The sequence below is a fragment of the Mya arenaria genome, chromosome 3, assembly GCF_026914265.1.
Source record: "Mya arenaria isolate MELC-2E11 chromosome 3, ASM2691426v1".
NCBI classification, from domain to species: Eukaryota; Metazoa; Mollusca; class Bivalvia; order Myida; family Myidae; genus Mya; species Mya arenaria.
Window position 1 is genome coordinate 76,249,220 of NC_069124.1, and position 72,089 is coordinate 76,321,308.

The 72,089-nt window shown below is 37.2% G+C and overlaps 1 protein-coding gene across 1 annotated transcript; it reads left to right on the top strand.

Moving 5' to 3' along the window:
- The first annotated feature begins 2,245 nt into the window (after positions 1-2,245).
- On the top strand, positions 2,246-48,615 carry LOC128227465 (uncharacterized). The gene is made up of 16 exons (XM_052938036.1): positions 2,246-2,292; positions 4,392-4,607; positions 12,213-12,465; positions 12,666-12,727; positions 14,404-14,927; positions 19,062-19,117; positions 27,090-27,169; positions 29,105-29,226; positions 30,734-31,176; positions 31,631-31,707; positions 32,027-32,208; positions 34,561-35,033; positions 36,341-36,474; positions 37,684-37,850; positions 39,389-39,465; positions 40,926-48,615. The coding sequence occupies exons 2-16, from the start codon at positions 4,423-4,425 to the stop codon at positions 40,959-40,961; spliced, it is 2,871 nt and encodes a 956-aa protein (XP_052793996.1). The 5' UTR covers positions 2,246-2,292; positions 4,392-4,422; the 3' UTR covers positions 40,962-48,615.
- The last annotated feature ends 23,474 nt before the right edge of the window (positions 48,616-72,089 follow it).

Below are 72,089 nucleotides of genomic sequence, written 5' to 3' on the forward strand. Positions count from 1 at the left end.
ATAAACAAGATATCCGTATTAAAAAAGAGAAATAATATACCGCAAGTACAAGTTGTTGTGTGTAGTTCATTTTTTTGTTGAACAGTGTAGAAATTGCAGGTAAGTTTGATGGGCGAAGAGATAATTGGTGATAATTTGTAAGTGTGAAAATAAGCGGTTGGGAAAGATAGGTGCTTCCCGACCCTCGCGCAGGGTGTTTTGCGGAAACTCGGTAAACCTCGTTTCCGCAAAACACCATACGCTCGGGTCGGAATGAACCTATCTTACACTCTCGGCCATGGAAGGTTCTTATATTCCTGCTTCATTCCATATTACATACAACAGTCATGTACAATAGTTTGGGAAATTGTACATCTTTTTTACAACAACTTATCAATGTAAATAAGATTTAAATTTCAAAGAGTTTGCTAAATGTATAAATATGACATCGGGTGCATTCACGTGAACTTTATCTTGCACTTTAGATAGATGGATAGATTTATTCGTGCATATACATATGTCATAGTAACAAACCACATACCTCATAAAGTTATATAACAGACTGATTTACAAAGGATTAGGGATGATATCTATACTAAATCACAACATCATTAGAATGCTTTGGATACATGCGTGCGTTAATAAAGATTTAATTCAAAGTGACAAATATATAACACAGGATAACCAATTAAAGTTATTCAAACTATTTCCAATGGGGTAATAGTGAAAACTTTTCGTTACCTCATATCTAGCGTTCAATTCTTTTCTATATATTAGTTTTTTTATGCTATTATGATATACGTATGTTGATTTTTTAAAAGATATGCAATGTCTTTGCATTTAGGCTAAAGTTGCATGGTTCTGGGTCGAAACGATCACGAGGTATTCTGCGTGATTTTTTTCCTTAGACTGTTGACTGTGACTTTGACCTAGTGAGCTACAAAATGAAAACATGTCATTAGTTAAGCAACCTAAAGCTGAAGTTTCATGGTGATAAGTCAAACCGTTTTCAATTTAAGTTATTGCATAGTTTCCTATGAGTGATGACCTTGACTTTTGACCTACTGACCTAAACACAATAGTGATAATATACTAGACAAATGCAGCCCTTATTTCGTGTTCTCGACGGTAAATTCGCGGACAAGACCTTGTCTTCACAAGTTTGTTTTTATTCATACCAACTTTGTGGTCGCAGACGAACAAAATTGTGATTTATCAAATACCAGATACATCTTTGTCTAGGCTAGAAAGGTTTTAAGTATGTGTCACAAATTTAAAAGACAGGCATCCATTTAAGTTATGGTATGTCCGATCGATATACATGTACCATTTTCCTACAAAAGAAAGCTATACCTTTGCAAGCATGACTAATTTAACAGTGCACACTCCAAAGGCAATTCCCGTGATTTTGATGGATATATATTTGCTCTACATCTTTTCTGCGACGTTCTTGATAACGACAGATATGTACGATCTTCATGAACGATATTCTAATCCTTCATATATGTTTCCCATCTATCTATCCATCACGCCATATATCCATCCACATCCATTCGTTATCCATCCGTCATCCATATACTCTTAATTTTAAAAGTGCTGTTTTTCTTTGTATCTGGGCCATTTCTTGGGTAAATTTCTTTTCCGGAGTAAATTGGTCCCATATTTATTCAAAATTGTAGCATTTGAATTGAATAATACATCCGATGATATGTTTAAAATGTAAAGAAGAGAAACACAACGGGAACACCGGTGTAAAAATTTTGGTCATTCAGATTATTTGTAGGATTATTACTCACAACTAAGATTATACAGGAAATTATTGTCTATCACCAGCCGATTAAGAGGAAATAAGAAATATTGCGTCGTATACATTATTGTCTATCACCAGCGGAGCCAAATGAAATAAGAAACATTGCGTCTTATGCATTATTGTTTATCACTAGCGGATCCAAAGGAAATAAGAAATATTGCGTCGTATGCATTATTGGCTATCACCGTAGCGGATCCAAAGTGGGTGCGACAAGTACCTTCACATTTGCGATTTCAAGATGGACTTCGTCTAACGCCGGAAACATGTTTTACAAAACTCCCGAAAAAACTTATATTGTGCGAAAAGTGTCTATGTATCACTGTCCATTTGTTTTATCAGTCATGCCTGGCCCGATCACGTACCACCAGGAGCAGAGAACTCCCGACTACCTTGTCTTTTTTGTCTATGTTTGTGTAGTTTAGTGGTATGTAGCCTTTCTATGTAAGTTTCGTTAACTATCTCCATGCTTGAAGAGTAGCGTTTGCATGCAAATATTTTTTTAGGTAAGCCGTCCCTTTAATCTGTTTATTTTAAGATGCACTGTGTTTGCTTTTTTAACATACAATACTTTATATTGTTATACGCTGTTTCTGCAGCTTGTTAAATTGAATGTCATTGGAATTGGAGCATGAATTGTTCAACCCCTTCTTAAAATGAAGACATTTCAACCCTTAGACTTTTCATCCCCTAGTATAAAAACTTTTCAACCCCTACCTGGTTGAACTTTTCAACCCCTATTTTGAAAACTTTTTAATCCCTATTTAAAATAATTTAATAACCATATTGAAGTAATTTTAACCCCAATATTTAAGACATTTTGAGTCCAAGTTATGACCATTTATTCTTTCGTTATCTAAATAAAAAAAAAAGTTTAATTGTTTGCAAAAGAAAATAATTGCAGTTAACAATTTACAGGACAACACATTTTTCCATTGACACCCTTTAAAACCTTGATTTGAACATTTCTTGAACTTGATTTACATCAGGGTACAAGAAACCTAGTCTAAAATAATAGACGTGTTATAAATAAAATATATAAAATAACATTATCTGGTAATATTTCTTGTTTTTATGATATTTTATAGACGCTATATGCTTTAACCCGGAATCCTGATCGGAACAACTACCCACTTTTGATTCTTAACAATTTGTACGTGAAGGATTTGCCATATCAATCCGTCAACGTACAATTATTTGGACTACCAGAAACGACATCAAGCTAGTCATTCTTAAATGCCGTCCAGGCTTCTTTTTTTAATGATGTTTAGCCTGGACCATATTAAAATGACTAGACATCAAGTTTGCCTTACTTTGCCAATGTAAACCAAAATATTGGACATAAGGACTAATGTGCTTGTCTGAAAAGATAGCGTTCTGCAAAATGACTCTGATAGGCCTACAAGCAATTGTTTCAGTATGTTTAGACAAGACTGACAACTGCTAAGATGTAAGATTTGGAAAGACTTAGTATAGCGCTAGGCTTTTTTTAGCACAGCGCAAGGCCATGCTGCCCTTTTGACAGCTGGAAATGTGCTGTGCAGCCCTTTCATCTTGCACTTGGCATTTGACAGCTTTTTGTATTTGTTTCATGAGCAGACAATATGTGTTTTCATCATCGGTAATCACCTTATCTGATAATTGGGTCACCCATTGGGTAATTATTGGAATATTGCCAATAGGTGGATCTATAGAATGTCAGCCAGTCAGAATTACCTTGAGAACACCCATATCATGATTAAAGTCTGTTCAAATAAAATGAGATAGGAAAAGTAAAGGAATGATGAAAAATGTTGTCTTGCACATTTAAACCATAGATAGATAGATAGATAGATAGGTAGATTTAGATAGATTTATTTAAGTAAGGAATGCACATACATGGACATTTTAAATAAACAACATGTATAGTAAATAACATTATACATACATGATATTTTCAATAGCCATGACAGGCACACCGAACCAAGGAAGACACAAAAAAAAACAACAACTCTTATTTCCATTGTGGTCCTTTCCATAGAAAGCAATTGAAATTATTGTACATAACAGGCACTCCTTTTTAAACATAGTTGATTAAAGAAAAATGGATACTTCACTTAGTGACAAAAATAAGTTTGTTTGTGAAATATTCCTGATAAAAGTTTGTTTGTAATCACAGGTTGATGCATATGTAATTTTAATGCATTTTCATACTAAGCTCATTTTAATTAAATTCTCAGAACCCAAAAAGTGTTTGATTTGTGTATAGATAAAATAATAGAAGTGATATTTAACCTTTTTTTAACTGGGGAATTTGTTGTCATGTATGTGGCAAAAATAAATAAAATTAAGGCAAATATTTATTTTATCGGCACACAAATCATATGTTGTTTTTATTCAGGTCATTTAAGTCAAATTAGTTGAAAATGATGATGCATTAATGTTTTTTTGTTGCTGTTTTTACATCAACCTATATTGTGTGCCAAAAACTGTTATGTTCTGTTTTATTCTCATAACATATCATTAATATTTTTTAAACTTAAAATAATCTGCCCCTAAGTCTACCAATTGGCTTTAAATCCTTAACATTTACAAAGAGTTCACATGTTTATATTAATCCTTATAGATAATATAGACTGGCCAGTATTACTTCCGAGATGGTAGCTAATGAAGTAAAGGAGAATATCCGAGCTGTCCTTTTGTCAAAGACTGATGGCAGTGGAATCCTGGTCAGCGCCTTCTTGCGAGACTACAAGACCATTATACACAAGCCTCTTTTGTATAAGGATATGGGATACACCAACCTGGAAGCCATGATAAAAGACATACCTGATGTTTGTAGGTCAGTGAAATACTTGCACAATTACAAAAGCCATGATGAAATAAATACCGTAAATGACTGGGTATAAGACGATAGGGGGTATTAGACGCAGGGAAAAAAATGTGTGAAAAATCCGAGAAAAAAACTTTTAATCTATGTTTTTGGTTAAAAGACGCATAGAAAAAATGTCAACATCGTCCGGCATTTTCAGCCACCATGTTTGTTGACAGTGACAAAAAAAGTTTTTTTCGTGAAAATGGCGATGGTTATCTTTAAAACCATACAACCATACTGTCGAGAATGAAAAGTTATGTTATGCAAAAAATATTTTGACAGTGCCCAACTTTGCTTTTTTATATGTAAGTTTGATTATTGTTTAATTCAATTTATTATTCAAAATAATATTGAATACCGTAATTCACAAGAGTTCGGACACCATAAATTAATTATTTTTTTCGCTCTCCGAATTCATAGAAAATTATCATTTTTACATTTTATTTACATGTTTGTTTAACCTGCCTTTTTTCTTCATGTTTGCTTTTTACCACTTATAATTTATCTGTAGTAATCAATGGTCATAAACTTATTTATTACGCCTATAAGTGTAAATCCTTCATGAAGTTAATTAAAACACCATTTTATACATGCACTGAACTGAATAAACACATTCTATCGGCTTCAGATCAAAGAGTCACACTGTGTGACTTCACATAACTTACAGTTATACCCACGAGGATCTCGTGGAGAGCATGGACATTGCTATGCAGGATTAATGTATAACTGTACGATTATTGCTTCATATAGTCTATAAGTGTGGTACAAGTTTAAAAGCTTATTGGCAGATCGTTTTACAAACATGCCATGTCGATGTTTTCTTAATCCCTTGATTGCCCTTGTTGTTTGTTTAATCCTCAAATAAATATATCACACTTCCTTTTCAACAGGCAATAACTCGTTTAGGATGGGTAGTAACTAATTAAATTGTCTCAGTGGTGTATACGGTTAGGTAATCTAGCCAGGCATTGTAAAGATAAAAATCAATAATCTTCGTCTGTGAAACTTGGTAACTATGAAAGTTATGATTGATGTCCTTTGGGTGCCCGAAAATTAATTACGCAAAATAAATTATTTTGGGAAATAATTATGGGTGTCCAAATATTTAGAGTGTCCGAACTCTTAGGTGAATTACGGTAACTTTAATCGAAAAATATTTTTGTTGAAATTATAAACGTCTTACGATATACCGTATCCCGATCTTCAACTGCCGTTTTAACCCGTATATACTCGATCAATATGACGCGAGTAACATCCCTTTCTACATAAATCTAAACAAACTCTCGGCTTGAAATTGACCTCAGAAAAAAAGTTCAAAAAATTGTTACTGGGTATTATACGCAGGCATTTTTTTGTATCAAAATCTGAGGGAAAAAAGTGCGTCTAATACCCAGTCATTTACGGTACCTTATGTTTGTAGGTAAATCAAACTCTTGTACAAGACATACCTTATGTTTGTAGGTAAATCAAACTCTTGTACAAGACATACCTTATGTTTGTAGGTAAATCAAACTCTTGTACAAGACATACCTTATGTTTGTAGGTAAGTAAAACACTTGTACAAGACTAGTGCTAAAGCGAAATTGAAGGGTGGCCCGCACTGCCCTTTTTTGACCCCGCCCTGTTGCCCCTTTTTACACGCCATTGTCATATTTTTCCCGCCCCCTTGCGCCCTTCTGGCCTTTCAGATTATTGTTTATCACAAAGTTACACCCTAAAGGTATTTTATTGGTCAATGTCGCCGTTTCCTAATCTGTCACATATCAGTGTGTGCTAATTAGGCACACGACCGTCATCACCGCGGGTCTGATTAACGGTAATACATGCTTATAATCAGGGTGCTAATTGCACATTATTCCTTGTCTGAGACATCCAAGTTCTTCTTCTAAATGTTGATCTTTAATGCCGATGTTGTTACAAATTTAATTAATTTAGCCATTTATATTCAGTAATCTCCTAATCACATAATTGGATTGTCTATCATCCAATTATCGAAACGTCCCATGTTAACCAATCAGAGAGTGGTCAAATGATGATTTTTTTGTTAAATTGCGATAGAAAAAGCGAAGAAATGATGATATTTTTTGTCAAGCATTCATTAGTAAACAATTGATACTTGCAGTGTAAAAACAAGGCACACTTTTTAGAACATTGTTTCGTTTGAAGCAGACGGTCATTGAAAAACAGACGGTGGCGCTAAGAAAATCAAATACTTGACTTCATGACCAATACTTCGTCTTTGTGTTGAATCTTTATAATTTTAACAGCTCATATAAAGCCATTCTGATTGTTTCAAATGTTTTTTTTTTAAATGTCTTTGTTTTTATTTTAGAAGCTTTTTGGAGGTAAACTATTCATTGCAAAAAGGAGACTCTAGACAAGTACACTTTTGATAGGCCAAAAAAGAACCTTTTTTTAACATTCCATCTAGTAAAAGCAATCAAAGTAAATGTGAATTTAAAGTTTTGTGGCATGGCACAATATTTATCTCAGGTTTTACGATAAGTATCTCTTCTCCTTAAAGTATCCCCACTTCTCCCTAATTTGACTGCTGGGAGAAGTGACTTCTCCCCAAAAAATCAGCCTTGTGAGAACCCTGGTGACAACAACCCAAGATGGTAAAGAAAGTGTCTTAAGTGAAAATGAACAAGGAAGAAGAATAAGAGTATTCTGTAGGGATATTACTACAATGTGTGCATGAACATGCATGTACTTTGATAATGTACATGGTCGTTTTACAACAATACAAAGCTAATATTGTGCGCATTGTTTTCCCATTTAAGACAGCACCATGCCCCTATTTTGGCCCACCCTGCCCTTTTTTTGGCCCACCCTGCCGTTTTATAATTCCTGGCTAAAACAGTAAAGACGTACCTGATGTTTGAAGGTGTGTCAAAGACTTGTACAAGACATACCTTATGTTTATAGGTAAGTCAAACACTTGGTCAAGACATACCTTATGTTTGAAGGTATGTCAAACACTTTTACAAGACATACCTTATGTTTGAAGTTATGTCAAACACTTGTGCTGGACATACCCGATGTTTGTAGGTAAGTGGATCACATGTTCAAGACATACCTGGGTAGTTGAAAACTTTTGCTAGACAAACCTGAATGTTTGGTAAGTCAAGTTTTTCACAGAATTTACACTTAACTTCCATCTATCGCAATAAGCTTCTTATAATACTTACCCTTTCTGTAGTCCTACCTCTGACTCAGTAAAAACAACAATATCATCAGCATACAATAACAAGAACAACTTATGAACACCCTTATACGCCACTAAAATCATTTGTAATCAAGTACTCTTCAATATCATTTAAATACATGGAAAATAAGAAAGGGGATAAAGATTCCCCTTGACGTACACCAAGAAGACTATCCTCACTGTTAACATAATCACACCCAATGTGATTTAACACTTGTATACATAGATCTTACTATATCTAACATTTTGCCTCTTATTCTGAGCTTTATAAGTTTATACCACATGATGTCTCTCACAACATATTCAAATGCTTTAGTAAAATCAATAAATGCTGTATATATATTTTTGTTAGTACTCAGCAATTGTGAAATAATACTGTGTAGGACAAAAATTTATTATCAACCGTTTAAATCCAGCTTGTGCTTCTATGTATACATGGTATTTTTCAGCCAACTCATATAATCTCTCATTTAAAACTTCGGTAAAAAAAATCCAAAGGTCCTTAACAATGTCATCCCTCTATAATTACTAGCATTGTTTACATCACCCTTTTTATGAAGGGGTAATATATATCCCTCAGACCACTTTTCGGGGAAAACATTTGTAAATTGTTCATTCATTCAACCATATTTGAAAAATTCATTCCGAAAATAATCAGGTCCAGCAGCCTTTCCGTTATTTAGTTTTCTACGTTCGAAGAATAAGGAGAGCTATACTACTCACCCAAGCGTCGGCGTCTGCGTCATCCCTTGGTTAAGATTTTGCGTGCAAGCACACATAGGTTAATATCTCAGCAACTACTTGAGATATTGCATTGACACTTTATACAATGGTACTCAACCATCCAACCTACGTAATTAACCAAGTTAAATAACTCTAGTTTGCAATTAATGCCAATAATAGGCCTTTATTATTTGACTTAGAAATTCTGGTTAAGGTTTTGCGTGCAAGCACACATAGGTTAATATCTCAGCAACTGCTTGAGGTATTGCATTGACACTTTATACAATGGTACTCAACCATCCAACCTACTTAATTAACCAAGTAAGATAACTCTAGTTTGCATTTAATGCAAATAATAGGCCTTTATTATTTGACTTAGAAATTCTGGTTAAGGTTTTGCGTGCAAGCACACATAGGTTAATATCTCAGCAACTACTTGAGGTATTGCATTGAGACTTGGTACAATGGTACTCAACCATCCAACCTACTTTATTTACCAAGTAAGATAACTCTAGTTTGCATTTAATGCAAATAATAGGCCTTTGTTATTTGACTTAGAAATTCTGGTTAAGGTTTTGCATGCATGCACACATAGGTTAATATCTCAGCAACTGCTTGAGGTATTGCATTTAAACTCGATACAGTGGTACTCAACCATCCAACCTACTTAATAAACCAAGTTAGATAACTCTAGTTTGCATTTAATGCAAATAATTGCCCTTTATTATTCGACTTAGATATTCTGGTTAAGGTTTTGCATGCAAGCACACATTGGTTAATATCTCAGCAACTACTTGAGGTATTGCATTGAGACTTGATACAATGGTACTCAACCATCCAACCTTCTTAATTGACCAGGTTAGATAACTCTAGTTTGCATTTAATGCAAATAATTGCCCTTTATTATTCGACTTAGAAATTCTGGTTAAGGTTTAGCGTGTAAGCACACATAGGTTAATATCTCAGCAACTACTTGAGGTATTGCATTGAGACTTTATATAATGGTGCTCAACCATCCAACCTACTAAATTAATCAAGTTAGATAACTCTAGTTTGCATTTAATGCCAATAATAGGCCTTTATTATTTGACTTAGAAATTCTGGTTAAGGTTTTGCATGTAACAGCATTTAAGTCAATATCTCAGCAAATATATCATGTATTGCATTGAAACTTTACATTTGTATTCCCAACTATATAACCTACTAAATCAATGAAGTAAGGTAACACTTTTTTGAATATAATTCAAATTATGGGCTTTTAATATTTGACTTAAAAATTCTGGTTAAGGCTTTGCATGTAAGCACACATAGGTTAATATCTCAGCAACTACTGGATGTATTGCATTGAGACTTTATAAAATGGTACTCAACCATCCAATCTACTTAAATAACCAAGTAAGATAACTCTAGCTTGCATTAAATTCAAATAATGGCCCCTTTTTTATTTGACATAAAAATTCTGGCTAAGGTTTTGCATATAACCACTTTTAAGTCAATCCTTACACTGAAAAGCGGCGGAATAGTCGAGTGCGTTGTCTCTGTGACAGCTCTTGTTTATTTCATCTACTTGTATGGGAACATTTAATTCAGTAAACATAACATATATTCCACCATTTATGTACCTTTCATTGAAATAAAGACTATTTTCATCTTGTTTAACAGATTGTGAATCACAATTCATTTGATGTCAATGAACATGAATTTTCTACCATAGAGCCTTTATACATCTTTGCATTTTTGAATCTAGCTTTCTCTTACGTTTTGGTTTTATTTTTATCATATTTTTTTTTTATTTTCCTTATAATACTTTAACAATCCCTTCTAGCATGTACCATATCAATTGAATTCTTGTTCGGTCACATGGATAGTTTCTATATATATTTAAACATCTATAATACTGTTGTTTATAACTGTAACATTTATCATCCAAATATTCACTATCTTTATTATTTTTAAAATCCATCTTATTATATCTGTTTGGGATATTCTTTTTAAACAATGGTTTACAAACACCATCCACTACATAAGTCATTTGAAAGTTGTTGTAAATTATCATCTGCATGACAAGTTGACATGTTTATAATATTACATAATCTAATTCCTCAACAATTTCTTCACATTGCAATGCTTCAATAAATCAATCTTTCTTTTCATTTTACCATCTATGCATAAAGGGAATTGCAAACGAGACGTATCATTATCTATATTTTCAGCACATTGTATAGTTTGCTGTAACCTAAAGTTGACAACACAGTGATCAGATATAATATTAGGTTCCAAAACTTCAAAAAAATGAAATGTTTTTAATAAAACTGTTTTTACATAAAACATAATAAACTACCGCCCTGACTATTAACACATGTAAATTTACCCACAGCCATATCTTTTCCACATCTACCATTAACAATCCGCAAACCTGTAGATTAACAAAATTCCAACAAATGTTTACCATATTCATTTACAATTTTATCACAACTTTTCCTTGGTATGCATTCATCAGGAATATAATCATCAGGTAAAATATCATACAAATGTTTAGGTTCACTCTCACCAACACATGCATAAAAATCTCCACATAATAGATACCCACATTCCTCACCATAAATATTTTGTAAATAAAGTATATAATTCATTAATTAATTGAAAATATTTTGCTCTAAATACACCTCTCTACTACTACCTTGTGGTACATTATACAAGTGTTAATTTTTTCGCATCAACGAAAATAAAATATGTTAATTTTTGTCTTGTTTTTATGTTTACATCCGTTTAAAACCCCGATTGTTTGTGTTGTTAATTTTGGTTTCCCTGCGTTCTGCATACAATACTGCATTAGTTTTAGACATGATGCCATTAGGTGTATCCCTCCCTGGGATGTTTTGAGGTACTAGTAGTAGATTTTGGTTTCCCAGCGTTCCAAATAAAGTTAGCTACAGGTAAAATATCTAGAACCCCAGAAAGTGTAGTTAGATGTTTTTTTCAGAGGCAGGGGTCCAGAGTGATTTAGTGGCTGAAAGTACTATTGGTAGAGAAGAAATTACTTATATTATTAGGAGAGAATTGCTAGCAAATGACAAGGCATGTGGTCTGGAATATAATACTGCATCTGAATATGACAGTGATTAGGTTCAGTAGTTAGCCCTCACTGGGGTTAGTACTCAGATTCAGTATCATATTCAAGTACACTTTCACAAACTTAGTCATTATATTGTAAATGATAAATGTGTTTCTGAATGAAAATAAACATGAAAACATGCACCAGAAGACTAGATTTTTGTGTTTGAAAAAGGCTTAAATTCATCCCCCCCCCTGCTCCGCCTACTTTAAGGATATGCCCTGCTACTTAAATTAATTTCTACACACCTGTTGATATGTATTTCCATTCTTCTACATGCTTCATGTCTTCTGTGTATATCCTCTAACCAATTTGGCATGTTTTTATACATACACACAACAAATCACCTTAATTATAATTCTCACAATACAGGCCAAAATTCTTCTGACAATTATTGAATACCTGGTTTTGTCGCATTGCGGCATTTCTTGTTTTTTTTAGAACAGTATGCAAAATCAATAACAATTTTACCACTTTAAAGATATTTGGTTTTGAATAACCTACTATATGTGTTATGGCATTTAAGGTTAGAATATTCAGAGAAGGACATGGCATACAAGCTATATGGAATCTCAAAGCCCAACACATTTGTCTCATCCTTCGTGAAGAAAGCCGAGGGCAGCAGTACCAGAGGCAAGCAGTCCAAGGCCAACCTGGATGATGTGAAAGGGGAGAGATTCACCCCGTCCTCGGACCTCAGTGAGAAATGGGAGCCAAGTACTAGAGGATTGTTTTCTCTGGTGTTTAACTGCAAGAAAACTCATTTAGACGAAGAGGAGGTGGGAGAACTGTTCTTGTTTGACTTCGCTTTTAATATGTCTTGAGATTTAGGTGGCTGGACTGCTCATGTTTGACTGGCCTTTAAAATGTCTTAAGATTTGGATGGATTAACTGTTTTGGTTTGGCTGGCTTTTAAAATCTCTTTATTTCAAGAAGCTGCATTTTTTAAATAGCTAAAACTGTAGATTTTACCTTTCAGGAGATTGTAAACAAATTTTCAGAAGTTGGTACTGTGGCTGAAGTTAACATTCTTCCAGCTGGGTATGTTTCTTGTGATAATGTCAATGTCAATGACTTAAATTGTAATTGTTCACATTACCTGCAAAAAAATGTAACAAGCATACAGATATGGACTGTGAAAACAACTGTTGCTTGGGTAACTATACTGTCTGGTGAATCCTTTCCCTAAAACTTTTATATACACTTGTTTTGATTCTTGGCACTGATTTGTATAATAATTTATTGAAAATAGTTGATCTCCAAAAGTGCTTCATTGCAATGTTGTTCTGGATATGGGTAGGTAAAGCCTTTTGTAAACAAATGTACTGTAAAATTTATTTTAAATAGAATTGAGAAAAAGAGAAGCTCACACTTTTGAATGTAAATATACAGTAAAACTGCGATCGCTCGAGAATTCCGCGGACCGAGCCAAAACCTCGAGGGAACCAATGTTTCGAACGACCCGAGTTTCAATTTTCCAGTCTGTTATGAAATATCTTTCAGTGTATTTTTAGTTTGAAGTCGTCAAACCGACTGTTTACTGAAAATCGCTCATATGTTCAAATGCTGCCGTTTATTAAATGTTTACTAAATGTAAAAGAAATAATAATAAATGAATAAATAGAAATGATTATTTTTACATAAAGCACATTTTCATAACAAGCAACATTTAAATAGGACAATACATATTATGGCATGAGTCAGATTTAAGTTTCGCAAAATCAAGGATAGATGATTGGCGCATCTTGTCTGTCATTTACATTTCTCATAATAAACCTTATCAACTATCGGTCATGCGTAAACAGTGATAAACGTTTTTTCACACCTTATCAAATTGCCTTTTAACCGTCATTGCAATTTTTACAACTTGCGAAAAATTTAGCAATTATTTGTTTATTTTGGAACAAGCGTTCGGGAAAAAGTGTGAAATTATGACCTTGAGGGAGCCATAAGGTTTTGTGCATGATTTGTGTACTTCGGACCGACTATTGTGCTCGACTTCTCGACTTTTTTAGGTTTCGATGCAGCGTAGGTATATTTTATATGAAATATAAGGAAAAACGTTCGGGACCAAGCTCTGACCTCGAGGGGCCACCTGTTTTCGAACGACAGCTTGTTCAAAGACCGCAGTTTTCCAGGACCTGTATATATACTGAATATGACATGATAAATTATGTCTTACATCCTAAGTCAGAAGGCAATATTTTGAAGGGAAATGTATGCTGCTTAAGAGCCCCACCCTTTAAGCCCCACCTTTATTTTATTACCTGAGTTTGATAAGGTGATTAGTTTTCTTTAACAGTTAACACTGTTGAAGTGTTTTAAGAAACTAAACTCTCAATCAGACTGTGGTAAAAGACTGAAGATGGGCTCTGTAAGGGGCATAAACTGTGCTAGGCTTCATTTAAAATGGTGAAAAACTAGTAAAGTTATCTTTGTTTAAAGTCTTTATTCAAAATATTGCCATTCGACCGAGCATTATTTTATGAATCAATTTATGAAGAGGAATACACACACCAATATTGTAACCTTTTTTATCATAAAGTAAGGTGTTGCATTTTTTGCTAGAAGAGGTTGAAATCATTTTTTTCCATCTTGTTAGCCAACTTTAAACAAATATGTAGAGCATATAATGAAGGTTTGACTTTCAATTTTGACGTCTGATAATTTAAAGCAAGATCAATTTGTGAAACCTTTGAAAATTTCATGCGTTTCAGACTTGCTTTTGTTCGTTTCCGAAATGAACAAGAGGCTAAAAGAGCGGTTGAACTATGGGGCGATGAGATTGGTGTTAAGCGTGCTGAAGAGAGGATGGGGGAAAAAAGAGGGCCAGGGGACCGAGGTCGGAGGTCAGGAAATAAAGGTTCAGACCCTAGCAACAGAAGGGGTGATAATAGAAATCAGGGTGGTGCTTACTTTAATAAGTCTAATAATAACAACAGAAACTTTGCAAAGCAGGAAGTAATACAATTAGCTGGATCCGACTGTGATTGGGAAAGTGAACTTGAGCAAGAACCGCTACCAGTGCAACCAGGGTCATATAAAGGTGCGACTGCTGTTACTCAAAATGAGAGACGTGGTAATGTTGAACATAGCAATAATTGGCAAGGCAAGGCAGCATATGAGGGTGGAAACAACATGGGACTGAGCAAAGGACATATAAATGGTCGAAGAACGGAGGCTGAAGAGATTAGGACCCGACCTGCCCCAAATTTGCACAGTCCAGCACCACACAATACAGGTATTGACATGGTCTTAAAAATCCCCTTTTCTGCCAAATAAGATTTACCACATTTATGCAACTGTTTTAATATACGAAAAAGGATGAATAAATGTCGAAAACAATGGTTCTTATGAAGGATACTGAGTTTAATTTGAAAAAAAGGTGCAGAAAACACTGTATTTCTACTTTATGAGATGATAGTAGATCACAGTAAATCTTTTAGCACTCGCCAATCATTTAATATTTTTGCATGTTCAGCTATTAAATATACAGTTACATTCTTGTTATCAGTAATTAATACTTTCCATCAATGCATAATTTAGTAAGTTGTCACTTTAAAAGATTTAGATGAAAGTCATATTGTGATCATTTGTAGTGCAGCACATATCCACAATGTTCTTCCTTATTTAATAACTTTGATAATCTTGAAGAGATTTAAATGCTGCAAACTAGTATAATAGCGATATTTTCCATTTGATTGTCCGTATGTAATAAGTGCTTTAAAAATTAATAGAGATTGACAATAACTTGACAAAAATAAATTAAAGAATAAGGATTGTTTTCATATGGATGTTAAATATGAAGAAAAATCACTTCAAATTAGATTGAATTGTAACTAAACTGTAACAATTGGAATATTTATACCCGCCACCAAACAAAGATTTTGGGGTAATATAGGAGTAAGCTGAGAAAAAAACAGTTCTGGACAATAACGCATTAAAGGGATGATAGATTTAAATATTGTTTGTACAAATGTTTATAACAATAAAATACAGGTCAATGCCAACCTTGGTTACAAACCACTTTTATTTAACAGAGTTCTGGTCCCTATTCATTTTAAAACTTGGCTGATAATATCGTGTCCAGACATCTACTCGTGAAAGGGTTGATAAATTTCAATATGTTTTGGTACACTGTGAATTACAGGTCCAATTTGACTTTTTTTACAAGTTACCAATTTTTGAAAGAGTAATGCCCCCATTTCAACGTAAAACTATACGTTATCTTATAGCCGTTACTGTGGAATGAAAAAATCAATGGTAATCATATTTAACTCTATAGAATACAGGTCAAGTTATGCATTGGTTACAATCCACCAAATTTTGAAAGAGCTATGGCCTCTTCAGACAACGCGAAAACTTTTCCTTCTTCACAGGACATTGCGACAGGTAAACACTGAAAGTTTACCTGTCGCACCAAATTTTTACCTGTCGCAATGTTACAAACAGTATTTAGTAACATCAGCTTAAACCTTGATTTTAAGCCTCTTTTTTAAATAAGTTTTGTAATTCCCCATTTGAACAGGTTTAGATCTTTTTGGTTAGATTTGTCCTACAGTACTATAATAAATTACAAAAAAAGCCAAACATAATGTAAAAAAAAAATCAATATTCGGATCTTATAAATGTCATAATTTTTTTCTTCCCTTGCCTCCCAAAAAACTCATATCTGGTTCGTCTACCCATGAAACAGCTAGGTCTTACCCTTTTAATTCATCTTTAAATTAAAGATACAATAGGGTTATAAAATGTAACGAATTGTACTACCAGTCAAACTCAGGCACAACATTTATGCAAAAACGAAAGTAGAGTTCTTGTTATTCGCAATGTTAAACAGAGTGGAAAGATAGTCAGCTCGGTATATTAATCATCATATTTAAATTAACACGATTGCCGGGAACCACTACATACGGAATTTTGTAATTTCCGAACATTTCCGTAAAATAAAAGTATTAGAGTACCAGCTGAAATCGGAACCTTACGCGTTTTATCGGCTTTTACGGAAACATGTCGAAACGGGGTTTACAAATAGTGGAACACGGATTAACACTCTGAATAATCATGATATAAAAATAACTCTGAACATTTATTTAGAAACTGAAAGTAAATTTTCCGAAAATTAAACGGTGCTGACTTTAATTTTTCACCGGACATTGTGACCGATCAAAACAAAAGTTTCGTCGGTCAAAATTGAAATATACCGGACATGTCCGACTGTCCGACGGACATTCGCATTGTCTGCCTCTTTTCAAAAAAATACTTTACCATTCCAGTGTCCAAGTGGCGTCTTGGAGTATTTGTCACTCCTTAGACAGCTCTAGTTATATATATTTTATATTCCCTTTTACGGCTCTGTTTTCAAAAGGTCCAAGAAACAAACACACGAACAATCTAATATTAAGGGGCACCATCAATGTTTTGAATTAAAGGTATGGAGGATATTTGTTAATTATTTGTCTTTGACCATGAGTAAAATAAAATACCATCTTGCTCTGAAATCAACAAATCCTCATTTTATGTTCCTGAGGGGGAAACATAAAGTAATCATAACATCTGTCTGTCCGTCTGTCCCAATAGTTTTCGATCAATAACTTGTAACTTGAGGTCATTGGGTCAACAGTCAAGGTTGCTGTGACTTTGAGCATAAAATCTGATCAGTGACTAAAGAACATTCAGGCCGATGACCTGACCTGACCTAAACTCAGTGGGAGGGTTGGTTATGACCAGTAGAAGAACCCTAGTATTGGTTTTAGGTCAGGGGGTCAAAAGAATGCTTATTGCTTCGTTGATGGCGTAGAAATACAATTGACATTGTATACAAGTAATACAAACACTGATTTTTGGTGACATTTCTTGTGACAGTTATCAGTTTAGATTCAGTTGATTAATCACACTACTGAAAGGCTTCTGATAACAGAGAGGCATTTGAGTTATGTTTGTATTTTTATACCCCCGACAAACGAAGTTTGAAGGGGGTACGGTATATTGGATTCACCCTGTGGTCGGGTGGTCGGTCGGGTCGGTCCGTTGCAATTTCCTTGTCCGGAGCATAACTTAAAAATAACTGGATGGAATTGGATTAAACTTCATACAATGATAGAGCATAATGAGAGGAAGTGCAGTGTACAATAACCATAACTCTATTCTTGCTTATTACTGAGTTATTGCTCTTTGTTACTTTTTTTGTTTGGAGTATAACTTGAAAAGTACTGGATGTAATTCATTGAAACTTCATACAATAGTAAAGCACAATGAGAGGAAGTGCAGTGCACAAGAACCATAACTCTATTTCAGCTTATTACAGAGTTACTGCCCTTTGTTACTTTTTTCTTGTCCGGAGCATAACTTGAAAACTATTGGATGGAATTTAATAAAACTTCATACAGTGATAGATCATTATGAGAGGGAGTGCAGTGTACATGAACCACAATTCAATTTCAGCTGATTACAAAGTTAGTGCCCTTTGTTACTTTTTCTTGTCCGGAGCATAACTTGAAAACTATTGGATGGAATTTAATAAAACTTCATACAGTGCTAGATCATACTGAGAGGGAGTGCAGTGTACAGGAACTGCAATTCTATTTCAGCTAATTACAGAGTTACTGCCCTTTGTTACTTTTTTCTTGTCTGGAGCATAACTTGAAAACTATTAGATGAAATTTAATAAAACTTCATACAGTGATAAATCATAATGAGAGGGAGTGCAGTGTACAGGAACCGCAATTCTATTTCAGCTAATTACAGAGTTACTGCCCTTTGTTACTTTTTTTCTTGTCCGGAGCATAACTTGAAAACTATGAGATGGAATTTAATAAAACTTCATACTGTGATAGATCATAATGAGAGGGGGTGCAGTGAACAGGAACCGCAATTCTATTTCAGCTAATTACAGAGTTACTGCCCTTTGTTACTTTTTTTTGTCCGGAGCATAACTTGAAAAGTATTGGATGGAATTTAATGAAACTTCGTACGGTGATAGATCCTAATGAGAGGGAGTGCAGTGTACAGGAACAGCAATTCTATTTCAGCTAATTACAGAGTTACTGCCCTTTGTTACTTTTTTTCTTGTCTGGAGCATAACTTGAAAAGTATTGGATGGAATTTAATAAACAATATCTCCGATAAGTATAAATATGGGTCTTTTTGGTTAAAAATACTAGGTCACTAGCTCAAATCCTCGGTTTGCAAAATTTCATCGTCAAATAAAAATCCGGCTTTAATGCAGCGTTGCCGCATTGGTCTCTTGTGTAAAGCACAAATGATGGTACGTTTAAGTCCGCTGCAAGTAGATCGCGTAGTAATTTTATTTCCCTAATGATTACATTGCAATTGGCATGATTCAGAAACACCCATTTAGTTGTTTGTGTTTCAGGGACCAGCAGTGTTAAGCAGGTGTATGTGGGAAACTGGCCCAAGGAAGCTTCTAAGGTTGGTTAAAACTCATATGTATACACAGAAGATATAATTGTACAAAGCTATATCAATCGATAGCACTATGTCCCATGGTCTCAAGAACACACATTTTATGGAGGGACACCAGAACCTTGAAGTCAGGTATCCCATCGAGACGCCATTATTGACTAGCAGAAAGATATAAGTGAGCTTAAATGTTCTTTAAAAATACAACTTAACAAATAAAAATCTTGCATTTTATTTTACACTGCAAGCAATATCGTGCACAGTTTTGTTTGTTGTATTGTAGTCAGTTTTAAGATCCAGTTTCAAATTTTCATTGCAATTATATTTTAATCTTTTAAATCAGCATTAACTAAGATAATTATCAATTTATACACTTTATATGCATCCAAAGCTTATCCAAGCATATCTGTATGTAGGATTTGGCCAGGTTTTATTAAGAAAGAGGGACAGGGTGCTACTGCATTTCATTGGGCTGTGAAATTTTAAACACATTAATGAATTTGACAGGAAATGTTAGGAATTCTTTTTAGCTCGACTATTCGAAGAATAGATGGGCTATACTACTCGCCCCAGCGTCGGCGTCGGCGTCCGGTTAAAGTTTTAGGGCAAGTTGGGATTTTCACTTATAAGTCCAATACCCTACATTCAATTGACTTAATACTTCACGCAGTTGTTCAGGGCCATCACATGATGAGGTCAGATAAATCCATATTATTCTTTACACAGATTATGGCCCCTGATTGACTATGGAACTTAGGTTCAAGTTTTAGGGCAAGTTGGAATATTTATGCCCCCTTTTGAAAAAAGTGGGGTATATTGTTTTGCACATGTCGGTCGGTCGGTCGGTCGGTCTGTCTGTCTGTCGGTCGGTCGGTCGGAATACCAAATGGTTTCCGATCAATAACTTGAGAACGCTTTGACCGAGGGACCTCATACTTGGTATGTGTATTGGTCATCACCAGCAGATGAACCCTATTGATTTTGAGGTCAGTGGGTCAAAGGTCAAGGTCAGTGTGACCTTTACATGAAAAACGGTTTCCGATCAATAACTTGAGAACGCTTTGACCCAGGAACCTCATACTTGGTAGGTGTATTGGTCATGACCAGCAGATGAACCCTATTGATTTTGAGGTCAGTGGGTCAAAGGTCAAGGTCAGTGTGACCTTTACATGAAAAACGGTTTCCGATCAATAACTTGAGAACGCTTTGACCCAGGGACCTCATACTAGGTAGGCTTATTGGTCATGACCAGCAGATGAACCCTATTGATTTTGAGGTCAGTGGGTCAAAGGTCAAGGTCAGTGTGACCTTTACATGAAAAACGGTTTCCGATCAATAACTTGAGAACGCTTTGACCCAGGAACCTCATACTTGGTAGGTGTATTGGTCATGACCAGCAGATGAACCCTATTGATTTTGAGGTCAAAGGTCAAGGTCAGTGTGACCTTAACATGAAAAACGGTTTCCGATCAATAACTTGAGAACGCTTTGACCCAGGGACCTCATACTAGGTAGGCTTATTGGTCATGACCAGCAGATGAACCCTATTGATTTTGAGGTCAGTGGGTCAAAGGTCAAGGTCAGTGTGACTGTAAGCTGAAAAAAGGTTTTCTGATTGTCCATATTTATGCCCCCTTTTGAAAAAAGTGGGGTATATTGTTTTGCACCTGTCGGTCGGTCGGTCGGTCGGTCGGTCGGTCGGTCGGTCTGTCTGTCTGTCGGTCGGTCGGAATACCAAATGGTTTCCGATCAATAACTTCAGAGCGCTTTGACCTAGGGACCTCATTGGTAGGTGTATTGGTCATGGCCAGCAGATGAACCCTATTGATTTTGAGGTCAGTGGGTCAAAGGTCAAGGTCAGTGTGACCTTTACATGAAAAACGGTTTCCGATCAATAACTTGAGAACGCTTTGACCCAGGAACCTCATACTTGGTAGGTGTATTGGTCATGACCAGCAGATGAACCCTATTGATTTTGAGGTCAGTGGGTCAAAGGTCAAGGTCAGTGTGATCTTAACATGAAAAACGGTTTCCGATCAATAACTTGTTATTAATAACTTCTATATCCTTTGTTTAATTGACTTAATACTTCACACAGTTGTTCAGGACCATCACACAATGAGGTTACATAACTCCATATTATCCTAAATACAAGTTATGGCCCCTGATTGACTTAGGTTAAAGTTTTAGGGCAGGTTAAAGTTTTAGGGCAAGTTGGGATTTTCACTTAAAACTCCAATACCATTCATTCAATTGATTTAATACTTCACACAGATGTTCAGAGCCATCACATAATGAGGTTACATAACTCCATATTATCTTTTATACAAATTATGGCCCCTGATTGACTATGGAACTTAGGTTAAAGTTTTATGGCAGGTTGGGATATTGTTTAATACTATACCCTTCATTCAATTGACTTAATACTTCACACAATTGTTCAGGACCATCACCCAATGAGGTTACATAATTCCATATTCTTAATACAAGTTATGGCCCCTGATTGACTTAGGTTAAAGTTTTAGGCATGTAAAAGTTTTAGGGCAAGTTGGGATTTTAATAAAAACACTTCTATACCGTTCATTAAATGCACTTAATAAAATTCAAAATTATTTACGACCATCTTACAACAAGAAACATAACTCCGTTTTAAGCCTAAATACAAATTATGGCCATTGATTTTTTTTTATTTTTTTTTTTATTTCCTTTGAAAGGCATATTTGTATATTCTTAACCACATTTTCATAACGGGAAATCAAGTTATTTGAATGACTCACGTCATTGTTTGGCGGGCTGGTGGGAGGGCAGCATCAAAGTCACCTTATGTATCGAATAATTTTAGTTAGGTTTGACATAAAGAGACCAAACTTGGTATTATTACATCGTTATTGTATTCTAAGTCAAAGCGGCGTAGTCAAGCGCGCTGACTTACGACGGCTCTTGATATATTTAAGTTCAATAATTGATGTTTTATGAATTTTGAGCTCGACTATTTGAAGAATATGGAGAGCTATACTTCTCACCCAAGCGTCGGCGTCACCCCTTGGTTAAGGTTTTGCGTGCAAGCACACATAGGTTAATATCTCAGCAACTACTTGAGGTATTGCATTGAGACTTGATACAATGGTACTCAACCATCCAACCTACGTAATATAAGTTAAATAACTCTAGTTTGCATTTAATGCAAATAATTGCCCTTTATTATTCGACTTAGAAGTTCTGGTTAAGGTTTTGTGTGCAAGCACACATAATTTTAATATCCTAGCAACTGCTTGATGTATTGCATTGAGACTTTATACAATGGTACTCAGCCATCCAAACTACTTAATTAACCAAGTTAGATAACTCTAGTTTGCATTTAATGCAAATATTTGCCCTTTATTATTTGACTTAGAAGTTCTGGTTAAGGTTTTGCGTGTAAGCACACATAGGTTTATATCTCAGCAACCACTTGGGGTATTGCATTGAAACTTTATACAATGGTACTCAACCATCCAACCTACTTAATTAACCAAGTAAGATAACTCTAGTTTTTATTAAATTCAAATAATGGCCCCTTTTTTATTCGACATAGACATTTTGGTTAAGATTTTGGATGTAACCACTTTTAAGTCAATACCTCAGCCAATACATCATGTATTGCATTGAAACTTTACACACAGGCTCCCAACCATTTAACCTTCTTCATTTATCAAGTATTATAACTGTATCTTTCATATTATACAATTTTTGCCCCTTTTTATGCGACTTAGAAATTCTGGTTAAGGTGCACACATAGGATAATATCTAAGCAACTACTTGATGTATTGCATTGAGATTTTATACAATTTTTCAATCCATACACTGAAAAGCTGCGGAATAGTCGAGCGCGCTGTCTCTGTGACAGCTCTTGTTTTTAAACTGGTAGTAATGGTTTAAGCCATAAAACATTAATTTTCAAATCTTTTGTCAGCAATCTTTTATCAGTGGTTTGCAGATATTTATGCAAAAAAATTGCCAAGACAAAAAATGAAAAAGTTGTAAATACGGTATATCTGTAAGAGTGCAGCTTCAAGCCCTTTAAAAATAATCATTTGGGTAACTAATACAAGTATAATTATACAGGCATACTCAAATGTAAGAGTTTTATAAACTGTCCTTAAATCCATTGTAACAACAATAAAAAGCCAGGTCCTTTCAAAATGATCACTTCGATAACATATTTTTTTTTATATATATATATACATGTAGCTAATAGGCATATTCAGTTAGCCATACAGTTATATCATGATTAAGGACTGAATTTTTTTTTTAGTTGGTCAAATGTTCAGGCACATCTTTTAGGAAAAGGGGAGGGAGTGCTGGATTTTACCCCCCCCCCCCCCCCACACACACACATACTCACACACCCCTGAAATGTCTGACTTAAAGTGATAAAAAGGAACACTGATGTGGTCCCTAACCAGAACAAATAAATTTACTAAGCCAGAAAGGGATGTTAGATAACAAAGTTAATATAATTGGCCTGAGGCTAACCACACATTCAGTGCTGCGTTTGGACAGTGGTCAGATTAAGAAGCACAAGGCACATGTGTATCCTGCATGGTGATTCAGATTGCTTTGTTCAACTTTTAGATGTTAAAAAAGTTTATTTGAGTTCAGATTGTTTTCCAGAAGTAAGGTATGGAATGATTTACAGTTGTTTCTTTTGGATGATTTTTATGGATTAGTTTGATTTAAGTCAGCTTAGAATAACACGAAAAGTTGTGTTAATGGTATGTCTATTAGGGTAACATGAAATGTGTGGGAAAGGTATGTTCCATCGATATATCAGGATAACATAGAGATGTTGGGGGGAAGTAAGGTTCTATCAGGATAACATAGAGATGTGGGGGAGGTTATGTTCCATTAGGATAACATAGAGATGTGGGGGCAGTTAGGTTCTATCAGGATAACATAGAGATGTGGGGGAAAGTTATTTTCCATTCAGATATGATGAAATGTGGGGGGAGGGGGGAATGGTAAATTACATTTTGTAGTGATTAGCTTTTCTGTCTTCAAATAATTGAATATGTAATAAAGCGACATACTGTATCTAAGTTTAAGATTTTGCTAAATTTACATCATTTGTCTCGTAAGTATCTTTTCCCAAATAATTCTCTTTTGTTCCAACTGATAGTAAGAAGAGGGGGTGTTTGAAGTTCTGCCTGCACCTATTAACTGCATTATGTCTTGACCAACTGCATCCCCATTACAATTTAAAGAGGAATTCGGAAGCAGAAAGCCGCAAATAGAATATATTGAATCTTAAATTTACCTACAGTACACTCAACAAGTTAGACCCACTTTCCTCGCTCACTCCGAGGGATAAAGTTGATGATCGCGGACTTCCTCCGAGGGTAAAACTGTTGCCCTCTCTAAAATCCCACCGAGTTCCTCCGAGTGGCTGGTTTACCGCCGAGTTTAATATGAACGATAGCGTTGAAAATCGTCCGATTTTATGACCCTGCGGCGGAACTCCGTGTCTAATCAGATAAGCAAGAAATCATTCTTGTGTAACCGGGGCTCTTCGAGCTTGAGGTGTGGACGGAAGTGTATGTTTTAATCTCTAGGAAAAGGAAAACTAGACTTATAACTCTTTTAAGTTTTTAATTTATTCTCTACAACCCCCCTTTATTTCAAATAACAACCTGTAATGACTAAACCAAAGCAAGATTTTTAACCTCTTTTTGGTCCTCTTTGGAGTGAGATTGTGTCACAAGGGTTCGGGACCCATCACTAGCTCAACTCCCAGATTGGAATTTAATAGGGTATTAAATATACATACAAATAAACATTGTCAAAACAATATAATTATAATGAATATAAAATGATTCATAAGTTTTAACAATAAATATATATTTTGTATGTATTATCTTATAATTTTAAAAGAACATGAAAGGGACATAATAACATTATCAAACACGAAACTAATACTAAAGGACATGTAAAGCTACAGATATGTAAAGCTAGGAGCCACATGAAATGATGACAGAAATATGAAATGTAAGTTACTTTAATATATATTAAAAGCATGATTTGAGCGGACTATTACACTTGTTCAGAAGTTATTTGTTTTTTATGCTTACATGTATGTACATTGTAAATCGTACAAGATTCTTACCAGCGTTTAATTTGTTTTTGTGTCCGTAAACACCAATAAAATATTATCTTGACTTGTTAATAGTAAACATTGAATCTTTGATGTATTGCCGCTAATTGTATTGCATCATAAAACAGCCGACATTTTACACGATTCTGAACCATGACCTCTGACCAATACAATGTAAGGAATATACTATTTATTATTGGTGGTTAAAAATAGCTATGACGTTTATGGAATTTTCCACAGAAAACAAGGCAATAAGGCCTTCAACCATACGCTCTGAACTTTGAACGCTTGTTTGACCTCCTGATTTTTAGAAAATATGTAAGAAGTAACCTAGCCTTTTTCAGAAATGGGTTTATCAATGAATTCAGTCATCAGAAAAAGCATTTATAAGATGTGCAAATAGTGAAATACGACTGCATTCTTGTGGTAAGCTAGCTTCATGCAATACGGGCAAAGGAAAAAGAATAATAGCATTTTACTGGAGCCGTCATAATCGATTGAAATTTTGAATAAAAAAAAAAGTTTAGCGTAGATTCTTACTAGGTGTCCGCAGAGTTTCTCGGAGTTTACCCCTCCGAGGAACGCCGCGTTCGTAATTCTTCGGTCGACTGACCACCCTCCGAGGGCCTTAAATTCAAACTCCGAGGAACGCGGACAGTCGATAAATTCATTGTGTTGGCCGCGATAGCGAAAATCCGTGGAGGGAAATGGAAATTGGTCTAACTCATTGAGTGTACTGTACTTACCGGTAGTTATAATTACCTACTTTGTATAAGAAAATAATATATTAAATCTCAAGTCCATGTGCATGTGTTTGTCCAGGGAAATCCAGCATATATTTCCTTTGGTTTAACTGTTACAAGTAATGTTGCCCAATCATTCAATTTCATATACTCAAAATGATATGAAGAAGACCATAATTTCGTTAAATATTTGGTAAATGACTTGTGATCATAGTGTGTTGAATTAGGGAAAAGTGAAACTTTCCAATACTCCATACCTATTTTATGTTTTATTTGAAAATTCTGGACTCAAATTTTCACAAGTAAGCACAAAATTATTGATGACCCATAAGCTGGGTTTTTCTTATACAAACTACATTTGGCCAACTTCAAAGTATACTTTTGTTAATTAGAATTGATTATAGATGAGGCTTTAAAGCTGCACTCTCACAGATATACCATTGCGAGGTTGATGTCATTATCGGGGTATGAATGCAATTGGGTTGGTCTAAGTGTGAAGGACTCCATGCATTATTTGACCAGCCCAATTGCGTTCATATCCCCGATAATGACATCAACCCCAAAATTCATTCCTTATATTTACACCAACAGTTATTTCATTCAAGAAACGTTAAAAAATACTTCATTTCATTTAGGATAACCTTTCAGTAATCCTTTCTTACCCATTCTGTAAATAGAACGATCTGACTGTAGCCGGAAACATTTATTTCAAATGACTTCACAATAACGCGGGAAAAGATAAACCACTTGAAATCACTTTTAAACGTAATTGCGATCCGAACATATCCGAAGATATTGCGTTCATTGATTGATAAACGTAATTGCCGAAATGCAGTTCATTAAAGGAATGGAAGTTGAGGTGTAAATATTTCACCTTTAACAGTTAACAACTATGTTGTTAATCTGGTGCTTTAAAAAGTTCTGAACAATATCGATATTTTGACAACAAGGAATTGTGTAATAGTTGATATACTATTTACATTTATGTTCATGGAAATATTTGAATGGTATGGTTTAAATTTCTGATATGATTTGTTTTGATCAAAATGGTTTTCAGTACAGGTGGATATGATGACAATTATTCACCTACATGTACTGTGTATTGCAGGAGGAATTAGAGCAGCTTGTATCCAAGTACAAACACAGCCAGGTCCACATGTACACTGACAAGAAGTCCATTGATAAGAAGTAGGTAACAAAATGTTTTTAACAAAAGGAAGATGTTGAAGATGTTAGAAAGACTTGAGTGTGTCTGTTCATTGGAGAGAAAAAAAGTAAAGTTTTAAGTCAGATCTTTGTGTGGTTGTCATCATTATATCTCCCCTTACGCAATGCAGCAGGAGACATATTGTTTTTAGCAGGGATGTTTGCAAGTCTGTCACATTTTCGTGTCTGCTGCGTATATCTCCTTAACCCCTTGAAGGATTTTCATGAAGCTTAAGTCTTATGTTCACCACATCGATACAGTGTGCACTGCTGAACCCATATTCCAGGAGCACCTGCTAAAGGTCAGGGTCACAGTTCAATGTCAAATGTTAGAGTCATAGATTTTGTGTTCCCTCGGTATTTCTTAACCGTGAAGGATTTTCATTAAACTAGTGTACAATGTTAACCATATCAAGATGACATGTAGAGCCCGCATTCTAGGAGCGCCCGCTCAAGGTCACAGTCAAGGTCAAAGGTCCAAGCAATAGATTTTGTGTTGGTTCCGTATCTTTTAAGCCTCTGAAAGGATTTAATGAAATTTGGGTCAAATTTTCAGATGCACTGGCTCAAAGTCAAAGTTTTATGTCATAGGCTCAAGCCATAGTTTTCCTCTTCACTCCATATCTCATATACTCTTGATGGATTTTCATGAAACTTTGTTACATGGAGATGATGTGCAGAACCTGCATAACAGGTGAGCCTGCTCCAGGTCAAGGTCACAGTTCAAGGTCAAAGGTTCTTTCCATCATTTTTATGTATACTTCCCCGTCAGCTCATTACCGTCAGCTCTCTTACACCCTTTAAACACCTATGTCTGTACCTCAAAGGTCAAGGTCCAGCTTAGAGGTCAAAGGTTGGAATGGTCCTTGACCAGGCTGTATCCTGTCCATGCATAATAGTTTTTTTTTTTAAATACTTGCAATTAAAGTTAAAAATACTTGCAATTAAAGTTCTTCATGAGAAGGTGGCATGTTGCACACAAGACCCTGGTCTGTACCTCAAAGGTCAAGGTCTTGCTCAGGAGTCAAAATTTGGAATCCTTGAATAGGCTGTATCTTAACCATCCATTTTCAGATATTTTTTTAAAACTTGGCATGAAGGTTCACCATGATGAGGCATAGTGTTGCAGGTTTGACATATTAATTCCATGTAATTCTGTGTTGCAATTGCATGGAAGAGCATTATGTCTGTGTCAAAGGCTCTTTCAACATGCTCGACATGTCGCCATTTAGCATCTAATTATGCTCCCCTTTGCAGAAGTGGTGTTATACTGCTTTGCACATGTGGGCATGCCTAACCTCCGAGTGATAAGTAGAGAACTCTTGTGTCTAAAGGTCCTCAAAATAGGTAGATTGGCCGGTCATGTCCAGCAAATGACCCATATTGACTTTATGGTCAGTATCTGAAGGGTCATTGATATGGTGACCTTTGTACACACAAAAAAAACTTTTCTGATCAATATAAACAGAACACATTGGCCTACAGTCCATGGTGGGGAGGTTGTTCATGACCTGTTGATCCCTACTGCAGACCTTTTTTGATTTTTAGATCAACAGTTTGAAGGTAGCAAGATTATATTAAACTTGTGCTAGTTATGTAACAAAAAATGTTCAATCACTGTAGAACACATGGATGTTTGACTGGAAAATATAAGTCATCAACTCAAATAGCAACATTTAGAACTGGTCAATTACTGTACTTTACTGTCCGCAAACATGGAAATGATGTTAATCATAATCAATTAATGTGAAGTGACTTATTGGCTGCCAATAGGAGTCGTACATGTTTTACAAACATTTCTAGTTCTATATCATTGTGGCATTTGTTGACTGACTCTTATTGTTTGAGGTATACGTTTGTTGACTGCCTCTCACTGTTTAAGGTATGCAAGTTGCTGACTGCCTCTCACTGTTTCAGGTATGCGTTTGTTGACTGCCTCTCACTGGAGGAGGCAGAGAGAATGGTTCTTGATTTGAATGATTATATCTTCCACAACCGCAACCTGCTGGTCCGACTTGGCAACAGGTCTGCCAAACAAGGTATCAACCCATTTTCATTCAATTTCGAGGGTTAAATTATAAACTGATTCAAGTAACTTACTGATTTAGATTGTTAGTCATTTTTAGCTCTACTGGCCAAAGGCAATGGTAATGTGTATGTAGTATGTGCGTTCGTGCGTCCGTGCATCTGTAAACAATCGCCTGTTAACACGATACAGACTTTTGATTGTATCTCGATGAAACTTGTACAGTATTTAGATATCCATTAGAGCTCGGTTCCTTTCGAAAACCAGCCAGATCCGCCTATGCATGCCTAGATTATGGGCCTTGAAAGTTAAAAAAAAATGCTACTTTTAGCTATAAACTTTTTTTAGCCAGGTCTGCATGTGCGAATTCTATTTTTAGCTACGTTTACATGTAAAGTCAAGTCTAGGATGCAAGGGAGACAACTTGCTAATTGGTTCTGCAGTTGATTTTGTGAATTACTCTGCCTTGTTCTTGTCGAAAGCCCAAAGGCCATTTCTTAGCTCTAAGTGTCTGTAGTTCGCGCATTCATCTAAACAAAACTGGTTGTGAATGTTTGTTCAAATTGTGCACCTAGGGTCATTACTGGCCACGCCCAGGGTTCACAGGTTTGGTAAACTTAAATTGGGAAATGTTTGAAAATCTTTTTGTGTGTTTGTGCATCCATCTCAGCACGATTGCTTGTGAGTGTTTGTTCTAATTATGCCCCTGGGGTCATTACTGGCCATCCCCCGGGGTTCACAGGTTTGGTATACTTAAATTGGGAATGTTTGAAAATCTTTTTGTCAGTACCAGCTATGCAGACACTTCTATTTTGAATAAGGCACAATTTAGTGGTCTGCTACCATGGTTGTTCAAATTATGACCCTGGGGTCAAAGCTGGCACTTTCTGTCCTCAGATGTTGAACGTGCAACGTTTTCAGGTACCCCAAACACAAAACATGAACTATATTTCTGTTGACTTTTACCCATACATACATGCTCTGGATTAAAAATGACCACAAGAGCCATGCCAGTAGAGCATAGACCCTTATGGGCCTCTTGTTTCATTGTTTCTGCCATGCCTGTTTACATTGTATGACATAATTACAAGGGCCATTTAAAAATTATGTAGATAATTAGTTTTGCATTAGCAAAATGTAAGATAGATATAAAGCAATGAATTTAACCCATACAAAAATAAAGAATAGATTTCTACAAAAAGAGTGGGAAGTTTCCTTTACTATAAAAAGTATTTTAGCCAAATCTGGTTATGATCGAATGTTCCAAGAAGTTGCAATTTGAAAGTGTGAATGACCCTCTTATAATGTAGAAATCAGATGTTGATGTTGAATAAAGTATGTTTACACGTAACATATCAGAATTCTGAACCATAAATTGAATTGATATTTGAATCATTACTTATTGAGGAAGTGTAGCTATGAATTTTATGACTTTTGCTATGTGTGTAGCTTGTTTTTCTTGGTGTGTGCATTCCTGACTGTTTTAGCAAATGAAACAAACCACATTGATTTGTTTTTAGTACTTGAAGCGCAGAAGGAGTCTGGGGGTGTAGCCAGTGATCAGGAGAGCACTGTCTCTCAAAAGGCTATAAACAAACATCCTCCATCACAGCCCAACAACTTTAGGGATGTACGTGGCAGAAGGGGCCAGGGTCGACCTCCCACATCCCCCGCCGGGTCTGTCGGCAAATCAGGGCGTTCAGAACAGCTTGAGGACAGTGGGTTTATAGCAGACGAGATGCCGCCACTGGAAGAATTATGCATCTCACCCAAGATGCCAAGTCTTGTGGGTGTATCACCCACCAACCAGATGCCCTGGTTAGAGCAGAACACTTTAAATGGGTACCCACACGATATGCCTCCCACCGAGCTGGCATCCCCAATTAAAGGGGCCATGGGAAAAAAGGGCCAGCAAGAGGGCATCAGGCTATTTATCAGCAATTTTCCATATGGAACATCAAAGGTGAAAACACCTTTTTAAGTGTAAATACTTCCATGCAGTATACTTTTATGCAGTTGCCACTATTTGTAAACTGTTTTGAAACTCTTCATAGCACTTTAAAATTCTGATGTATATTCCCGAATTTTTTAGTTTGTTAGCAATGAGGATGCAACTTTAAGATAGGAGTTATTGTAAAAGAGAAATGAAATGAAAAAAAGTTTAAACAGAAGGCGTATTTATTACAAGGTGATCATTTGGATCCCCCATTGATTGTAATTTTGGTGTAAATGAGGTTAAATGACACTGAAACAAATTTTCTGTTTTTTTTTCATGTTTATAATGCATAATTAAAGATAATTTTAAAATCATACCATGATATATGTCATTGTATTTTCTGAAGCACTGTGTGTGTGATGTTTCATTTTTACAGTGAAGAGCTTGAAATAAAGTATGTTATCTGTGTTGGTACTTTCAGGACGAACTATGGTATCTGTTTGAGCGTTTTAGTGTTTTGGACATAGTGATCGTTAATCAAAGTGTCATGCATAGAAGGTAAGATATCAAAACGTGTCGATAAAATTTTGATTTTAATGTTAATATCTGTTTTCCTTTCTAAGAAAGTATTTGTTTATTTGTACTTAGTATATTATACTACCGGGTAATTGCTTTTAATTTGATTGTGATGATAGCTGATAGCTTACAGAATCATGCTCAAGTCTTGTTTACGTTTGAGGGTCCAGGAGAAAGTGCCCCTTGTGGGGATTAAACCACAACCTTTTGTGTGAGAGGTGGACACCTATACCATTACACTGCTTTTACTTTATTTTAACTGTGACTGTATGTTTGCCAACATTGTATGCGATTGTTTCAGTACATATGCGTATGTGACACTGCGAGATATGGAGGTGGCAATGCAGGCCATTATGGCACTGGACCAGTCGATGTTTAAAGGGAGAAAGCTGACTGTTGCCTTGCCTCCAGAGTACCTCCCCATCACGGAACAGTCCACTGAGACCCTGGCCCCAACAAGAAACAATATGGACAATCCCACTGGTATGCATTTAATTGAAGAAAGTTATTAAGAAAAAGCTAATTTATTATGATTATGTAATTCAACTTGGTGTTACACATTCAAAATTCATTTAAAGGGCTGTTAGTAAGGGCTGGTTATTCTTTTTATGCCCCCTAGGTTGGGTTTATTAAAAATTCTCACTGACCGTGTGTCTGTCTGTCCGTCGGTGATCTAGCTAAATATTTTGTGTCAGGACTCTTTCTCTTGTTAATACATATTTTAATATAACTTGAGTTTGAGATACCAAGATAATGCATTGGGTGCATGACCCATGTCTCTTCCTCTGAGGTCAAGGTCTGTTTACTAATGCTGCATATTAGGACATGAGTATAAATGGTTTTGTCCTGGCTGTCACTCACTTCTATGGACAGATTTTAAAAATGAAATGCCAGGTGTTTGACATATCAAGATGATGTGTCACGTGCAAGACCCATGTCCCTACCTCTAAGGTCAAGGTCACACTTAGTGTTACTATGGAATATGAGCATATAAGGAAATGGAGTATAGGTGGTCGTGTCAGATTTTAAATTTATTTGCCGCATGTGTTTGACATACCAAGATAAGGTGTTGCATGCACAACCCTCATCCCTACCTTTTAGGTAAAGGTCTCGCAGAGTGTTCGTTTACTAACATGGAATGCAATATAAGGACAAACAGTATAAGTGGTTGTGTGCGGGCTGTAACTTTCTCATGTACATGTATGGACAGATTTTAAAATAACTTGCCACATATATTCGACATAGCAAGACGATGTAGGGCATTCCTTTCTTTATCCACACATTTCATTGCTATTTTTCCTCTTTCTAAATGACCTTTAAATCACACTTGAGTACCACTTTAAACATTGGTCACTTAGAGTGACTGGTCTTGGTGGTGGATTATAATACCCTTTTTACACAGCCTCATTTCATGTCAAAATTTAATGTACAAATAACATTGCTCTTTATTATGGATAAACATAAATGTGGATTGATTTTTAACCAGGTTTTCACATAGTGAAACCTGGTTATTAGAATGGCGAACGTCGTTGTTCGGGCGGTCGGGCGGCGTCAAACTCACCTATGAAACTGAATAACTTTAGTAAGGGTTGACATATCTTGACCAGACTTGGTCTATAGAAAGAGTTTATGGGTACCTTTCATCGGACTGCGTTTGGGGTCCCTAGGGTCAAGGTCACTGTTACTAAAAATAGAAAAACGGTTGAAACTGAATAACGTTTGTTAGGGATGACATATCTTGACTAAACTTGGCCAATAGGAAGAGTTTATGGATACCTTTCATGAGATTGTGTTTAGGGTCCCTAGGGTCAAGGTCAAGGTCACCGTTACTAAAAAAAGAAAACCAGTTGAAACTGAATAACTTTAGTTAGGAATGACATATCTTGACCAAACTTGGTCAATAGGAAGAGTTTATGGATACCTTTCATGGGATTGAGTTTGGGGTCCCTAGGGTCAAGGTCAAGGTCACTGTTACTAAAAATAGAAAAATGGTTGAAACTGAATAACTTTAGTTAGGGATGACATATCTTGACTAAGCTAGGTCTATAGGAAAAGTTTATGGAGACCTTTCATGGGATTGCGTTTGAGGTCCCTATATAGGTTCAAGGTCAAGGTGACTGTGACTGAATAACTTAAGTTAGGGTTGACATATCTTGACCAAACTTGGTCTATAGGAAGAGTTTATGGATACTTTCATGGGATTGCGTTTTGGGGTCCCTATATTCCAAGGTCAAGGTCACTGTTACTAAAAATAGAAAAACAGTTTAAACTAAATGTCTTAAGTTAGGGTTGACATTTCTTGACCAAACCAGGTATAAAGGAAGAGTTTATGGATACCTTTCATGGGATTGCATTTGGGGTCCCTAGGGTCAAGGTCAAGGTCACTGTTACTAAAAATAAAAAAAATGGTTGAAACTGAATAACTTAAGTTAGGGTTGACATATCCTGAAACAACTTGGTATAAAGGAAGAGTTTATGGATACAATGGATTGCATTTGGGGTCCCTAGGTTCAAGGTCATTGTTTCCTAAAAATAGAAAAACAGACACAGGCTGAAGTTCTTCTGTCAATCATTAAAAACCTGGTTTAGTCACATTGCGCCATTTCTTGTTTTTCTTTATATAGAAGAGAAATAAAAAACATTAAGAAGAGATCATTCAGTCTTAGATTAAGAGTTTTGTGTTAATTTTGTAGATTTTCATAACTGGGTTGAAGTATTTGGATTGTTAAATAATTTGTACTTCTTGAATCGCTAAAATGACAGAAATGCTTTTACACTGATAGTATTAGTTTTTATACATAAATCATTATTCTATTGCTACCTAATTATATCAAGGTTTGCCCCATATGCACTCTCATGGATCTCACAAATCCGGTACCAACTACACCCATAGAGCCCCAGGGGGTTATCCAGGTGGCTCTGAGCCCCACTCCTCAAACCACAGAGATCAACACCATTATCAGTACCAGAAAAGGGAGCAAAATGCTGAAATCAACTACAGGCCGGCAAACTACACTCAAAACGACAGTGAACATGACCAAAGTTATCAATACAACAGAGGCTCAGAGATGGAAAACTATAGCCGCAAGGATAATCAACATGACCAAAGCTTGCAACAAAACAATCGACTTGTCACCCAGAATGATTTCAACTTCCAGCGTCTTACAAACAAATTTCGGGAGTTCACACGGATTATTATAAAAATGTCTGCAGAGCACAATGAGTACATGCAAGTCGGCATGAGGATGAAACTGCATGTGACACATGTTGAGAATGAGAAGTTCTTCTGGGCCCAGCTGCTGCAAGATGTAAGTACCATTTAATTATTTCATCTGTTTATTAACCTGTGAGATAAATATCATGGTGGCTATATAGGAGTTGCAACTGTCGCATCCAGGCATGTAACAGAAAAATCTTGTATCACATTTAGCCCCAAAAGTATTGCACCTACACATGTTGCATTTGTTCGTCAGCATGGGTAGTTGTGCACCTATTTTCTAACATTTCACTTGGTCAAACAATAGTTATGGTTCCAGACTAAGTATAAATTGGTCTGGAAAATATTGTGTTGCCTATAGCTCTGAAAATATGGCATCAACACTTTTAATACATGATAGGAATGTAACAGTTGCTAAACATAAGAATTTGTGCACTTACGATTTGTTTGACATTTCACGTTGCCTTACAAAGGTTATTACTTTTTGAAGTCATAGGATGAGTGGTCATTTTAGGAATTCTGGGCCCCATTTTGATAAAGATCATAAGGCTTATGATTGTAACTTTCTAGGCGTAACTATGTTTTGTGTCAGCTGCAATTCAATAAAAAATATTTTAAGGACATTTATCGCATATATTCAGCATATATATCAACTTGACAGTTGAACCCGAGCAATCATGATCAGCATAAGGTTTACGACTAAAACATCTTATTGAAACAAAAGTGAACTAGTGATATATGTCAAAAAAGCTCTGAGACCAGGTTTCAATAAGATGAGCTTTTTTGACATTTCACTACTTCAGTTTAATAACATGTTGTTATACCAAATTATCTTGCTTCTTTGGGTTTGACAAAAGTCATGGTATTGTCATAGCTTTAGTGTAATTGCCGACGTTGTCATAATCATGATATCAATATGGATATGGTTAACGTTAATACCATCAAATTTGAACACCGGTACAATGCCACAAACATTTGTGTCTCTTCGCTGATTAATATATTTTTTTGTGTAATGCACCTTCCAATTTGGGGCTGAAATAAGACGCTGCTTCCAATGCCAAAATATACTTTTTCCGAAATGTTTAAAGATTATTCCACACAGTTGAGTTGAACAAATGTTTTAGAAAATAATTTAAATACTACAAACCTTTTAATGTGAAATTTGATGGTGTTTTTTTATTAAGAAAATAAATGTTATAGATAAAGTTTTGTCAATTTCTCAGATAAATGGAGTTTCCAATAGAGTTTATTTAAATTTGAATGCAAAAAAAGCAAGAAATATTTCTGTTAATATTCAATCAAATTGATGATGAGTTCCAATAGTGATTTATATAATGTTGTAATAACTTGTTTCACAATTTTTGAACAATAAATTACCTCAAACATGGTATTTTCCAGTCTATTGAAGGAGAAAACAGGAACATTGGGCGGTTGGTCGACCTCCAAGCCGAGATACAGAAGCCAAACATTCGCACAAACCATGTGAGGTCGCTAGGAAGGTGCATTGCCAAATACAATGGAGACTGGTACAGGTATGTGACAGTGTTATGTCAGGTCTGATTGTGTTGATAGGGGTCATATTTAATGAACATCTTAAGATTTGACAGAAGGCTGAGATCACATGACTTAGTAGGTGCATTTTTTAGTACTAGACAAGAGACTGGAACAGGTACTGTGAGGTAAATACTAGACTGCATGGTTAGGCGGGTAATTTATTGGACTTAAAAATTGGCCAGTGAATTGGATCATATAGCTCCTTTCAAAGCACAATGATAGGCATAAATTTGGGAGCTCGACAAAACCACAACCAGACAAAACACCTCCCTGTTATTATTGTGCAGGTTTTTAAAAGGTTGGAAAAACACCCCACAATCAAAACAACCCCAATGTCATATAGAATTAATCCCTCAGGGTTTTGTTGAACAAAAGAGTCATTTTATTAAACATGTTTAAGTTTTAAAGAAAAAACAAGGTATAAGGGAAGTTTAGTCCACTCTTTAAAAACCTATGGTTGAGTTTGTTCGCCTTGTGAAAATTATGTGGCTTATTTTTTTCCTCATCCTAAAATGGGTGGGAGGGGTTTTGTTCGGGGGTATCACTCATACAATTGAAACAGGCCCTGGTTTACTGCCAAGTCTCAGATATATTGACTTGTGTTTGTGTTACCATGTAAATTGTATCAAATGGAAAAAAACAACAGTACTATTACCTGGTGTTTAAATTTATGTATTGTGTATTAATTCATATTTTATGTATTGAAATATTTAATTATATTTATTCATATCATATTCTTTTACAAATTTTGATAGATGTCTTTTAAAAATGAAATGAACATGATAATGACGATATATCTAATTAATTGTCTTTCGTCTTTATTCAAGAAATCTTCTCTTAGAATGCACCAATATGTGCCATTTGGCATTGGAAATGTAAAACAAATCAACACACAGAAGAGGTTGCCCCTCTCCCCCATCCCACCCCTTCAAAAGTTGGCCTGAAATGTTCTATTGGGGAGGCCCTGCTAGTGTGTATATGTGTAGATGATTACAATGTCGCCATTTGTATTGAGAAAATATTCAGTACCGTAATTAAAACAATGATGTTGGTTCTCAAGCATCAATTGTCTTGTGAAGATAAATTTGTAATTCATTAGAACCCAATTGACATTTTAGTCCTAGAAAATCCCAAATAATATCTATTTACATAGAAGAGATTTAGTGATGAAAGAATTTCATTTACAGGGCTTGGTGTGTGAGCGAGACCATAAAGAACGGGGAGGAAATGGGCGAGTTCATGTTCATTGATTATGGCAACAAGAACTTGCTCCCAAAATCTGAAGCCTTCTACTGTAACAACATCCCACGCCTCTGGACCCTGCCTCCTATGGCCCTGCCTTACAAACTGCCTCGTGAGTTGAAACACATAAGGCCCATTGTTCAAAACATTGTTAAAGTTAACCATGCTATAAACAAAATCATTGTTCACTTTTAATTGTGAAATATGATTTGATTGGTTCATATATTTCATTAAAACAAATATAGCTGAAACAGTTGTCTCAAATCTTATTTAGAATACCACAGATCATAAGTTTATTCTATCTTGTCCTTTCACTTGAAGTGTTATGTAGTATCTTATTTATATGCTCAAGCAAAGTTTGTAGAAGATTATTACTTGTATAATTATAAGATAAGGGTACCAATGTAATTATAAGCCCAGATATAATATCTTAGGGCTATATTGAAGATGCGCGTCAGAGTTGGAAAGACAGACATTTGCTGACATGTTCTCACATTACTGGTTGAACTTTTTTGAAGGTTAACATGTATGCCCCTTTGTCAATTTTTATTTTTTCATTTCTTATGCGATGGTAATGTGTACGTAGTATGTGCATCCGTGCGTTCGTGCGTCTGTAAACAATTGCTTGTGAACACAATACAGTCTTCATTTTTGATTGTATCTCGATGAAACTTGTACAGTATCTAGATATCCATTAGAGCTACGTTCCTTTCGAAAACCAGCAAGATCCGCCCATGAACGCCTAGATTATGGGCCATGAAAGTTTTAAAGAAATGCTTTCTATTTTTAGCCAGATCTGCATGAGCAAATTCTATTTTTAGCCAAGTTTACATGTACATGTAAATTCAAGTCTAGAGTTAAGGGAGACAATTTGCAAGACTAGGATTTTGAGAGACAATTTGCTTTTTGCTTCTGCAGTTGATTATGTGAATTACTCTGCCTTGTTCTTGTTGAAAGCCCAAAGGTCATTTTTTTAGCTTTAAGTTCTGTAGTTTGCGCATTCATCTTAACAAAATTGGTTGTGAATTTTTAAGTTAAATGCACCTGGTGTCATTACTGGCCACACCCAGGGTTCACAGGTTTGGTAAACATAAATCTGGAAAGGTTTGAAAATCTTTTTGTGTGTTCGTGCATCCATCTCAGCACAACTGATTGTGAATGTTTGTTCAAATTGATCAATGTTGTCCTAGGATGCCCTTGACTTTGACCAAAATTTTTTAACTTTTAAAACTACAGAAATTTTTACTATGAGTACAGTTTTGAAAGCATTTTTTGTCGGATGACTTTTACTTTGCACATATTAATATAGTTCATGCAGCTAATCTGCTTACAATACTTTCTGGGCTCAGATGTTGAACGTGCTACGTTTTCAGGTAACCCAAACACAAAACATAAACTATATGTCGGTTGCCTTTTACCCATACATACATGCTCTGGATTGATATGACCACAAAAGCCATGCCAGTAGAGCATAGGCCCTTTTGGGCCTCTTGTTTCATTTTATAACCAGATCGATGAATTTGACCATTCTTGTGTCCAGGTGGTGTCTGGGGGCATTCATCACTCATGTGAGAGCTCTTGTTATTGATACTGTTTCTTTTTATATAGGTATAGATTTATATTTGTGTATTTATATGTCTATATATTCAGGGGTGGAGTTGAAGCTTCACGAGTACCTTGAGAAGCCAGTGATTGTTGAAGTGCTTGAAGTTGGTACATCAAAGACAGTGAGTAACTTAAATGATTTCATATTATTTAGAGCATTGGTTGAGTTTAAGAGTATAAGAAATTAAGATAAACTTTGTCAAAGTATCCTATTGTGTTTGGTATTGACTGTTTGAAGGATTATTGGGGCCATTGCCGTCTGCCAGCATTGTCCTCCATGTACAGCTTTGTGTTCTCTATACAAGCTACTATAATGAACTATATTTAGTATTTTAATTAAAACTTCACACAAATGTTTACCAAAACCAGACAACATATATTGTGCAAGATTCATGTCTGAAAGTCAAGGTCACACTCATTTGTCAGATTTACTGTTTGACATCTTTTTCATGAATGGCCTACAGTTTTCCACCGATTGCATTGAAGGTCAAAGTTCAATCTTTCTAAAAATTATTAATTGATTCCAACAGTGGTGGGCTAGACATTGTTGGTGTTTCGCCAACAAACGTCTAGTACCGGTAATTAAAACTTTGTTACATGTTTAAAGTGAGCATAATTAATGAATCTGAACGCCTTTACTTTAATTGCAAAATACAGGGTATTTATACCTACAAAATCAAGTTTGAAGTTTTGGATGCAAGCCAAGATTTCATTAAAGGTCACTATTTATTCAATTTCTGTAAATAAAAATACCAGTCAATTAAGTGGCAATACTATTTTGTTGGATGTTATAAAAATTATGGGCTGTTTCAGATATCAAAAAGTTGCGCATGCTTATTTCTCCCACCCTAGATAAGTAGATCCAAATATTTGGCCCTACTGAAAATCCTTATCTTGCCCACGGGGAAAGAATCCTTATGGAACTACTTTTTTATCGTCATCAAACAATTACCTCCCATGTTGAAGACTGTCGTCTGTAGCACAATGGAAACCTTGCCTTGAGGCAATATTTAGAATCCTAATTAATCATTTCTCGCTTCAAATGACTACAAAAAAGTTTTCACGCTGCATTCAAGAAATAATGTTGCACTCTCCTTAGAATTATTTAAAGAACAATTTGAAATATAATTATACATATTTTAAATCACTGTGCGCTTATTTATGACAACCACAAATTATTAAAAATATATATATGCAAATTATTTTCACGACGCACAAAAGTGTTCCAGCTTTACTTTGTTAAACTGAGGTGGGAGAAGAAGCATCTACCATGGCCGCACATGTAAGATAGGTTCATCCCAACCCTTACGTGTGTTCTGTGGAAACTCTGTAAACCTCGTTTCCTCAAAAAACACCCTACACTAGGGTTGAGATGGACCTATCTCACACAAGCAAACTTGAAGATACTTATATTCTCAGTAACTACCCATGCCATGCTAAAATCCATTGAACATTGACGTGATTTTCTAAAATTTTGTGTTCAGAGAGCTCTTGTGATTAAGGCATTTGTTTGCTGTAGATAGTATTAAAGAATGACGGTGCACCATGTACTTTGTCTATTTCAATATTTATTGTTTTTCAGAACATGGTAACGACAATTAATATCCTGGAAGCGTGAACAAGGACTAGATATACGGTACTTTAATGCCGGACCAGTCTTGGGGAGAACTAGCACAGACAAGAGCTTCAGTTATATAACTAGATTTATGTATTCTTTGTTGTTGACAGGTGCCTGTTTAAGATGTTTAGTATTGCATCTGTCCATGTCTGCACCAAAAGCCACTTTGAATGATTATTAAGTGTTTGAGTCATTTTGCAGTGGCTTAGTAAGAAAATATATATAAAATACCATATGTTGAAATAAAATTGGTTTGGTAGAAATGTAAGCACACAAGAATAATTTTGCATTTAGTTAGAGATGTTCTTTCATGATGATTGTAATTAATCCATTATAACTAAATCATTTGTACGTTGGGAAGTTTACGTAATTTTAACATAAAAATAAAAATTGTTGTTGAAAATGTTTTTGAATCAGTGAAAATGACATTCAATGCAACCTGAATTGATGGTAGAAAACTGGCATATATCATCGAACGCTACATCTAGATTTCTGGTATCCATGACGTCAGACCAACGTGAACTTGCACAGGTCAGATTTATCATAACATTTGCAAAAACAGTATAACCTATATAGTATGGTCACGGACCTAGGTCCTTGCTATGAAAGCACCATCATTCCACTAATCCAGAGATGTGACATTTTTGTCACATCTTTATTTGTGTTTTTTCTGAAAACTTGAATATGTTATTTTAAGAGGTTACTAGAACAAATCTTATTTCAAAATTATTATTACTTCCACTGTTCACAAGTTAGTTCATTGGTTTCTTGAATTTTTACTCAATGGTGGATAACCAACCTGGTCTTTTGTTATTTTGAATAAACGTTCTGCCATTTCCTAATCTTGCATGCAACTTAACTTGAAAACAGATATCTATACTTTGATAGAGGGTCAAACTTCTAACCAAATTGTAGTGTTTATGCTGGAAATTTTGATCACACCCACGCAAAACTTCTTAACTGGGTAATTCAATGATAACCATTTAACCCAATGATTCCTTTCTAACACTGTTTTGGAAAACTATGTGTTCCAGCTATTCCTTTGATAACAACTGTACATTTTCGGGAAATGCTATAATTATGCTATACTAAAATAACATTTATAAGCACTAGATTTTCTTATCTTTTTACAGTTATAATATACTGAATTATACTTCCATGAAATGTGCAAACGACAATGGCCCATTGTTCAGAACTTTATTAAAGTTAACAACATGATTAATGACATCGTTGTTAACTTTTAAACTTTAAATATTTGATAATGAGCTCATAGATTTAAGTAAAACAAGCACAGCTGAAACAGTTGTCACAAATCTACCGGTAGTTATAAATACTGCAGACCACCAGTGTTCCCATTAACTATCACAGTAGTAATGATTTGAAAGTTAACAACAATAACGTTAGCAACGTTATTGACTTGAACAAAGTTCTGAACATCTGGCCCATTGTCCTTCACTTGTACTACTTTTCAACTCTTTTAACAATTTTTGGCGCTTTTATTTTAAATTTCTGTGAACTTCCTAAAGCAACACTTGTACAAAGGAGATTTTTGTTCTTGATTAAACCTTTCTCGTGTGTTTTTTTGGTCGATATACAGTTGTGTACATATATGTAACATCCAGTGTATAATGTTTCTTTACCTGTATATTTTGGTGACAGTGTAAAACCAGAAATGAAGAAAACAACAGCAAAATATACAGATTACATGTTTGAATAGTGTTTCGCATTTGAAGAGAAATGTATAGTCTTGAGTCCAAGTATTTCTTTCAATTTATGTTGAGGCTTTGTTTGAAGCTGCACAATTTCAGTTCAATACGTCTTTTTTATTTGAACTAAAATGTGAGTTTTTTAAGGTTTTTTCCCTATGTCCAGTCCATTAAACAAATGGAATATTGTTTCTTTTTTAGAGACAGCATCAAAATGATGGGCTTACTTCATAACTTGGTTTGTGTATAGCGCTGTCAGCACTTTGAATTTTAATCCGATGAGCAGTAATCTCTTGCATAGAACAAAACACCCCAGCCTCAAAGAGCTGTCATTTACATTCATTTACCTGTCCTTTTATTGTACAACTCACAAGATTTCACCATTACGGAGATCAAACCGGTTGTTTTTATACATAGCATACTCCAAGGTAACATAATATAATGTTAATTATTTGTTTACTGCCTTTTTAAAACTATATCGATATAAGAAATTACATTTAATGATATTAAATTCATATCAATAATAGAATCTATATTTTATGATATTGAATTGTTTTAACAGTGATGAAAACTTTAAGCAGTTCAGATTTTATTGGCATGTTGGCAATGTGCCTTGAGCCATTCACAAATACATAGTAAAATGGCATGGCCAAGACATAGAGGTTATACTGCAAACAATGAACATATGATCATACACACATATAGTGTCTATCAATAAAAGAACAGAAATAGTTTAAATTAACACAAAATAATACTACGAAATGTATGTCTTCGCTAGCAGTGAAATGACATCATTTCACTGTAGTGTTACCTGCAATCCAGAGACTGGGGTAGGAGCCTATTAGGAACTTCAATTAATTTTCCACATATCAAGATGTTGTACATACATATTGTATTTGATCTTTTAGTTTTTTTGTATGACATATATTGTATGTAACAAGTTGTTGATGAGCAATATATTCCGGGATGTTTAATTTGTTCTATGTTTTTTTCATTTCATGATATAAAGAATATATCTGTTTTTGATGAAATTTTAATTGCTTTCAGTGATTTTTTAAACTTTTTATTGTCAGGCTCTTATTTTTATGACTATGGAAAAACAAATGTTGTTTTTAAGACAGTAATGTTGGTAAATAAGGGAATGTCATTTGTTGTAAGATATTCTCTTTTTTGTTTTTGAACCTGTTTTAGAATTATTTTACATCTTTTGAAAATTACTGTAATGTACTTATCTTTTTCTTGTTTTTTCATCAATCTTGATGAATTGTTTTTAAATGGTTTCTTTAATTGTTTTGTGTGAACTTGATTTTGCAGGAAGCAAAATGGTATCATGTACACTTAGTTTTTTATGCCCCCTTTTGAAAAAAGTGGGGTATATTGTTTTGCACATGTCGGTCGGTCGGTCGGTCTGTCTGTCGGTCGGTCGGAATACCAAATGGTTTCCGATCAATAACTTGAGAACGCTTTGACCGAGGGACCTCATACTTGGTATGTGTATTGGTCATCACCAGCAGATGAACCCTATTGATTTTGAGGTCAGTGGGTCAAAGGTCAAGGTCAGTGTGACCTTTACATGAAAAACGGTTTCCGATCAATAACTTGAGAACGCTTTGACCCAGGAACCTCATACTTGTTTCATGTTTCTTTAACATGAATTCCATTTGAATTTCTTATGAAAGGCAGAAATATATTTTTTCTTTGCTCTTTTTCCTGTACAATAAATAAAACAATATTCAATTGCACTGTGGCTGCAATAAAGCTGTACATAAACTGTATATCTACTATAATCTAGTGTAGAGGTCGCATATTTCCTTATTTTTTTTAACTTCTTCCCGCCAACAATATGGTTAGGCACGGGTTCACACCCACAAGTGCTATGGAACTATACATATTGCCTGGCAATTAACTTAGTGGTTAGGTCATACATGCTGGACCTTGATGATGGCAAAATGAGAAAAAATCATATGTACACTTTTAAGAAGATAATGTTAGTCAGTATTTCTAAAAAAAAATTAAAAAAAATTGTGCTTCCTTTTTTGTCTCATCACAAATATGGTTATGTGCCGATTAATCCAGATTGTTTTTCTTCTTCTGTATACATACTGGGTAAAACAACTTGCCAGCATTATTGCAGAATGTCCCTATATATCTAAAATGTCCGTCCTTAAAGTGATCTTTTTTAATTTTCTTTTCTGAAATGCCCAATTTGAAGCATTTCTCTCAAACAAAATACATTGTATTGCACTAATAGAAGAAAGAACTTATATTACTGAACATATTTTTTAGTCCTCTGTTTTATGAAGAAGAAATGAAGATATATAGCCATAGTCTTGGCAGTGTTGTAGGCAATAGGCAAACGCAACATGTTGGCCTTACATGTTACTAGGAAATAAAAGTAGGAAGGAAGCTGGAATGATGGCATTTTGTGTTTATGTCAAATCTTTAAAATTCATTAAACCTATATGTATCTTTTTTAAACTTGGAGAAATAGAGTCTTAAGTTAATAAGGAGCATTTTTTATTGCAATTAACATTTAATACCATGCCATGTAATTCTAAATGTATATTGTCCTACTTAATAACAAAAATATACTCCTCTATAAAACTTGCAAATAACATCAAAATGTAATTTTGATTATTTTCCATTTTTCTGCCATTGCAGATTACATTTATAACCAGGTTTTAATTTACCGGTAGTATACGTAGAAAGAGTTAATAAAGGCGTTTAAGGCCCATAGTGTTGAGGTCAAGGTCACTGTTATTAATAAAAGAAAAAAAATATTGAAACTGAAAATACATTAAGTCAGGGTTGACATATTATGACCAAACTTGGTATATTGGAAGAGTTTATGAAGATCTTTCATTGGATTGCATATGGGGTTCCTAGGGTGTTATTTACAATAGGAAAACAAATGTCTTTAGTTATACAGTTCATTTATGATAACTAAGCCTATCTGTTTGTAAAATGGAAACATGTTTTCTTATGAATCATATTTTACTGTCAATCATTGATAACCTGGTTTCGTTGCTTTGCGGTTTTTCTTGTTATAAAGTGAAATGGAACATAATTTTTTTCAGGTCAATGGTTTTAAAAAATATTACAAATTTCGAATGTCAGTCAGTTTGAAATACACAAACACTAGTTTAGATGTATTTTACATTTAGTTTGATTGATGAAAAACATTTTTGATTACACATAAAAAAAAGGTAATTTACGATATAATGTAAGTAAAATGACATATCTTAACATTAGCTTAATAGCAATGAAAAAAATAATATACATGATACATTTATATAATGAATATATCAATATATATATAAAGCTAAAAGAAATTGTATATGGTTATGTAGAATTCCTTAATATTCTTATATAAAGAAATGGTTTTTTTTCTACAATATAGAAAGTTGTTTTGTAAACATTCTTATTTTAATAACATATTTGTAAATCAGTTCACAGGTCAGGCACAGGTATGCCAAACCTTATTGGATTGTTTGTAGATTACTTTTGAACATATTTTCTTTGAAGTCGTTTGTTCAGAATCACTGCTAATACATTTTTTACGTTGGTCTTTTCTCGCAAGTGCTTGTTTTTTTTGTTACTGAATTTTTTTTAGAATAATAACAAGCTGTAATTAAATGAATTAAAAATACATCATACAAAATCCCATAGTCTTGTAGTGGCCCTTCCTGAAGCATTGTTGTTTGTACAATAATACATTGAAAGCGATCTTATCCGCAATGGTGATCTTTATAATCTTTTATGTTATTTTACTAAAACTAGTTTTCATTTCATGAATTGTTGTATTATGAGTTGTGGATATTGCTTACTAACAGTATAACCACTTGGTTTCTAAATATTTTTATCAGTGTTTTTTTCCATCTCAGTATAAAATTAAAAGGAAAAGGAAGAAGAACATTTGTAGAAATGAACTATCCTACTGCATGGTTCAAATGTGTTTTAAGATACTTTGAACTTGTAGATTATGGTGTTCCTTTAAACCGTTGGTTTTTAAAGAAATATTTTTTAAACACTTTCCATAAAGCAAGATTTTGATTTTTTAATTTTAATGTATTTTTATTTATTTGCCAATGCTTCATTTGGTAATTATCCAGTGTTCTTCTTCTCTGTCTTTATCTAGTGTCGATTAGTTACAAATGGGCTTTGTTTTTATATAATTCCAACTTCTTACATGCTGGTTATATGATTATCCTATTATATACCAGAAGTCCTAAGTATTTAATATTTTTTTCAACTATTCTTACCTAATATTTGGGATATTGTCATTTCAAAGCTTATCTGTTTTTCAAAGAAAAAAGTGAGGTAATGTCATAGCCTGAGGTGATGTCATGGGCATTGTGAGCGAAATATGAAACTGTAATATACATGTTAGTAGTGACAGTACACTTCTGTGCAGCCAGACTAGATATCAGGGTTTAATTACTGTCAACTTAAAATACTTATTAATGGATTAAAACTGACAAGCGTTCGCATCATTCTGTTTGCATCATTCTGTTTGCGGTGCCATTGTTTACCCTTGGAATAGTGTATGTTCACTAAAAGATTTAATGTTGTAAGTGGACATTTCTAAAAATGTCATTACCTATGATTTTCTTGCCACCATTTAACTAAACAAAACAATATCCTGTACTTAATTTCAAAGTGAACATAGTGTTTATGTCTTGCAAAAACGTATTGTTACTGGTCAGTTTCAGGCTGTTCTTTTCTTTTCAAGAAATGCCCTTACTCCTCCGGTTTTCTGTGTCTGTAGTCTACAAGTCCAGGCCAGTATAGGATGTCCTTATTTGTTCTTCAGAGAAGTATGCTAAAGGAATTTTAACATTTGATTTTGAACAACTTCACTTAAACTCTAGGCCAATTGCAATGGTGGATGGTCTTCTTCCAGATTCCTTTAGATAAAATGTTGCCATGGCAACCAAAAGGAACAACATTGAAAATCTTCTCCTAAGAAACCTTTGGCTAAGTTTAAAAAAAGGTCCTTTATCAAATTCTTTCAAGCCATGTTGGTTTGTTAAAAACTGCCTACAGGGGGTGTGGCTAGTTTTCACTATATGAACATCTTAAAAAAATCTCCTGAAACCGCAGGATAGCTTTCAAAATAATTTCACAGAAATGTTCTTATATAAAAGGTCCTTTATCAAATTCCGTCAAACCATGTTAGTTCCTAAAAAACATGGCCGACAGGGCGGTGATATTTTTCCCTTTACGACTATTTGATTTTTTTTTGAAAATCTCCTCCTCAGAAACCACTGGCCAAACTTTGAATTTTTTGGAAAATATTCTCCTCAGAAACCACTGGCCAAACTTGGTTATTCAATTAGTGAATGTTTAAAAGCAGATGATACTCTTATCACTGTAATTACTCTTGCTTAATGTTTCCAAACGAGTTATAGTTTAAGTTTGATTATTGGCCTGTCAAAAATCAGTCATTGTATATGGCATTACGGTAAGTGCTGCATCCAGAAACATCTAATGCCCAATATTCACAAATAGCTATAATACAATTCTTTAACAAATATATGCCTAATCAATATTTATACATACATGCTGTATGAATATGGGTCATCAAACTTGATCAGAATATTTGTGGTATTTATATCAACTCAAGTTCTGAAATGATACCGGTAAACGATTCTTGACCATCAGGCCCCATGTAGGTTTACTGTCGGTGCATTGAAATAATTATGTGTTGTGGTATACAGCCATACATGTAATGACTAACAAACGATACACACTTGTCGTCTGCTCTATTAAACTATTGACACGTTTTAAGAGTGTATTTTTACTGTCGTCTTTAAAGCATTGTATACTGTTATATACATGTTTTACTGTGAACAATTGTCATATAGAACTACTTCCTATGTATAACATTCTTTTCCAATGATAATTGTTAAACGGAATTTAACAGAAAATAAATCTCTTCATTTATTTGTTTGTGTTATGTTTTAACCTTTCACTCGGAGGCAGTTCAATGAAGCCTTGCTCTACCAGTCACGTCTCTGATCCCTCTTGATTTTGAACAGTTGTGGAAGTGTTGTAAATAGAGTTGATTTTTAAGATGCCAATTTCACCTGCATCTATATTGAATTTACAAATATCCACGCAAAAGAAAGTATGAGATAGTATGCAATAGAGATGCATGTAGACATCTTACCATCTTTAATTCCTTATTACTGCCAGGACTTTGGCCAGTATTGGCATCCATCGATAAATACTTAATGAAATGTAGCATTCCACAGTCCAAGATCCTGGGTTACTAGTATGTAAGGTAGGCTTCATTTTTTGTTTAAGATTTGTTTACGGGAATAGTTATCTCCGACTGCAACATTCATCAGATCATGCTGAGACATCATACATACTGTGTTCAACAAGAGCTTCAGCTATGGTAACATTTCCCAGATGGTGCACAGTATGGTTTATTTTCAACCCAAGGGCCTAAATTCTGTTAAATTTTGATCACTTACTTTGTGACAAGGTCTTGCGATTACTGGTGTACATTTGCAAAAGTAATATATATGAACACTGTCTTTTCTTTAAATATTTCGTCAATTCAGTGGTTATAACTCTCGTTTGACTTGGGTCTTTCCAGCTATTCTGGTTGTAAAACTCTAACGAGGTATTAATTATTATGCCCCCCTTCGAAGAAGAGGGGTATATTGCTTTGCACAGGCATGTCGGTCGGTCGGTCCGTCGGTAGACCAAAGCTTGTCCGAGTGATAACTCAACAATCCCTGGACGTATGGTCATCAAACTTCACATGAAGGTTGGGGCTGACCAGTAGATGACCCCTATTGATTTTGGGGGTCATCGGGTCAAAGGTCAAGGTCACAGTGACCTTTAATGGTAAAATAATTTTAAAGCTTGTCCGAGTGATAACTCAACAATGCCTGCACCCATGGCCCTCAAACTTGACATGGAGGTTGGGCCTGACCAGTAGTTGACCCCTATTGTTTTGGGGGTCATCAGGCCAAAGGTCAAGGTCACAGTGACCTTGAATGGTAAAAGGTTGTCAGAGTGATAACGTTACAATGCCTGCACCCATGGCCCTCAAACTTGACATGGAGGTTGGGCCTGACCAGTAGTTGACCCCTATTGTTTTTGGGGGTCATCAGGCCAAAAGTCAAGGTCACAGTGACCTTGAATGGTTAAAGGTTGTCCGAGTGATAACGTGACAATGCCTGCACCCATGGCCCTCAAACTTGACTTGGAGGTTGGGCCTGACCAGTAGCTGACCCCTATTGTTTTGGGGGATCATCAGGCCAAAGGTCAAGGTCACAGTGACCTTGAATGGTAAAAGGTTGTCAGAGTGATAACGTGACAATGCCTGCACCCATGGCCCTCAAACTTGACTTGGAGGTTGGGCCTGACCAGTAGCTGACCCTATTGTTTTTTGGGCTCAATGGGTCAAAGGTCAAGGTCACAGTGACCTTTAATGGTAAAAGGTTGTTCATGTGATAACTCAACAATGCCTGCACCCATGGCCCTCAAACGTGACTTGGAGGTTGGGCCTGACCAGTAGATGAACCCTATTGTTTTGGGGGGTCATTGGGCCAAAGGTCAAGGTCACAGTGACCTTGAATGGTAAAAGGTTGCCCGATTAATAACTCAACAATGCCTGCACCCATGGCCCTCAAATTTGACTTGGAGAATTGGCCTGACCAGGAGATGACCCCTATGGTTTTTGGGGGTCATCTGGCCAAAGGTCAAGGTCACAGTGACCTGGAATGGCAAAAGGTTGTCCGAGTGATAACTCAACAATGCCTGCACCCATGGCCCTCAAACTTGATTTGGAGATTGAGCCTGGCCAGAAGATTGTCCCTATTAATTTTAGGGGTCATTGGGCCAAAGGTCAAGGTCACAGTGACCTTGAATGATAAAAGGTTGTCCAAGTGATAACTCAACAATGCCTGCACCCATGGCCCTCAAACTTGACATGGAGGTTGGGCCTGCCCAGTAGATGACCCCTATCGACTTTGGGGGTCATCAGGCCAAGGTCAATGTCACAGTAACCTTTAACACAAAAAAGTTAACAAATCTTCCCCCAATGATTTCTCAACAATGCCTGAACCTATGATCATTTAACTTGACATGGATGTTAAGCCTGACCAGTAGATCACCCTTATTGATTTTAGGATTCATAGAGCCAAAGGTCAAGGTCACAGTGATTTTGAATGGTAAAGGTTGTCAGAGTGATAACTCAACAATGCCTGAACCCCTGGCCTTCAAACTTGACTTGGAGTTGCATCTGACTTGTAGATGACCCCTTATGATTTAAGGGGTCATCAGGTCAAAGGTCAAGGTCACAGTGACCTTGAACTAAAAAAACTTGTCTTGTGATAACTTGACAATGCCTGCACCCATGGCCCTCAAACTTGACATTTAGGTTTCTGGTGACCAGCTGATGACTCTGGATTTTGAGTTCATAGAGTCAAAGGTCATGACGGTCATAACACACTTTATCCTCATACTTTAATGGTCATAATCTTAAAACAGCAACAAATCAGCTGTCATTTCGGTCCATGCATATTTCATTCAATTGTCCATTTAATCCTGACAACAGGGCGCTCAGGGGGGGCATAATGTTTGACAAACATCTCTTGTTATTCCCCATATACGTTGTGAATAAGTTTGGTAATCATTGTTCAAATGCTTAAGTTGGGGAGTGGACACATTCAGTCCTGTTATGTTTTTGTAATGGCGATAAATTCCCAGTACTTAACAGTATACATGTTGAATTAAGCAACCATATATTCTAAAACATACCAGTTCTTAAAGTTCAATTTTCCTTGTCTGGAACAGAACTTGAAAACTATTGAATGGAATTTAATTGAACTTCATTCAATGATAGAACATAATGAGATGAAGTGTTGTGGACAGGAATCATAACTTTACTTGAGCTAATTTCAGAGTTATTGCCCTTTGTAACTGTTTTCTTGTTCAGAGCATAACTTAAAAACTACCAGAGGGGATCTAAAAATTGCATACACATATAAAGCACAATGGCGGGAAGTACAGTGTACAAGAACCATAACTCTATTCACAGCATTGTAATTTGAGGTGGTGTTTCTAATAAATTCAATCCCGTTTCCAATCCGGACGGAACTTGATTAAACTTTAAACAATGTTAGAACATTCTTTATCAGAAGCAGAGAGGTTGTCATAATTTTATAATCTTAGTAATTTTACACTTCACAAAAGGAAATATCCACTAAGCAGTACTGTACAGTACAGTATAGCATTGAAAAGGTGATATAGTGATGGAAAATTATGTGAACGTTAGATAGAAAGTTTGAAACTATGTTTACTTTTAGAACATGTGAATATGAAAAAGCTTAGATTACTCAAAATTCAAAACATTAAAATAAAAAAAATCTAAATTACATAGTTTTCATCTCTAAATGTTGCACACGTTCGACGCATATTGCTTATTTTTTTAAAGTACCTTAAAGTATGCTGTATTTATTACCTCAATGTAAATGTCAATGCCATTTCAAAATCAGAAATACAAAACTGCCACAAAATCTTAGATTCTGTCTTAATTTGATGCAAATTCATTTTCATCTAAAATGGGATGACATAATTGGAAATTCCATATTCCTTTACACCGGCTTACTTCTAATAATGGTATAGTTAACTTAACCTGTTAAACTACTAGGATCAGGGACCACTCAGTATCTGTCCAGTTTGGTCGTCAAATTCATATATGGCTGCCAAGTGGCATTGAGTATGTGTTGGGTGTGTTTGTTCTAAATGTATTGTAAAGTTGCTAAAGTGTTGTCTTGAAAAAGATAGTTTGATCACAGTGGATTATCGTACGCAATGATCATTGCAGTGTTTATCATATTAATTTGCTCGTATACTCGTATTTATCGTTATATTCACGTTAATTATATACAGCCATACTACACAGTCATGTTTTTTGCTTTTTACCAAAATGCTGTTTCTTTTAATTAACCTATTTTGACTGTTGCGGTTTGGATTAAATATACCAATACCAACGATACAATAGAGTATGTACGACCAACGATACAATAGAGTATGTACGGTTCCTGTTTGAGAAAACCGAATTCATTATATTATCAATTACCTGAAACAAACACACATCGACTGATATTATCAGTTATAAAGCAGGGGCCGCATTGCAGAAGCATCTTACACCCCCTCAAATTGGACTATGTCTTTAACTGTTCTATTCTTACCGTCAATAGAATTGTGCTAAACTTAATGATTGCTTTGCAAATAAGTTAAAAGGACAAACATTTTCTAAATAATACAACACTTATAGAGACTTAGTTTCTTCAAGGAATAAAACCTTTCAAAATTTCCCACTATTAAATGATAACATATTAAAATGAATCATAAATTACTTGTATATTTATACGTATATATATATACGCCCCACGTAACATAACAAATATCAAACTGTATATCTTTTTTTAAATACTGAAGTGAAATACAATAGGAGTCACCATTTAGTCGCAGATTAAAATAATCACGGCAGCCAATTTCGCTGAATTTGCATGTGTTAAACAAAATAGTAACTAAGGAACAAAAGTGTATATTTATACGATTTTATTTTTCCCAATACGTTGTTTGGTCGTGATATTAATCTACTGGTTTGCAGGTCATTGCTGTAAAACCGTTATCTCATGCAAACAGCAAATCAAGCCGTTTAATCGCTTTATTTATCCACTGGCGGAACCGGTAGGCACGTGCATAGTATGCTAGACCGTTTGGTCTACAGGGATTTACAATATTCGAGTGAACACCCACCACAATCTGATCACCTGTGTTGGGCTTGCGGCACACAAGAGCTCCCCCTCCGTCATACTGAAAGCAAACATACTTACATATCAGTTGATAGTTGTACACCTGCATTGTAAGATAACCAAGCACATTCTCTCTATTTATGTAACTTAAGTCAGTGAGGAAGTAAAAACAACAAAAAGCAAGAAATCAAAAACACATTTTCGACAAAATAAATAGTTGTTGTGGCAAAATACTTAAAGTGACACTCTTATTTAAAATAAATACATATATACATATATAACAAACATCAATTTTGACTGATAAACCTTTAGCTACTTACAAAATAATGCATTTATGGAATAAAATATTACTGATAACAAGGATGTAACCCTATATTTAATAAAAGAAAACGCAAACATATTAAATGATTGGTGAATACTAAAAGATTCACTGTGATCTACTATAGTCCCATAAAGGTAGAAATACCGTGATGTATGCACATTTCTTTCAACTCGGTATCCTTCATAAGAACAATTGTTTTCGACATTTATCAATCCTTTTTGGAATATTAAAACAATAGTATTAATTGTGGTAAATCTTATTTGGGAGTAATACTGCATCTTTAAAGGTATCCAATCCAAAGTTGACCCAAAAAATAATATTTTCTTTGAAAAAAGCTTACACCAGAAAGACGCCCAAAACATGAACGCATTCATAAGCTTCAGTTTTCCACAGAATGAACAACAGAAGACGCGCTAACCATGACACTACCTTCCCGCTAACTGCTAACTGAAAGGGAGATCGTTTAGTGCCGATCTGTAGATAAAGAAAGTTATGTTTTTGTTAAGTTGATTTTTTTTTGTACTTACATAGTGTACGTTTTTCGGTGGATTTAAAGTGCATATTATCGTTCTTGGAATGCTATCTGCGAACTCTTCATGCATCTTATTACACAATTCATAGTTTGGAAGAAACAAATCCTCAATTTTCCTGAGTCTGTTTGGGAAGATCTGTTCTTCTAAAAGACAATGAAAACAAAACATTTTGAATGCGCCTATAGGACAAATATGGCCATGCATGTCATAAATTAAATACAATTGAAGTTTCCGATTTCAAATTTTAACTAGAAAGAAAACGAAGACTTATTCAAGCATGTCTAGCCAGAGAAAGTATGTTCACTTTAAAAATATAAATATCGTGTGCGTTATCCAAAGCACATTTGCCCTGATCTTACCCTTCATTTACCTTACCAAAGCAAACAAAAGCACTTTCGCCGTTCCTTACTCTCATTCACTTAACTAAAACTGATCAAAACACAGTCGCCGTTTTATAACTATACTTCTCTAAATCAGAGTATATAGCAACCGGCGTTATTTTACTACCATTAACTACAATAAAGGCGTCCATAGCACAAATACCATTATCTTACTCTCATTAATTACACCGTCGCCGACCCTAGCACAATTGCCGTTATCCTACTCTCTTTAACTAAAGCACCGCCGACCATAGCACAATTTCCCATATCCTACTCTCATTGACGAAAGCGACGTCGACAACAGCAATGTTTTCGATTTCCAACTCCCATTTACTAAAGCGACGCCGACCACAGCACAGTTTCCCTTATCCTACTCTCATTAACGAAAGCGACATCGACAACAGCACTGATTCCGATTTCCTACTCCCATTTACTAAAGCCACGCCGACCACAGCACAGTTTCCGATATCCTTCTCCAATCAACTAAAGCGACGCCGACAACAGCACAGTTGCCGATATCCTACTCTCATTAACTAAAGCGACGCCGACCACAGCACAGTTGCCGTTATCACACTCACATTGAATTAAGCGACGCCGACCACAGCACAGTTATAGATATCCTTCTCTCAAAAACAACACCGACGCCGACCATAGCAAAGTTGTCGTTATCCTACTCTCATTAACGAAAGCGACGCCGACCATAGGACAGTTGCCGTTATCCCACTCACATTAACTAAGGGACACCGACTACAGCACAGTTGCCGTTATCCCAGTCTCATTAACTTAAGCGACGCTGACCACAGCACAGTTGTAGATAACCTACTCTCATTAACTTAAGCGACGCCGACCACAGCACAGTTGTAGATAACCTACTCTCATTAACTAAAGCGACGCCGACCACAGCACAGTTGCCGTTATCCTACTCTCATTAACTAAAGAGACACCGACCTCAGCACAGTTGCCGTTATCCTACTCACATTAACTAAAGCGACGCCGACCACAGCACAGTTGCCGTTATCCTACTCATATTAACTAAAGCGACGCCGACCACAGCACAGTTGCCGTTATTCTACTCTCATTAACTAAAGCGACGCTGACCACAGCACAGTTGTAGATAACCTACTCTCATTAACTTAAGCGACGCCGACCACAGCAAAGTTGCCGTTATCCTACTCTCATTAACTAAAGCGACGCCGACCACAGCACAGTTGTAGATAACCTACTCTCATTGACTAAAGCGACGCCGACCACAGCACAGCCGTAGATAACCTACTCTCATTAAGTAAAGCGACGCCGACCACAGCACAGTTGCCGTTATCCTACTCTCATTAACTAAAGCGACGCCGACCACAGCACAGTTGTAGATAACCTACTCTCATTAACTAAAGCGACGCCGACCACAGCACAGTTGTAGATAACCTACTCTCATTAACTAAAGCGACGCCGACCACAGCACAGTTGCCGTTATCCTACTCTCATTAACTAAAGCGACGCCGACCACAGCACAGTTGTAGATAACCTACTCTCATTAACTAAATCCACGCCGACCACAGCACAGTTGTCGTTATCCTACTCACATTAACTAAAGCGACGCCGACCACAGCAACAGTTGTTGATAACCTACTCTCATTAACTAAAACGACGCCGACCTTAGCACAGTTGTAGATAACCTACTCTCATTAACTAAAGCGACGCCGACCACAGTACAGTTGCCGTTATCCTACTCTCATTAACTAAAGCGACGCCGACCACAGCACAGTTGTAGATAACCTACTCTCATTAACTAAAGCGACGCCGACCACAGCACAGTTGCCGTTATCCTACTCTCATTAACTAAAGCGACGCCGACACCAGCACAGTTGTAGATAACCTACTCTCATTAACTAAAGCGACGCCGACCACAGCACAGTTGCCGTTATCCTACTCTCATTAACTAAAGCGACGCCGACCACAGCACAGTTGTCGTTATCCTACTCACATTAACTAAAGCGACGCCGACCACAGCAACAGTTGTTGATAACCTACTCTCATTAACTAAAACGACGCCGACCTTAGCACAGTTGTAGATAACCTACTCTCATTAACTAAAGCGACGCCGACCACAGTACAGTTGCCGTTATCCTACTCTCATTAACTAAAGCGACGCCGACCACAGCACAGTTGTAGATAACCTACTCTCATTAACTAAAGCGACGCCGACCACAGCACAGTTGCCGTTATCCTACTCTCATTAACTAAAGCGACGCCGACCACAGCACAGTTGTAGATAACCTACTCTCATTGACTAAAGCGACGCGGACCACAGCACAGCCGTAGATAACCTACTCTCATTAACTAAAGCGACACCGACCACAGCACAGTTGCCGTTATCCTACTCACATTAACTGAAGCGACGCCGACCTCAGCACAGTTTTAGATAACCTACTCTCATTAACTAAAGCGACGCCGACCACAGCACAGTCGTAGATATCCTACTCTCATTAACTAAAGCGACGCCGACCACAGCACAGTTGCCGTTATCCTACTCACATTAACTAAAGCGACGCCGACCACAGCACAGTTGCCGTTATCCTACTCACATTAACTAAAGCGACGCCGACCACAGCACAGTTGCCGTTATCCTACTCTCATTAACTAAAGCGACGCCGACCACAGCACAGTTGTAGATAACCTACTCTCATTAACTAAAGCGATGCCGACCACAGAACAGTTGTAGATAGCCTAATCTCATTAACTAAAGCGACGCCGACCACAGCACAGTTGCCGTTATCCTACTCTTATTAACTAAAGCGACGCCGACCAAAGCACAGTTGTAGATAACCTACTCTCATTAACTAAAGCGACGTCGACCACAGCACAGTTGCCGTTATCCTACTCTCATTAACTAAAGCGACGCCGACCACAGCACAGTTGTAGATAACCTACTCTCATTAACTAAAGCGACGCCGACCACAGCACAGTTGCCGTTATCCTACTCACATTAACTAAAGCGACGCCGACCACAGCACAGTTGTAGATAACCTACTCTCATTAACTAAAGCGACGCCGACCACAGCACAGTTGCCGTTATCCTACTCACATTAACTAAAGCGACGCCGACCACAGCACAGTTGCCGTTATCCTACTCATATTAACTAAAGCGACGCCGACCACAGCACAGTTGCCGTTATCCTACTCTCATTAACTAAAGCGATGCCGACCACAGCACAGTTGTAGATAACCTACTCTCATTAACTAAAGCGACGCCAACCACAGCACAGTTGCCGTTATCCTACTCTCATTAACTAAAGCGACGCCGACCACAGCACAGTTGTAGATAACCTACTCTCATTAACTTAAGCGACGCCGACCACAGCACAGTTGCCGTTATCCTACTCACATTAACTAAAGCGACGACGACCACAGCACAGTTGCCGTTATCCTACTCATATTAACTAAAGCGACGACGACCACAGCACAGTTGTAGATAACCTACTCTCATTAACTAAAGCGACGCCGACCACAGCACAGTTGTAGATAACCTACTCTCATTAACTTAAGCGACGCCGACCACAGCACAGTTGCCGTTATCCTACTCACATTAACTAAAGCGACGCCGACCACAGCACAGTTGCCGTTATCCTACTCTCATTAACTAAAGCGACGCCGACCACAGCACAGTTGTAGATAACCTACTCTCATTAACTTAAGCGACGCCGACCACAGCACAGTTGCCGTTATCCTACTCTCATTACCTAAAGCGACGCCGACCTCAGCACAGTTGTAGATAACCTACTCTCATTAACTTAAGCGACGCCGACCACAGCACAGTTGCCGTTATCCTACTCACATTAACTAAAGCGACGCCAACCACAGCACAGTTGCCGTTATCCTACTCTCAATAACTAAAGCGACGCCGACCACAGCACAGTTGTAGATAACCTACTCTCATTAACTTAAGCGACGCCGACCACAGCACAGTTGCCGTTATCCTACTCTCATTACCTAAAGCGACGCCGACCTCAGCACAGTTGTAGATAACCTACTCTCATTAACTTAAGCGACGCCGACCACAGCACAGTTGCCGTTATCCTACTCACATTAACTAAAGCGACGCCGACCACAGCACAGATGAAGATAACCTACTCTCATTAACTAAAGCGATGCCGACCACAGCACAGTTGTAGATATCCTACTCTCATTAACTAAAGCGACGCCGACCACAGCACAGTTGTAGATAACCTACTCTCATTGACTAAAGCGACGCCGACCACAGCACAGCCGTAGATAACCTACTCTCATTAACTAAAGCGACGCCGACCACAGCACAGTTGCCGTTATCCTACTCTCATTAACTAAAGCGACGCCGACCACAGCACAGTTGTAGATAACCTACTCTCATTAACTAAAGCGACGCCGACCACAGCACAGTTGTAGATAACCTACTCTCATTAACTAAAGCGACGCCGACCTCAGCACAGTTGTAGATAACCTACTCTCATTAACTAAAGCGACGCCGACCACAGCACAGTCGTAGATATCCTACTCTCATTAACTAAAGCAACGCCGACCACAGCGCAGTTGCCGTTATCCTACTCACATTAACTAAAGCGACGACGACCACAGCACAGTTGCCGTTATCCTACTCACATTTACTAAAGCGACGCTGACCACAGCACAGTTGTAGATAACCTACTCTCATTAACTTAAGCGATGCCGACCACAGCACAGTTGCCGTTATTCTACTCTCATTAACTAAAGCGACGCTGACCACAGCACAGTTGTAGATAACCTACTCTCATTAACTTAAGCGACGCCGACCACAGCACAGTTGCCGTTATCCTACTCTCATTAACTAAAGCGACGCCGACCACAGCACAGTTGTAGATAACCTACTCTCATTAACTAAAGCCACGCCGACCACAACACAGTTGCCGTTATCCTACTCACATTAACTAAAGCGACGCCGACCACAGCACAGTTGTAGATAACCTACTCTCATTAACTAAAGCGACGCCGACCACAGCACAGTTGTAGATAACCTACTCTCATTAACTAAAGCGACGCCGACCACAGCACAGTTGCCGTTATCCTACTCACATTAACTAAAGCGACGCCGACCACAGCACAGTTGTAGATAACCTACTCTCATTAACTAAAGCGACGCCGACCACAGCACAGTTGCCGTTATCCTACTCTCATTAACTAAAGAGACACCGACCTCAGCACAGTTGCCGTTATCCTACTCACATTAACTAAAGCGACGCCGACCACAGCACAGTTGCCGTTATCCTACTCATATTAACTAAAGCGACGCCGACCACAGCACAGTTGCCGTTATCCTACTCTCATTAACTAAAGCGACGCCGACCACAGCACAGTTGTAGATAACCTACTCTCATTAACTAAAGCGACGCCGACCACAGCACAGTTGCCGTTATCCTACTCACATTAACTAAAGCGACGCCGACCACAGCACAGTTGCCGTTATCCTACTCACATTAACTAAAGCGACGCCGACCTCAGCACAGTTGTAGATAACCTACTCTCATTAACTTAAGCGACGCCGACCACAGCACAGTCGTAGATATCCTAGTCTCATTGACTAAAGCGACGCCGACCACAGCGCAGTTGCCGTTATCCTACTCACATTAACTAAAGCGACGCCGAGCACAGCACAGTTGCCGTTATCCTACTCTCATTAACTAAAGCGACGCCGACCACAGCACAGTTGTAGATAACCTACTCTCATTAACTAAAGCGATGCCGACCACAGCACAGTTGTAGATAACCTAATCCCATTAACTAAAGCGACGCCGACCACAGCACAGTTGCCGTTATCCTAATCTCATTAACTAAAGCGACGCCGACCACAGCACAGTTGTAGATAACCTACTCTCATTAACTTAAGCGACGCCGACCTAAGCACATTTGCCGTTATCCTACTCACATTAACTGAAGGGACGCCGACCACAGCACAGTTGCCGTTATACTACTCATATTAACTTAAGCTACGCCGACCACAACACAGTTGTAGATAATCTACTCTCATTAACTAAAGCGGCGACGACCACAGCACAGTTGTAGATAACCTACTCTCATAAATTAAAGCGACGCCGACCACAGCACAGTTGCCGTTATCCTACACACATTAACTAAAGCGACGCTGACCACAGCACAGTTGTAGATAACCTACTCTCATTAACTAAAGCGATGCCGACCACAGCACAGTTGTAGATAACCTACTCTCATTAACTAAAGCGACGCCGACCAGAGCACAGTTGCCGCTATCCTACTCTCATTAATTAAAGCGACGCCGACCACAGCACAGTTGTAGATAACCTACTCTCATTAACTAAAGCGACGCCGACGACAGCACAGTTGCCGTTATCCTACTCACATTAACTAAAGCGACGCCGACCACAGCACAGTTGTAGATAACCTACTCTCATTAACTAAAGCGACGCCGACCAAAGCACAGTTGCCGTTATCCTACTCTCATTAACTAAAGCGACACCGACCTCAGCACAGTTGCCGTTATCCTACTCACATTAACTAAAGCGACGCCGACCACAGCACAGTTGCCGTTATCCTACTCATATTAACTAAAGCGACGCCGACCACAGCACAGTTGCCGTTATCCTACTCTCATTAACTAAAGCGACGCCGACCACAGCACAGTTGTAGATAACCTACTCTCATTAACTAAAGCGACGCCGACCACAGCACAGTTGTAGATAACCTACTCTCATTAACTAAAGCGACGCCGACCACAGCACAGTTGCCGTTATCCTACTCTCATTAACTAAAGAGACACCGACCTCAGCACAGTTGCCGTTATCCTACTCTCATTAACTAAAGCGACGCCGACCACAGCACAGTTGCCGTTATCCTACTCATATTAACTAAAGCGACGCCGACCACAGCACAGTTGCCGTTATCCTACTCTCATTAACTAAAGCGACGCCGACCACAGCACAGTTGTAGATAACCTACTCTCATTAACTTAAGCGACGCCGACCACAGCACAGTTGCCGTTATCCTACTCACATTAACTAAAGCGACGACGACCACAGCACAGTTGCCGTTATCCTACTCATATTAACTAAAGCGACGACGACCACAGCACAGTTGCTGTTATCCTACTCTCATTAACTAAAGCGACGCCAACCAAAGCACAGTTGTAGATAACCTACTCTCATTAACTTAAGCGACGCCGACCACAGCACAGTTGCCGTTATCCTACTCACATTAACTAAAGCGACGCCGACCACAGCACAGTTGCCGTTATCCTACTCTCATTAACTAAAGCGACGCCGACCACAGCACAGTTGTAGATAACCTACTCTCATTAACTTAAGCGACGCCGACCACAGCACAGTTGCCGTTATCCTACTCACATTAACTAAAGCGACGACGACCACAGCACAGTTGCCGTTATCCTACTCATATTAACTAAAGCGACGACGACCACAGCACAGTTGCCGTTATCCTACTCTCATTAACTAAAGCGACGCCGACCACAGCACAGTTGTAGATAACCTACTCCCATTAACTTAAGCGACGCCGACCACAGCACAGTTGCCGTTATCCTACTCACATTAACTAAAGCGACGCCGACCACAGCACAGTTGCCGTTATCCTACTCATATTAACTAAAGCGACGCCGACCACAGCACAGTTGTAGATAACCTACTCTCATTAACTAAAGCGACGCCGACCACAGCACAGCCGTAGATAACCTACTCTCATTAACTAAAGCGACGCCGACCACAGCACAGTTGCCGTTATCCTACTCTCATTACCTAAAGTGAGGCCGACCACAGCACAGTTGTAGATAACCTACTCTCATTAACTTAAGCGACCCCGACCACAGCACAGTTGCCGTTATCCTACTCACATTAACTAAAGCGACGCCGACCACAGCACAGACGAAGATAACCTACTCTCATTAACTAAAGCGATGCCGACCACAGCACAGTTGTAGATAACCTACTCTCATTAACTTAAGCGACGCCGACCACAGCACAGCTGCCGTTATCCTACTCACATTAATTAAAGCAACGCCGACCACAGCACAGTTGCCGTTATCCTACTCATATTAACTTAAGCAACGCCGACCACAGCACAGTTGTAGAAAACCTACTCTCATTAACTAAAGCGACGCCGACCACAGCACAGTTGTAGATAACCTAATCTCATTAACTAAAGCGACGCCGACCTTAGCACAGTTGGCGTTATCCTACTCTCATTAACTAAAGCGACGCCGACCACAGCACAGTTGTAGATAACCTACTCTCATTAACTTAAGCGACGCCGACCACAGCACAGTTGCCGTTATCCTACTCTCATTAACTAAAGCGACGCCGACCACAGCACAGTTGCCGTTATCCTACTCTCATTAACTAAAGCGACGCCGACCACAGCACAGTTGTAGATAACCTACTCTCATTAACTTAAGCGACGCCGACACAGCACAGTTGCCGTTATCCTACTCTCATTAACTAAAGCGACGCCGACCACAGCACAGTTGCCGTTATCCTACTCGTATTAACTAAAGCGACGCCGACCAAAGCACAGTTGTAGATAACCTACTCTCATTAACTAAAGCGACGCCGACCACAGCACAGTTGTAGATAACCTACTCTCATTAACTTTAGCGACGCCGACCACAGCACAGTTGCCTTTATCCTACTCACATTAACTAAAGCGACGCCGACCACATCACAGTTGCCGTCATCCTACTCTCAATAACTAAAGCGACGCCGACCACAGCACAGTTGTAGATAACCTACTCTCATTAACTTAAGCGACGCCAACCACAGCACAGTTGTAGATAACCTACTCTCATTAACTAAAGCGACGCCGACCACAGCACAGTTGCCGTTATCCTACTCTCATTAACTAAAGCGATGCCGACCATAGCACAGTTGTAGATATCTTACACCCATTAACTAAAGCGACGCCGACAACAGCACAGTTGCCGTTATCCTACTCTCATTAACTTAAGCGACGCCGACCACAGCACAGTTGTAGATAATCTACTCTCATTAACTTAAGCGACGCCGACCACAGCACAGTTGCCGTTATCCTACTCTCATTAAGTAAAGCGACGCCGACCACAGCACAGTTGCCGTTATCCTACTCTTACAAACTACACCGACGCCGACCACAGCACAGTTGCAGTTATCTTACACCCATTAATTAAAGCAACGCCGACCACAGCACAGTTGCCGTTATCCTACTCATATTAACTAAAGCGACGCCGACCACAGCACAGTTGTAGAAAACCTACTCTCATTAACTAAAGCGACGCCGACCACAGCACAGTTGTAGATAACCTAATCTCATTAACTAAAGCGACGCCGACCACAGCACAGTTGCCGTTATCCTACTCTCATTAACTAAAGCGACGCCGACCACAGCACAGTTGCCGTTATCCTGCTCTCATTAAGTAAAGCGACGCCGACCACAGCACAGTTGCCGTTATCCTACTCTCATTAAGTAAAGCGACGCCGACCATAGCACAGTTGCAGTTATCTTACACTCATTAACAACACCGACGCCGACCACAGCATAGTTCCCGTTATCTTACTCTTAGAAACTACACTCAAACCATTACTCTCAAGTACTTCAGTGCAATATGAGTAGCACATCTCTGTCATGGAAGCCGTTATCTTACTTATATATACTTCACAAAGCCAACTTGACAACGTTTCCGTTATTGTTGGATCATTAACTTCACCAAAGCCGACCATAGAAGGACGCCATTTTCTTACTCAGGCTAACTGTGCCAAAGCCGACAAAAGAACAGTGACCGTTTCTTCTCACACGCCGCTCTTCATCCCGCGCTGAAAACAGAAGTAACGTCACATTCAATTATGCAAGGCAATTGATACCGAGCATGATGTAAATGCTGTCAACATTTATTGTTTTTATGCACAGTCATGTCATAATCTCCCACCTGTTCCATTTGGCCATGTTCCCTGTCATAATCTCCCACCTTCTCTATTTGGCCATGTTCCCTGTCATAATCTCCCAACTTCTCTATTTTAATATGTTCCCTGTCTTAATCTCCCACCTTCTCTATTTGGTCATGTTCCCTGTCATAATCCCCCAACTTCTCTATTTGGCCATGTTCCCTGTCATAATCACCCACCTTCTCTATTTGGCCATGTTCCCTGTCATAATCTCCAACCTTCTCTATTTGGCCATGTTCCCTGTCATAATCACCCACCTTCTCTATTTGGCCATGTTCCCTGTCATAATCACCCACCTTCTCTATTTGGCCATGTTCCCTGTCATAATCTCCAACCTTCTCTATTTGGACATGTTCCCTGCCACAATCTCCCACCTTTTCTATTTGTTCATGTTGCTTTTCATAAGCTCGCACCTTCTCTGTTTGGCCATGTTCCCCTTTATAATCTCCCACCTTCCCTATTTGGACATGTTCCCTGCCATAATCTCCCACCTTCCCTATTTGGACATGTTCCCTGTCATAATCTCCCACCTTCTCTATTTGGACATGTTCCCTGCCACAATCTCACACCTTCTCTATTTTGCCATGTTCCCTGTCACAATCTCCCACCTTCTCTATTTGGCCATAATCCCTGTCACAATCTCCCACCTTTTCTATTTGGCCATGTTCCCTGTCATAATCCCCCACCTTCTCTATTTGGCCATTTTCCCTGTCATAATCCCCCACCTTCTCTATTTGGCCATGTTCCCTGTCATAATCTCCCACCTTCTCTATTTGGCCATTTTCCCTGTCATAATCTCCCAACTTCTCTATTTGGCCATGTTCCCTGTCATAATATCCCACCTTCTCTATTTGGCCATGTTCCTTGTCTTAATCTCCCACCTTCTCTATTTGGCCATGTTCCTTGTCTTAATCTCCCACCTTCTCTATTTGGCCATGTTCCCTGCATTCTTACCTTACCTGATTTTTTTTGAGATGTTGATAAAAAGAACTTTTTTGGCCTTATTTAATTTGAATATGCATGACCGTTTTCTAGAACGCTAGTTTTTAAGGCACATGACTGGCTCGGACGAAAGTTCAAATTATGAACCTAGTTGAATTCCTTACTTTTAGGTACAGCTGCTGGTCCAACATATTGATTGAAGGTGAAATCGCTGCTTACGCGTACGACAGCCATATCGGGAGACACCAATTCGGAACCAAAGAACTCAGGATGCTAAGATATAAAGGCACATTATGACATTCCTTGCAAAGTGGGAAATAATTTCCGTTCAAATTGTCTGTGCTGGAATAACATGGCACATCATTCATGTTTAGGCGTGCGCTTAATAATGTACAAAATCAATAAAATACACCATCAAACTTTACAATGATTCGTGAAACCTGAAACAGACGTACGAATCTTACCGTGATGATACCAAGGACGTCCCGAACTTGTACATCCGAGTCTGGTTTCTCAGGGCGCCAGAGACCAGCCTTCACCTGATATTCACCGTTGCTGAAACACAAAGGTACGCGGCTATTAGCACAGCAGGGAAAGACAATCCATTGGTGAAGATATAGAGGATATATGTTGATTTCAGTGTAAGATCGTATTTTATTTCACGAGTGTCACAGAAAAACATATTTCCTGTTCGTCGATAAAAGTTATCGGATAATTTTTTATAGTTTATTATTCTCTCGTTTTAGTGCAAATATCTTATGAATATTTATCAATGAACTTTTATTCAAATTCTGATAAATGACTGGCCGGTCCTTATAATGTCATATGACCCTCAGTGGTGTGTTATATTTCTTAATTAATTTTGCATCAATCAATAATGTGCGCCCTGAGTCGGGTATGTGATGTACATTTAAGGTATCTGATGAAGTTCATACAATGTGCAATGTGGATGGCTGGTGACTCATCTTTTTTGGGTTTCTTATGAAAGGTTTTGATACGTAGAAGAAGAATATTTACATATGATACAAATATTTCATACTTTCTGTTTTGACATTGAAACATTGAACAATCGGTCATTTCCCTCAAAATCGAAGTGCCATTTCTTTATCTGAAATGTATTCTCTGTTATTTATTTGACATAGTATTCATCTGTAAATCTGAAAGGCAGCAAATAAAGGATTTCTCATTAAATGTCTGCGGGACAATTAAGTAGATATGTGGATCAATCTCCATACACGTGAAATCCATATCTAGTCCGTCTGCCAATTTCATTGCGGTACGCCCTGGGCTTGTACTCTGTGTGCCTTATCGTCACAACTTAAAACACGTACGCGCATGAATACGTGGCGATTTTAAAGAACAGTGCTTTCTCTTGAAAATGGGAAATAACCACTGCGTCTGACCAGATACCGTTCTCAATAAAAGGGAAGTGAAAAAGTTTTCTTTTTCGTTATTGCCGTCTGCCTAATATAGTGTAAAGCGGCGTTTTATCTATTCACAAGCATTAAACGGTTCCTTATCAACATAGTTTAAGGAAAGTTGAAATAAATGTGTTATTGATAAATATATACTTTCCTAACAATCTCAAAAGTTATCCATAGACTCTTGCCCATAAGAAATTGAAAATATGTACCCCTATATATAGACGCGACCGCGCCTTAGAAACACCAACTTAAAACCGTTTAATGAGCTTACTCAGTTCCATTCGGATAAAAGCAGTAAGCAGAAGTGAGAACGTGTCCCTCATCAAGGATTGTTCCCCCGCATATGTTCGCACCGTAAAAGTATACAGCCACATGATGCGGGAACTCTCCCTTGTACGCCGGTTCCCCACCAATAATGTTGCGTGAGGAGTCCCCGCCAGTGCAATTTTCCGCGGCTGACTTATCAAACCGAACCGGTTTATCCGCAGCCACCCAGCCAGCTACAAGATTATTAAGAAAGTGTCAATCCCTTCTGCTGAACTATCGTTTTTCATGTTGAACCAACGTAATTCAAGAAACAAATTTAGATTTGAAAAAAGCTTGTTAAAAAACAAGAATTTTTCAAGCCTAATATAGCATTTTTTCTAATTAATTACGCATTTTTTTCTAATTAATTCCGGATAAAAAACAAGAGTTGTGTGCGATTACACATTAATTTATGAAATTAAGAAACATAATTCTTACCTGTGGAAAGGAGGACGAATATACCGACGTATTCCATGATGTAATTCGCAGGCGAAATCATTGAAATGCAAAGTTCACTTCGTGTTATTAAAGCAATTATTTTCGTAACCAGAGGGTGAATTTTAATATCTTATCTGAATGCAATATTTATGCTAACAAGAAAATTAATTGTTTTATAATTCGGTCTTGTGATTCTATTGGTTTTGTACGTCCTATATTTATTTATTTCCACCGTCCAGTAAGAGTATTGTGGGAGAAGACAAGTGCGATGATTCATTATCTATGGTTACGAAAAAATATCAAGAGTATAGGAAAAGCGAAAGTTACAACTTAAGACACAAGATGTGAAGTTGTATTAAATCATGTCCACATTCAAAACGGTATATTGGTCACATATATTCTTAAGTTTTAAAGATGATTTTATCTAAGTTGAAAACCCTAAAGAACATCATTTCTCCCACCTCAGATAAGTAGATCCATTAATTTAACCATGCTAGAAATTCTTAAAATGCCCGTATGGAACTTCTTTTAATGGTCACCACATTGTAATTACCTCCCTTGTTGAAGACTGTCGTCTGTAGCGCATCATGGAAATCTTGTCTGGTGGCAATATTTAGAACGCGAGATAATCATCTCTCGCTTCAAATGTCACCAGAAAACAGTTTTCACGCACCTTTCAGGAAATAATGCTTCACTCTTCTTAGAACTATTTAAAGACCGATCAGACCATTTAAATACTCTGAATCACTGCGCGAATATCCATGACAGCCACGAATTATTGCATATCCGTACGCAATTATTTTCACTAAGCACAAAAGAGTTCCGGCAAAAAATACATTTTTACTTAATTTTGTTTAACTGAGGTGGGTGAAAAAGCATCTACCATAGCCGCTCGTGTAAGATAGGTTCATCCCGACCCTCGCGCACGGTGTTTTGCGGAAACTCGGTAAACCTCGTTTCCGCAAAACACCCTACGCTCGGGTCGGAATGAACCTATCTTACTCGGCCATGGAAGATACTTATAGTATAAACGGCATCGGTTATCTGGTTGGCAAAATGCATAGAGAAATATGTAAATGATGTGGAAAATTGGAAGACCTTCTGTGTATCAATTGACTTTGTCAACTTCCATGGAAACGGTGGGAATGCACAAAACATAATATCAGGAGTTTGTATTATAATACATGTATGCAAAGTATAACGCACGCATCCGTTTCAAAGCAACGCTTGTTTCGTCATATATTAAACTTGGATGAATAGAATTATGTATTTGCAAACAAAATTTGAAGTCAATGTTTTTTCCGTTGCATGACATCCAATATTCTGTGAAAGTTCAAAACCGCACTTTAAGCGATGCGTTTCCGATATGCAAGAAAGTACACAACTGCTCTATATAACCAGTCCTACGCATATGTACCAGATTTCCACTTTTCCCCAAAATTTCTTATGTAACTAGTATTTTAGAAAGTTTAAACTGAACGATTGTTTTTTGACATCAGGTGTTGGTCCTTGAGGGATACATACTTTTAGGCGGAAAGTAAGAGAATATCAGCTTTTGCTGTGAACGATTTACTGAAAAGAAGTCACTTTCGAATGTACGAGTGAATATTAGTAAATATTATTAGTATAAGTATTTGTTTTAGTAAAAGTATTGCCTCGTAAATATTAGCACCCAGCATACTGAGCATAGGAAGGTGTTGAATACACTTAGCTGTAAGTCGAGCAAATCTTTCGAGAAGTAGAATATCGGCCCTGGAAATATTGTTCCATCATTTGGCATCGAATATTTCTGTTGGAAACGATGTTTTCTTGACGGTGGATGCACAAATTAGGGTATTTACATCTCTAACACTCAGGTTCTTCGACTCATATATAGGAGATGGAGAGGGGGGGGGGGGGGGGGTGGAGAGAGAGAGGTGGAACTGTTGAATTGAATGAACCTAACGATCCAATATTACTTTATTATGGTTTGCATTGTCTCAATGTATTCAGTTGATGCTTGTCGAGAGTATATGTGTGAAAAGCTTATGGTTGCGCGGAAAAAAGAAAGCGCCATGATGATGATGATGGACCAAGGTGAATTGATGACAATGATTTGAATGCGTTTTGAACAAATACGGTAGCGTATTCTAAGAAGCATTAGGGAAAACAACTGGCGTTATAGCTGCCGTCCACTACAGCCCCGATGCTTTGCAGAAGGGTTGCTGCTAAAATTTTGCTAGTTACGGGAACCTTTCGGTACCATGAATCAATAAATAGGCGAAGCTTTTCCATCGAACCCGTTCGACATGTATTTGCATGCATTCGCGGAATAGCATACGAACGGTTGCGATATAAACGCCGAAACCTATCCGAAGTAGCCGATTGCGACGCGAAAGAATGCCAACAGTTCCGGAATTGGCTCCCGAATGTTTCCCGATCGTGCGGAAAGGTTGCGGTAACATTGCAGAACATGCTGAATAGTTGCCGAAACATTGGCGATAGAATGCTAAAATGTTGCGGAGTTGAGAGTCGGGGTATATACACGATGCCGAACTACTATTTTGTTATCAGTTGCTAGTGGGACACCATGGATGTCAGTTTCAAATATAAGCTGAAATGGATGCCATGCTTGCCTTGGCATTGTATTTGAGACAGAGAAGACGTCATCGATGGTGGGTCCGCCCATGGCTAACAGACGACAGGAGGCTTCAGTATGGACAGTACTATTTTATTGATGCAAGAACTCCGAGATGAAGATGCCTCCTCCTTCAGGTATTTAAGGAACACGCCAACAATGTTTGACGACATACTAATGCGTCTAACGCCAAGCATTCAGAAAAAGAACACAAAGTTCCGTAGTGCTCTTCCTGCTGGCCTAAATCTTGCGATGACGCGGTGGTACGTGACATCTGGGGACACGTACGCCTCCTTGGTCTTCTTTCGTATTGCTGCGAAAAGTGTATGCCATTTCATCCAAGAAGTGTGTACTGCTCTGCTTAAGGAGTATAAGGAAGACGTTCTGGCCATTCCCAATACTCCAGAGGCCTGGGGTCATAATTACAAACAGTCTCAAGTCTGAGTCTAAACTCAGAATCAGAAAACACTTTTATGAAGGAACAAAAAAATCAACTGTGTTCCATCCCTTTTACAAAAATATTTGTTAATATTAGAACAATGTTCAAATAGCAATATAATTCAGCAAAGATCAGCACCAATGCTTTGCTAGAAGGAAAGTTAAAATGAAATGAAGATTTGTAATTTTGAGTTATGAGTCTGAACTCAGACTTGAGACGGTTCGTAATCACTGCACCTGGCGAGAAGTTGACGCCCAATTTGAGAGAAGGTGGAACATACCTCATAATCAAGGTAAACATGTGGAAATCAAGAAGCTTGTATCACAATAACAAGGGCTTCTTAGCATAGTCCTTCACTGGTGTTAGTCGATACAAACTATCAGTTTATCTGGTGTGACCTGGAGGATCTTTCATGATTCTGAATTGAAGGAATGTATGGCTTAAGGATAATGAAGCCTCACAGAAGGCTTTTCGAAGATGCCGAGTTAATTGCGATGGGTTCCCGAACGTCGCGAATGGTTCCCGATGGTTTGCCGAAGATCCCGAAGCTGTCCCGAATTAAACCTTCGGCGTCCAAATTTTTGTTAAAATGAGCTTATGTCGTCACAGATTGTCCGTCGTGAGTGCGTGCGTGCGTGCGTGCGTGCGTGCGAGCGTGCGTAAACTTTTACTTTAAACGACATCTCCTCTGAAACTGATAAGCGGATTTTGACAAAACTTCACAGGAATGTTCCTTTGGTGGTCCTTTACCAAAATTGCTCAAATGGTTCCGGTCCATTGCACAATATGGCCGCCAGAGCTAAAAATAGCAAAATCTTTAAACGACATCTCCTCTGAAACGGTTCGGCAGATTTTGATGAAACTTGACAGTAATGTTCCTTGGGTGGTCCTTTATTAAAATTGCTCAAATGGTTCTGGTCCATTGCACAATATGGCCGCCACAGCTAAAAATAGCAAAATCTTTAAACGACATCTCCTCTGAAACGGATAGGCAGATTTTGATGAAACTTGACAGAATTGTTCCTTGGGTGGTCCTTAACCAAAATTGCTCAAATGGTTCCGGTCCGCTGCACAACATGGCTGCCAGGGCAAAAAAATAGTAAAACCTTTAAAGAACATCTTCTCAGAAACCGATGATCAGATTTTGATGAAACTTAACAGAAATGTTCCTTGGATGGTCCTTTATCAAATTTGCTTCAATGGTCCACTGCACAAGATGGCCACCAGAGGTAAAAATAGAAAAACCTTTAAACGACTTCTCCTCAGAAACCGATG

What these genes read in the sequence shown, in the direction of transcription:
- LOC128227465 (XM_052938036.1), top strand. Translation starts at nt 4,423, where the DNA reads ATGGTAGCTAATGAAGTAAAGGAGAATATCCGAGCTGTCCTTTTGTCA. An exon ending in GACATACCTGATGTTTGTAG is followed by an intron (nt 4,608 to 12,212) that starts GTCAGTGAAATA and finishes ATGGCATTTAAG; the next exon opens with GTTAGAATATTCAGAGAAGG. An exon ending in AAGTTGGTACATCAAAGACA is followed by an intron (nt 39,466 to 40,925) that starts GTGAGTAACTTA and finishes ATTGTTTTTCAG; the next exon opens with AACATGGTAACGACAATTAA.